Source organism: Watersipora subatra, chromosome 1 (assembly GCF_963576615.1).
Source record: "Watersipora subatra chromosome 1, tzWatSuba1.1, whole genome shotgun sequence".
Taxonomy (NCBI): Eukaryota; Metazoa; Bryozoa; class Gymnolaemata; order Cheilostomatida; family Watersiporidae; genus Watersipora; species Watersipora subatra.
Window position 1 is genome coordinate 35,363,907 of NC_088708.1, and position 72,089 is coordinate 35,435,995.

General features: G+C 36.8%; 2 protein-coding genes across 5 annotated transcripts; both read left to right on the top strand.

Moving 5' to 3' along the window:
* Nucleotides 1-17,597: 17,597 nt before the first annotated feature.
* On the top strand, nucleotides 17,598-23,877 carry LOC137386968 (uncharacterized). The gene is made up of 2 exons (XM_068073221.1): nucleotides 17,598-17,796; nucleotides 21,512-23,877. The coding sequence occupies exons 1-2, from the start codon at nucleotides 17,598-17,600 to the stop codon at nucleotides 23,875-23,877; spliced, it is 2,565 nt and encodes an 854-aa protein (XP_067929322.1).
* Nucleotides 23,878-46,701: 22,824 nt separating this feature from the next.
* LOC137403469 (uncharacterized) lies at nucleotides 46,702-71,289 on the top strand. Of its 4 annotated transcripts, none has more exons than XM_068089438.1 (7): nucleotides 46,702-46,765; nucleotides 51,728-52,041; nucleotides 53,080-53,224; nucleotides 55,576-55,836; nucleotides 67,549-67,685; nucleotides 68,537-68,678; nucleotides 70,913-71,289. In XM_068089438.1, the coding sequence occupies exons 2-7, from the start codon at nucleotides 51,779-51,781 to the stop codon at nucleotides 70,949-70,951; spliced, it is 987 nt and encodes a 328-aa protein (XP_067945539.1). In that variant the 5' UTR covers nucleotides 46,702-46,765; nucleotides 51,728-51,778; the 3' UTR covers nucleotides 70,952-71,289. The 4 variants fall into 4 exon arrangements, with proteins under 4 accessions (XP_067945539.1, XP_067945536.1, XP_067945537.1 ...); XM_068089435.1 differs by lacking the exon at nucleotides 46,702-46,765 and adding an exon at nucleotides 46,839-46,952; XM_068089436.1 differs by lacking the exon at nucleotides 46,702-46,765 and adding an exon at nucleotides 46,924-47,035.
* Nucleotides 71,290-72,089: the final 800 nt, after the last annotated feature.

Below are 72,089 nucleotides of genomic sequence, written 5' to 3' on the forward strand. Positions count from 1 at the left end.
CTGCGCCATGTTATATAAACGTGGGTACTCACATGCGGTTGATGCAAAGAAGAAAGCTCTCTCAATTTCCCGACGCCTTTATACTAACCTGACTTCTCGTACCTTCCCGTAACCTCTCGTAACTACCTGTAACTACCATGACCTCGGGCATTAGTGTAGCCCGCGGCCCACCAACTCGATTATACAACACAGGCTATAGCTCTTTGTGCGCTGGCGAGTCCAACAGCCCTAGAGAATCAGTGTCACTGAAACACGGGGAAGCTTCCGGAGGTGGCATTTTTGGGCATGTCACAACGGACTCCATGGATCAGAGGTGTGGGAGCCTGGTTCCATGACAGTCGTCATCTGGGTCTCTTGGACTCCCTGGAGTAAGGTCTGTAGTCTTGTACTGGGCGAGGCTCGGGTCGCCGTTTGTAGGGGCGCGGAGCCCAGCTATCCCTTCCTTCGGTTTGGGTGCCAACAGACCTTCGATGGAAGGAGTTTTTGGGTGCGGCCAGTTTCTTACGCTGGTCAAAGTAACGGTCACAGAGAGTGCACCTATGTACATGCATTCGTTCATGCCGGCAGAGTGCGCGTTGCTTGTCGGTGTAGAAGTTGCAATGCTGACAATTGAGTGCCATGTTGGATAGTGCCTAACAGTGATTAACCTGGGCTTATATATATAATCAAAAAATTTTGATTGTAACGTAAGCCAACGATTACCAACGCCCAAAGCGCTCGCTAGGATGAGAACAGGCTAGAATACTCCCGCTAAATGGATTATAAGGCAACCGCTTACTTCGACTCCCAAGCAGAAAATTTCCCAAAAGAAGGAAAAGAAAATTTGTTGATTGTTTCTTGTATTACTCACTCTTTTTCTATATTAACTAAGGCATTTGGCATTACAAAAAATATTGCCAAATTTTTATACCTTGTATTTACTTGTAAATAGCGTTTGTTCTTGTAAAAATTTGCTGCCTTTTTGACCTATAAATTTCTACTGTCTGTATCCACCAATGATATGCTGTGTTTGGATATGCTAGCTTATATAAGCAGTTGTTTGTGCATTTGAAGAGCAGTGGAGAATTGGCTAGCATGGTGAGTCATACTACAACATTATAATAAAATTATTCATCCACAACACGTCAGCTTTTGTATCTTAGACAGCTTGGCTTAATAGTTGCGCTAGTATATATATACAGTCTGCTATCGACTGTGCTATATAGAGTCTGTATTATTGGCTCTTTTCTGGATGTGCGCTGGTATATACATAGTCTGTTATCGGCTATAGTATATAGACTGGATTATCAGCTCTTATTGGAGTTGCACTGGTATATACATAGTCTGCTATCGGCTATAGTGTATAGAGTCTGTGTTATCGGCTCTTGTTGAAACTGCACGGATATATACACAGTCTGCTATTGGCTGGAATATATAGAGTCGGACTGACCGGCTCTTGTTAGGGGTTGTGTTGTAATATCTACAGTCTGCTGTCGGCTGTGTGATAGCGAGTCGGTATCGACGGCTTTTACGCTGGTAGTGCCAGTAGTATAATTAAACTGACGGGGCCTAAGCTAACATACCCAAGCCTCAGCTTCTGTTAGGCCTGGTTCGGAGGTTGCCCTGATTTTACTTCATGTGTATAAAAAAGGTTACTGTTCCACCAGAAGCTATCCATCAAAACTTTGAATACGACGATACTGGTACCTCTCGGTACAAATGTAAAAATGAGATATCGTACTGTCTTTGTCTAGTACTTTGTCTGACCGAACGGAGAGAGAATGTAGAGACTATTCTTACTTGAAATAATACAATTGTACGGATGAAAAATATTTGCCTTTAACCGATTTAGCAATGGGATCTTACAAAAACCGAAAATAGAAGCGTAATGCACATTTGAAATTGAAATGGCACATTTAAAAATTAAAGAAATAGGTAATAGTAGCAAAAATTAGTTTTTAAACACTTTCAAAAAATAACAAATGCAAAAGGTGATATTAGTGAATAATCGAAAGTGCACCTTTGACATGGGATTTTGCACCGTATGCGTGTGCATACGGTATACGGTATATGATAGAAGAGATGGAATTATAAGGCAGTCGAGCATCGACGACAGCCTTTTCAATATGCCCCATTTCAACAATGAAGATTTGCTGTCGCCGATAGCTTTATTTATATTAATTTTCGTTTGTGATAATCACTGCAGGACTAGTAATTGATTCCAGCACTTAGCAAAAACAAGGTTCCTTTGGGTAAATTGAAAATAAAAGTGAAAACGGAAGCAAAGAACAGCGTGTGTTTATGATAGTGTGAACATTGCTATCACAGATGATCACCAAAGTATTTTGGCATCAATGCCGAAATACAGGGATATAGTGTGAGCCAGCCTTTACATCACATGAGCTAACTTCATGGCTCATGAATTCACGGCTCTTATTATAGTAAGTTTAGCAATATAAGCACACTTAAATTACTAACTTAAGTTACTCAAATGAGCCAATTTGCTAATTTTGTCATTGGCTGATTAGTCAACTTAGCTAGTGGCAACTACATTACCTGCCACTGTTTATAAGCTGTTTTTATTGTCTGTGCAACACCCGTCATTCAGCTAAGATATCTGTATAAATCTCAGTGTTTGTCTGTCGGTCATTTGAGTGTCCAGCTATGGCAATTAAAATCTTGGAATAAAAAATCCGCTTCACACTGGATTTGAACTCTGAATTTTTAGGTCTGTAGACATGCATGCTAAACCACTACGTTTTGTTCTCCTTCCCATACTGTGAAATGATTATGCACCTACTTATGCAGCACTTGCGAAAATATTATTCTCTAGCTTGCTGGTACGCGTAACGCCAAGCTGGCTTCACTGATCTTGGTAAAGTAAATATTTAGACTAGTTTAAGTTACTAGCTTAAGTTACTCAAATTCATTGGAGAATTAATTTATTACATGTGCAACGACTGGTATTTAGCTATTATAGCTTTCAGCTTATACTATATTAATAATAAAGCATCTAGAATATATAAACAACATACCACGTACACATGTATATGGATTTCTTTAGACCTGCTGTATATATAAAAAGCTTACCTGTTACCTAACAGGTGACCACAAGCTATTTGAGACATATTTTCCATCAACAAATCAACTTGAAAGTAAACCAATCAGCAGAAGTAAGATGTTAATTGTACCATATAAAGGATCTAATGGGCTGGTTTGTGTGGACATCCTGACCATGAACGCTGCCTATGAGCTGGCTTGTGCATCAGGTATGGTACGTTTGCAATGGAGTTAACTTGCCTTGGGCACTAGCTCTTATGAGCTTTGTGAATGATACGCTAATGCTGTTCTGAGGTTTTATATCTGCTGCAGGATGTATGAAACATTACTTACTGTCAGTTCTACAAAAAAAACTTTCTTACCAATGTTGTCTGTTCTGTTTAAGAACTTACTTACCAACTCTGTCCGTTCTGTATAAGGACTTACTTACCAACTCTGTCTCTTTTGTCTGAGCACTTATTAACCTAAAAGGTACTACATAGCTCTACAGTTGCACAGCTTTATGGCTACAAAACTTTAGTGCTATATAGCTTTAGTACTACATAGCTCGACAGCTGCACAGTTTTATCGCTACATCGCTATAGTGCTATACAGCTTTAGTACTTCATAGCTTCGGTTAAGTCTCTATTTAAAGGTCATTATTATTCACTTAACTCGAATAATTTATGTCAGCTATATGACAGCTAATAAGGGTAGGTAAATAAGGGTAGGCTAATAATGGTAGGTAAATAAGGGTAGGCGAATAAGGGTAAGCGAATAAGGGTAGGCGAATAAGGGTAGACGATTAAGGGTAGACGAATAAGGGTAGACGAATAGGGGTAGACGAATAAGGGTAGACGAATAAGGGTAGACGAATAAGGGTAGACGAATAAGGGTAGGCGAATAAGGGTGGGCGAATAAGGGTAGGCGAATAAGGGTAGACGAATAAGGGTAGACGAATAAGGGTAGACGAATAAGGGTAGGCGAATAAGGGTAGGCGAATAAGGGTAGGCGAATAAGGGTAGACGATTAAGGGTAGACGATTAAGGGTAGACGATTAAGGGTAGACGATTAAGGGTAGACGATTAAGGGTAGACGATTAAGAGTTGACGATTAAGGGTAGACGATTAAGGGTAGACGATTAATGGTAGACGATTAAGGGTAGACGATTAAGGGTAGACGATTAAGGGTAGACGATTAAGGGTAGACGATTAAGAGTAGCCGATTAAAGATAGACGATCAAGGGTAGACTATTAAAGGTAGACGATTAAGGGTAGACGATTAAGGGTTGACGATTAAGGGTAGATGATTAAAGGTAGACGATTAAGGGTAGACGATTAAGGGTAAACGATTAAAGGTGGACGATTAAAAGTAGACGATTAAGGGTAGACGATTAAGGGTAGACGATTAAGGGTAGGCGATTAAGGGTATACGATTAAGGGTAGACGATTAAAGGTAGACGATTAAAAGTAGACGATTAAGGGTAGACGATTAAGGGTAGACGATTAAGGGTAGACGATTAAAGGTAGACGATTAAGGGTAGACGATTAAGGGTAGACGAATAAGGGTAGGCGAATAAGGGTAGGCGAATAAGGGTAGGCGAATAAGGGTCGACGAATAAGGGTCGACGAATAAGGGTAGACGAATAAGGGTAGACGAATAAGGGTAGGCGAATAAGGGTAGGCGAATAAGGGTAGGCGAATAAGGGTAGACGATTAAGGGTAGACGATTAAGGGTAGACGATTAAGGGTAGACGATTAAGGGTAGACGATTAAGGGTAGACGATTAAGGGTAAGCGATTAAGGGTAGCCGATTAAAGATAGACGATTAAGGGTAGACGATTAAAGGTAGCCGATTAAGGGTAGACGATTAAGGGTAGACGATTAAGGGTAGACGATTAAAGGTGGACGATTAAGGGTAGACGATTAAGGGTAGACGATTAAGGGTAGACGAATAAGGGTAGACGAATAAGGGTAGGCGAATAAAGAAAGTACCAAACATCTAATTCCACCGATGATAGGTCACCTAAAACATCAAAAAGAGCCAATAGTTTTAGCGCACTTTGTTGTATTCTGAAGTGATCCGAAGTATGAAGCTTTTCTATAAGGTAATTTGCTGGAAGTAGGAGGCATAAGCCGATTGAAGTGACCACGTCTTTTTAAAAGATTTTTTCTATGCAAAGCTGGCCATTTTGCTGCATTCAGTGCTTGTATACAGATGTAACTGCCATTATATGCTGCATCCAATGCTTGTATACAGATGTAACTGCTCAGCTTGGCCGGAGTAACGCGAGAGAAGGCAAAGGAAGTGGAAGTATCAAACTTCTGATTGATAAAAACTTGAAGACAAGGAAGGAAAGTCTTTTGCCTTGTAAGCTACAATTAAAATCCAATATCCTAAAAAAGTAAAACAGTATTTTAATGCCAGTATTTTTATCTAGTTCCAGAGAAACATTTGCAAGTATGTAAATTCGTATTAATTCTGTTTGTGATATAACTTTCATCTGCTATATAACCTTTGTATTTAGTGCCTGTAAAAAAGGCTCTTGGTCTTACAAGAAGCCAGCGAGTGAACGAACTTAGGATAGCTAGATTTGATATAGAAGATACAACGTCAGTTCAGAAAACTCCACCATCTGCCAGGTAAAATCTGGCATTGCTATTTGGTTAGAAACAATTCTTTTAATATAGTTTAGTTATTATAAAAAACTCATTTATTTTATGTTCTTAGTTCATTGTATTTTGTAAAGTATGTTTACCTTGATTAGAAATTGCTGAATTGAAATATTTTCACAAGTACTATTGTTACAATGTTGATGTATCGATCGGCTGACTATTAGCTTTTTATTCACTAAAGAAAAGATTAGTTCAGTTCACTTACCACTAACTCTCAGCAATTAGTGAGCTATGTATAAACTATAAACTATATTAGTTCAGTTCACTTACCACTAACTCTCAGCAATTAGTGAGCTATGTATAAACTATAAACTATATTAGTTTAGTTCACTTACCACTAACTCTCAGCAATTAGTGAGCTATGTATAAACTATAAACTATATTAGTTCAGTTCACTTACTACTAACTCTCAGCAATTAGTGAGCTATGTATAAACTATAAACTATATTAGTTCAGTTCATTTACCACTAACTCTTAGTAATTAGTGAGCTCTCAAACTTTTGTCTTGTGGTAAAGTTGTTGATTCATAGGCAAAATTTGGCAACTTTTTTAGAGAAATTATATTTGTGTCACAAGGTCTCAAGGTCAATCCGTTAAATAGGTCAATGTACCAGCTATTCTTTAGCTAAAGAGTTTTGTGAGTCAATCAGTTTCTATCAAGCTTTACAATGTGTGTTTGATCTAAACTAATATTTCTGTGGCAAAGTTTTTTCTAAGGCATCCTATTGAAGCTGCTTTATGTATTGCAGAAGGAAATCACAAAGCGATGCTGGAAAGAACACTCATGTAACTACATCATTAGAGAGGTGTGTTGGCTAAGTGCTTTAACTTACTCGTTTCGCTAAGCATTCATTGTCTTTTGATTAAAATCATATGAGAATATATAATGTTGAAAGTTCTTTATGATAGAAGTAATACTCTAGCTGCGGTATGAGTCTACAGTGAAAGAAGCTTTGTTATAATTACTGTATAATACACAGGTTGTTAAATTATGTTATATTTGCTGCTATTGCAGTTTCAATTGCTCCTATCTGTCTTTGTTGCTCTACCGCATCAATACTCACTGCAAGTAGGATTATAGTAATAGTTCAATTCAAAGCTTGCAGTTGTTTTAAATGTATACTTTTTTGCTTCACTCAAATTCTGTATCTCTTAGTATTTGGTCTTCTGTTTCTTTTCTCTGGTCACGACAAAATAGTAGAGGGTCTGGTTTGACAGATGATACTTGGTTGTACTTCTCGCGGTATGTCTGTGTGTCCACGTATTCGCTTTTTTGTCTGTGTGTCCAGCTAGTTATTTATATTTATTAACCCCATCCAGAAATGATTCTGGGAAATGTCTCATGAACGAAAAATTGTTTATAGAACACGCAGCATGATATATTTGTTGATATTCTTACAGCTTCACCACACAGATATCTCCGTACGCTTTTCCTTTTGCTTTTGCTACTTTAGCATTTTATCTTATGCAATACAATAGCAGCTTGCTAATTTGGTTTCTGCTTCCAGTTTGAAAATGTTTAAATATCTGGTTGATAACATTAACTAATGCATTCTCTTGACTCACTCTATTTTATGTTTGGGGCTTTTAAAATCCATGTTTAAGTGAGTATAATGTGTAAATGGTTTGATTTTGATTTATGTGAATAATTCAAATGCTGATCAATTCACAATCTGAAAATTTTACTGGCTATCTGACCCTGTTTTAAGTCGCAAAGATGGCCGACCTATGAAAAAGGCATCAAAAACCAAAGTACTGACCTTCATGGAGCCCGTGCTACTTAATGGAAAATGGGTAGAAAGGCCCTTGAGAAGACCTGTGTGAGTCAGAAGCAAACTCTTATTGAAGCTTTTAAACTTTCAGTTTTGGTGATATCTAAGGAGAACTGTCGTTTATCTTGTACGAATTATGTATGATTAAACAGGTCTCTTCAGCTTGTTCTCAGCGATCACATATACAGAGAGTTCTTTCTCAAGTTCCTTGAATACCACGGAGCTGAGTGGCCACTGAAGCTTTGGATAGACTCTAAAGATGTGGTGCAGACAAAAAGCAAACTGAACAAAAGAAAAAGATTGGAGCACCTCAATGTGAAGCATTTCACAAAAAAATCAGGTAGTTTAGTTAAGCTGTTCATGTTTGAGAAATATTTCAAAGTGGGTTAATCCACAGCTCGACTCGACAACCGATCGCCTAAGTTTATAGTTAAATGTATATTCATAATATGCGCAGTCAAGCTTCTATGTACGAGTAATAGAAACAAGCTCTGTTACCAAAGCTTTACCACATGTAAGCTTCTAATTTACGTTTTAGTTAACATGAGTATTTCAATTAAAGTTCCATCTTGCAAGAAATGTATTTTCATGAAGTTAAACTGCCTTGTTGTACTAAGATCTATCGCACTTTGATTATATTTAATTAGGTAACGTGACACATATATAGTGTCTTATTTATCTGGATAATGCAACACACATCCAAATGTAATGTCTTGTTTATCTGGATGTAATTTCTTGTTTATCTGGATAATGTAACACTGTCTAATGTCTAGTTTATCTGGATGATGTAATACACATCTACACGTAATTTCTTGTTTATGTAGATAATATGACACATCTAATGTTTTATTTATCTGGATAATGTGACACATATCTAATGTCTTGTTTAAATTTATCTAATGTTTTGTTTAACTTAATATGGGATTCATTTAATGTCTCACAGGGTTTTTGGAGACCTGCTTCCATGCTATCAATGCTTCTTAATCAAATTCTTTATTTTATTTGCTTGTTCACTCTATATGTTCCTTGCAGATATGGATGACGTGATATTCCTTAATGACCAATGTAAGTTTCTCTCTCTCTCTATATATATATATATATATATATATATATATATATATATATATATATATATATATATATATATATATATATATATATATATATATATATATATATATATATATATATATATATATATATAGATAGATAGCAGTGTGTACCTATGTGCTGAATCTAAAGTATGATTTAAGTGTTTAGCAATTCACCATCTTTCATCAAAGAATGTGCCTTGCTGTTGAAGTGGCCAAGTATGGGGTGGAAAACTCATCCTTTAAGGATATTTTAAAAGTGAGAAGAGTCGACATGCACCAACTTTCTCAACTGATGGACATTTTAATGAGGCATTTACAAACTAACTGGTTAGTAGGCACTACTTGCCCTCTTCATTCTAAAAAGTGCATTTCTTATATAATTTACCTAATACTACAAGTTGTAAATAAATGTATTATTAATACTGCAGGTTCAAAGAGTTTCGAGACACATTCGAAAACTTGCACACTGAGGCTCTCAGTTCTGTTGCAACTATAGCGCAAATAGTAAGCCATCTAAAATCTTCTGATCATTTGAGAATTTTTATAATTATCCATTTCAAATAAATGCTTTGATGTTTTAATACCGTTGCATGTAAAATTTAGGCACAGTACTGTTTTCTGTCTCCTTCAGTTAGTGTCATGATAAAGCACCTTGCAGAATAAGTTTAAACATTCAAACTCCAACGCCTGCTCTAACCACACAGCTAAATACTTCAACTATGATAAAGCCAGAAATTGACAATGCATGCTCACTGCTACCAAACAATCTCACTGCTTCCATGGTTGTATAAAATCTAGCAAACTAGTCACTTTCTTTAAATTATGAGAATCCTCTTGTTCACCTGTTACTAGTAAATATTGTAAAGTATCAAAAATATCTCAACTATCCTAACAGTATTAGTTTTATTGTAAGATGTTTGTGGGAACTCGTATGGTTTGCAGTAGAATAAAGAATGCTCATATTAAGTCTAATGTAAAAGATTGGCATTCGTGTGATTGGTCACCGCAGCTATAGACTCAACCATGTAAGTAAATGCAAAGATGCTCTAGTCATCAGCTGACTGAAATTGTGTGGTGATGGATTTGTGATACAGCTATGATCAGTCGTGTTCAAATATCACTGATATGTTAAAGACACTCGCAACATGGAGGCGCGTTATCTGGATGATCATCGATTTCTACAGAGGCATAAAAGTTAGTCAGATGAGGAGTCGGTTTCTGGCGTTTATTCGTCGTGATAATGAAAAGACAGTCGCTCACTCGAGTAAGCTTAGATTATATTTTTGTTTCATCTCAGCTACTGCTTGTAAGGTGTCCTTTGAAATTAATTAATACTATCAATTTATATGTGACATGTCAACTGCGGAAAGACTACTAGGCAAATAAGTTTAGTTTTTAACAAGCTGTTTAATTGCTGAAGCAATCTTACAGCAACTTCTGGCGAGAAGTTAAGATGAACTTAGAATGACCATCAAATCAATCTTTAGGTACACCCTTGGGTGGGGGCGCACTCTTGGGTGGAGGCGCTAGCGGACTGACACCAGGCGTAAGTAGGAATGGTTCCCAGCTAACTCGACGATCAAGACAGAGCGTTTCTGCTAGCAGTATGAGTGCAGGGAAAAAAGAACATAAAACTTTGGACTACCAGAAGGCCAAGCTCTGCAATGATGTGTGCTTTCTCCTTGAAGGCAGCAGGTAGTCCCTACTGCGGCATATTCCTTCATCTAGTCTAGTTACATTTGGGGCCATTTCTATGAAATCTCAGCATATTTAAATGAAAAACAGTCAGCTAGATATAAATCATGAGTGGGTGATGCCGACATGCAGACATCTGCATTTTTGAGCAAATGTTTCGTTATTATCTATTCAGCATATTTTACGTGTCTACAAGACTCCAAAGAACTTAGACCATGTTTTTTATATTTCAAATAAGCTGATACAAGACTCAAAAGCACTTAGACAATGTATTTAATATTTCAAATTAGTTTATACAATACTCAAGAGCACTTAAAACATGTCTTTGATGTTTTAAATAACCTGATACACGACTCAAGTGCACTTAGACCATGTCTGTTATATTTCTCATAACATAGTAGCTGTGTCAGATTCAGCATTATCTCACAGGTACTATCGGATAGTCAGAAATGTCAGAGCTAATGAAAAACATGGACTGCAGCCAAGGGAAGATTTTGTATATGCTAAGGCTAAATCTAAAGCCATTGTTGAAAGATTCTTTGATTCAGATATTCTACCTAAGAATCAGGTCTGTGAGCACACTTTCACTATGCCAGTTGTGAATCATTCATGGACAAGACTTGCTAGATCTCACATATTATCTTTTTGCTTAACTAGAGAGTTGTAAAAGTGTGCACACACTTGTTGGTTGTATGGCACAGAACTGTAAAGGTGTGCACACACTTGTTGGTTGCATGGCATAAAACTGTAAAGGTGGGTACACACTGGTTGGTTGTACAGCATAGAACTGTAAAGGTGTGCACACACTGGCTGGTTGTACGGCATAGAACTGTAAAGGTGTGCACACACTTGTTGATGGTATGGCATAGAACTGTGAAGGTGTGCACACGCTTGTTGATGGTACGGTATAGAACTGTAAAGGTGTGCACACATTTGTTAGTTGTATGGCATATAACTGTAAAGATGTGCACACACTTGTTGGTTGTATGGCACAGAACTGTAAAGGTGTGCACACACTTGTTGGTTGTATGGCATAGAACTGTGAAGGTGTGCACACACTATATATAGCATTAGTAGAGTAAGTAGATTAAAGCTGCATAATCACAGCAAACTCATTTAGCATAAATGAGTGGCAGAAAAGGATTATTGTATTTGGCAGGTGAATGTGTCCCAAGCAATGGCGGATCTTGTGATAAAGACGCAGAAAACAACAGTTGCTGAAATACGTCTTTTTGCTGATGCAGAACTGATCCTGATATTTCCGGTGCTTACCATTTGGAAAAGGTAACAAATTGAAAACATTATAAAAAGTGGAAAGCTTCACTAGAAATGATCACCAATAAAAAAAGGCACTTAAAAATCATGAAACTGCAAATATATGGCTAAGGTTATATAATTTCTGAGTTTCTAGAGTGTTGGTGTTGCTTGTAGCTTTCTCAAGTCATACTGGTTAGACTGCAGCATGAGTCAAGTTCTACCAAACCGGCCGTCATCACCGCAAGAGTATCCTTTTCATGATACTATTCAGTATGAACATGTTTTGATCAATGCACTCGGTAAATAGTGTCTTCTTTCTTCTCTTTGCAACTTAAAATACTATATTTTATCTAAAACTAGGCTGTCACTCATATTAGTATATCTTATCTAGAACTAGGCTATCAGTCATATTGGTATATCTTATCTAAAACTTGGCTGTCACTCGTATTAGTATATATTATCTAGAACTAGGCTGTCACTCGTATTAGTATATATTATCTAGAACTAGGCTGTCACTCGTATTAGTATATATTATCTAAAACTAGGCTGTCACTCATATTAGTATATCTTATCTAGAACTAGGCTATCAGTCATATTGGTATATCTTATCTAAAACTTGGCTGTCACTCGTATTAGTATATATTATCTAGAACTAGGCTGTCACTCGTATTAGTATATATTATCTAGAACTAGGCTGTCACTCGTATTAGTATATATTATCTAGAACTAGGCTGTCACTCGTATTAGTTTATATTATCTAGAACTAGGCTGTCACTCATATTGGTATATCTTATCTAGGACTGACTGTCACTCATACTAGTATATTTTATCTAGAACTAGGCTGTCACTCATATTAGTGTATCTTATCTAAAACTAGGCTGTCACTCATATTAGTATATCTTATCTAGAACTAGGCTATCAGTCATATTGGTATATCTTATCTAAAACTTGGCTGTCACTCGTATTAGTATATATTATCTAGAACTAGGCTGTCACTCGTATTAGTATATATTATCTAGAACTAGGCTGTCACTCGTATTAGTATATATTATCTAGAACTAGGCTGTCACTCGTATTAGTTTATATTATCTAGAACTAGGCTGTCACTCATATTGGTATATCTTATCTAGGACTGACTGTCACTCATACTAGTATATTTTATCTAGAACTAGGCTGTCACTCATATTAGTAAATCTTATCTAGAACTAGGCTGTCACTCATATTAGTACATCTTATGTAGAGCTAGGCTGTCACTCATATTAGTATATCTTATCTAGAACTGACTGTCACTCATATTAGTATATCTTATCTAGAACTAAGCTGTCACTCATATTAGTATATCTTATCTAGAACTATTATATCTTAATCTAATATATGTTTCAGAATGCATTAAGAAAGTCGCAAACCAATTTTTGTGCATCTGCTACATTAGGTGATACAGTGATATACCGGCACTAGGTGATACAGTGATATCCCATTACTAGGTGACACAGTGATTTACCGGCACTAGGTGATACAGTGATATCCCATTCCTAGGTGACACAGTGATATATCGGCACTAGGTGATACAGTGATATCCCATTACTAGGTGACACAGTGATATACCGTTACTAGGTGATATAGCGATATGCTGCTACTAGGTGATACAGTGATATGCTGCTAGTAAGTAGTACAGTGATACATATATGTTTGTACTACACTAGATGATACAATGATGTGCTTTTACTAGGTGATACAGAACCTGCAAAGATTCACACCAGTGTAGAGGGTGGAATAAAGCAGTACATATTCCAAACTAGATTTTATCATCCCTTAAAGCGAATGAGTGGTGTACACGTGGCTCCTCATCTACTCTCTCCACACCCTACACTTAGTAAGTATACGATTCAATTCACATCAACTCTAAAGTTAGATGACACCATGCTAAAATGTTTTATAAAGAGTTGAACACTGATAACTATTGACGAAGCGGTCATTACAAAAATACCTCCCTTTTCTTGATAGAATTCGTCACTGTCACTACTTTCGGCTTCTTCAGACTGTTATTAAGAGTTCTTTTACCCTCCAACAGTCTGTGATACTGTTTTATTTGTATTATTAAAGCAAACTAAATGGAAGAAAATTAATACCAAAAGTGATATGTAGATAGATTGATATGTATTTCACAAGAAGGGATAAATATTAGATATGTACTTTACAGGAAGGGATAAACATTAGATATATGTACTTCACAAGAAGGGATAAATATTAGATATGTATTTCACAGGAAGGGATAAACATTAGATATGTACTTCACAAGAAGGGATAAACATTAGATATGTACTTTACAAGAAGGGATAAACATTAGATATGTACTTCACAGGAAATAATAAACATTAGATATATGTACTTCACAGGAAGAGATAAACATTAGATATATGTACTTTACAGGAAGGGATAAACATTAGATATGTACTTCATGGGAAGGGATAAACATTAGATATGTATTTCACAAGAAGGGATAAACATTAGATATATACTTCATGGGAAGGGATAAACATTAGATATATACTTCATGGGAAGGGATAAACATTAGATATGTACTTCATGGGAAGGGATAAACATTAGATATATACTTCACAGGAAGGGATAAACATTAGATATATACTTCACCGGAAGGGATAAACATTAGATATATACTTCATGGGAAGGGATAAACATTAGATATGTACTTCATGGGAAGGGATAAACATTAGATATGTACTTCATGGGAAGGGATAAATGTTAGATATGTACTTCACAGGAAGGGATAAACATTAGATATGTACTTCATGGTAAGGGATAAACATTAGATATATACTTCACAGGAAAGGATAAACATTAGATATGTACTTCATGGGAAGGGATAAACATTAGATATGTACTTCATGGGAAGGGATAAACATTAGATATGTACTTCATGGGAAGGGATAAATGTTAGATATGTACTTCACAGGAAGGGATAAACATTAGATATGTACTTCATGGTAAGGGATAAACATTAGATATATACTTCACAGGAAAGGATAAACATTAGATATGTACTTCATGGGAAGGGATAAACATTAGATATGTACTTCACAGGAAGGGATAAACATTAGATATATACTTCATGGGAAGGGATAAATGTTAGATATGTACTTCATGGGAAGGGATAAACATTAGATATGTACTTCACAGGAAAGGATAAACATTAGATATGTACTTCACAGGAAGGGATAAACATTAGATATATACTTCATGGGAAGGGATAAATGTTAGATATGTACTTCACAACAAAAGGAAAAACATTAAATATGTACTTCACAAGAAAGGAAAAACATTAAATATGGACTTTTAGGAAAGGGATAAATATTAGATATGTACTTCACAGGCAGGAATAAACATCAGATATGTATTTTATGGGAAGGAATAAACATCAGGTATGTATTTCACAGACAGGAATAGCCATTGTATGTATACTCCATAAGCAAAGATGAACATAGAATATGTACCGGACTCACCCAAGTATAAATCTTACTGAAGTATAATACTCCGTAAGTTTTGAATAAAAAAACTAATATGTTTTGATATGACTAAGTTTAACACCATCCTAAGTTTTTCAACTTTTCATTCAAAATCTTTTTTCAGAATCTTTATGAAAAAACTATTTCTGAAAATAAATGGCATTTTCCGCATTCGCTACTACTTCTTCAAGTTTAATGCTTGTGCTTAGGGCGCGTGTGTTCAAACTGTGCAAACAATAAAAGTTTCACATCGGCTCCATGCAAAGTATTCAAGATGACTACACATAAAAGAATCTGCTATGCTAAAAAAATTCAATTGGGTACTGATATTGACTGGTTCAGATGTGACAAGGATTTTAGACCAGAATACAGTAAGGAAGAACTTTTAAGACTAGAAGAAGCTGAAGCGAGTGAAAGCAACAGTTTAATCGCAATTTGTAGTGAAAGCAACAGTTTAATCGCAATTTGTAGTGAAAGCAACAGTTTAATCGCAATTTGTAGTGAAAGCAACAGTTTAATCGCAATTTGTAGTGAAAGCAAAAGAACTGATGAGATTTAATAATTTTTTAATGCTTCTACTTCCGTCTTTTCCAAATATTATCAATATTGTTCATTTATGTCACTCATTTTTGAATATATATTTGTAACATTCGATAGATTATGTTTATGTGATTTATAAATCTGCAAATTTTTCCATGTGTTGTACTGACTGATAAAATATCACAAGCTGTTAATATTGTACTGTAGCGCAACTCACATACATTGTGTACTAGCTGTACTACCCGGCATTTCCCAGCTAATAAAAAAGTCTTTGATCAGAAAATGGATTTGTCATTTGTCATCATTTGCCATTCTAACTTTCAAACTACATATCATGAGAAAAGTGTTTGGGTAATTTAAATAAATTAAGAGAAAAAATAAAAACAACTGTAAAGGTTTTCAAACTTTGTCAAACTACTTTTGAGCTTCATATCATGAGGAAAATGTTGCGTGCAGGTCAAATAAATTAGAAAAAATAAAACGACCATAAAAAGGTTTAGATATTAATGTGAAATAATTAGCAAGTAATAGCTAAATTAAGTTGGTTTTGCTATGATTACAATAGAAGATAATTCTGTAATTATACCATTAATACGAACTGAGAAACAAAATAAAAACCCTGAATATGTTGAATTAATAATAACAATTCTTGCATAGAAGTGTGTGTGTATAAAAGAAGTTACTGTTCCACCAGAAGCTATCCATCAAAACTTTGAAAACGACAATACTGGTACTTCTCAATACTAGTACAAGTGTAAAAATGAGATATGGTACTGTCTTTGACTGACCGAATGGAGAGATAATGTCGAGGCTTTCTCACGCTGACGATACAATTGTCCGCATGAAAATAATTGGCCTTGACCCAAGATATAGTAATTGAACCTTACAAAAAACAATTCTTAACATGGGCATCGTAATGCGTATCCACATTAGTAAAATAATCAGACTGCTCTATAGCTATATCTATAGCCGGAATGACAAACAGATCCACACACATACTTTGAGAAATATATATATATATATATATATATATATATATATATATATATATATATATATATATATATATATATATATATATATATATATATATATATATATATATATATTGACTAGCCGAATGCCCAGCATTGCTGTAATAAAATAATTACCTAATGAGTTTGAGTAATTTACCTAGAAAGCTAGATATTTAATCAAATTTTTATGAAAACAGTATCCAAATTTTAGCCAGCTTAACAGTCTTTACGCATAACGGTCAACAAGACTAATTATCTTAGCCAATGTAATGACTATTTGCCCAGTGAGTGCATTGTAATCTATGTAGTGTAGTGGCTAAGTTGGTCCCTTCTAGATCTGGAGGTCCTGAGATCAAATCCGGTGCCATGCAGATTTTTCATTGCTAGATTTCAATTGCTGTCACTGGACACAGGGTTTAACAAAAAGACAAACATTGAGATTTATATAGATGATTCTTTTTTGCTGTTCTGTGGCATCCTCACCAGCTTCCTGGTATTATTCTTTCATTATATTTTTTCTCAGTGCCTCTCATGACCCTCAATGTCAAGGTTACAAGCTTACATGACAACTTATCTTCTTTACCTATCCCTTTTTCTTTCTTTTTTACATCAACTTACTATCAGTCTAGCTATAAATGCCCTATGTCCGCCTTCTATTTGCCACTTGCTGTCCTTGATCATCGTTAATCAGGTATTCATCCACTATCCGTCTTGGCCCTTTGACATTTTTGTTAAAATATTTTTTACTAACTGTCTCGGCAATTAGCAGTCGTTGATAAAGTCATCATATCTGGCGGCGCAAAAATACAGGTATGAGAATATAGCAGTACACACTCTATTTTACCAGCATGTTGTTCCGAATACCCTAAACCCTGGGCCTCTCACTCCTGAGCCTTCATTCAGTCTCATTTTCTTCCTTTCCTTCTACATCAAACAATACAACATAGTGTCCCCATCCACCTTTGATCCAGTCACTCTCTAAAACCTGAATGTCCTCCTTTGCTCCATGAACGGAAAAGTCATACCCAAGCTCACCACTTTCCTCACTCGTACCCAAGTCTTCCCCGACAACTACTTTTTGTTTTGCTCAACACCTTCATCCTTTGTCATGTCTGTCCTACTATCAATCTGCGCATCTTCATCATCCCCAATGATCACTCATATTCTATACCGGGTTGTCCTTGGTGTTTTCCAGAGCAAAGTTGGTAAAATATCTGACATTTCGTTTGCTAACTGCTGTCTAGGATTAGCCTAGTTTTTTAATCTCTCAAAGTTGAAGAGCAACCTTCTACTAGAGGCTTTCTACTAGCAACCTTGTACTAGAGGCTTTCTACTAGCAACCTTCTACTAGAGGCTTTCTACTAGCAACCTTCTACTAGAGGCTTTCTACTAGCAACCTTCTACTAGAGGCTTTCCCAACCACTCTGTTTCCCAACCACTCTGGTATATCTGTTTATTCAGTCACAATATATTTTGCTTCTGATGATGCAAAGCGTCGCTTTCATTATAGATGTTGCACAATATAACACTTTGCGGTGAGCTAGCCTCGTCAAGGTTCTGCTCTTATGAAGAGATTCTACCGTCGAGCTTGTGCCATGATCATAAAGATCCTGGTTCTCGCTGACTATAGCTGCGCGATATATTGACATGTCGATTCGCGTTGATGTTAATGGCATATCAACATGTTCATGTAATGCTAAGCTTATAAAGCTTAATGTTTTTGGTCAATTTGTTTATATTGTCAACTAGATAAATGCTCTGCGTTGCCCGGATAATAAAAGTCTTTCCACAGCAAATTCATTTTTATTTAACATATAACAACAGTTATCGTTGTAACTTTCAAACTACATATCATGAGCAAAGTGTTTTGTGCACTTTAAATAAATGAAGAGAAAAAATAAAAAACTGTAAAGGGTTTCAAACTTTGTCAAACAACTTCAACTTTCAAACTTCATATTATAAGGAAAATGTTTTGTGCAGGTCAAATAAATTAAGAAACAAAATAAAACAACTATAAAAATGTTTAAATGTAAATGTGAAATAATTAGCAAGTAATAGCTAAATTAGGTATGTTTCGCTATGATTACAATAAAAGATGATTTGGTAATGATACGATTAATACGAACTATGAAAAGAAAATAAAAATCTTGATTATGCTGAATTAATAATAACAATTCGTGCATAGAAGTGCGTGTGTGTAAAAAGGTTGAACTTGTTCTAGCAGAGCCTATCCATCAAAACTTGTTGGATAACTTCAAACTTGTTGGGATAAGACGATACTCGTACCTCTAGATACTGGTACAAATGTAGAAATGAGATATTGGACTGTCTTTGTCTGACCAAACAGAGAGAGAATGTAGAAGCTATTCCTACTTGTCTGTGTAAAAATACTAGCCTTTCCTGATTCAGCAATCGAACCTAACGAAACACCGGAAATAGAAGTTCACGAAAACACGGAAAACATCATGCTTACTATAGCTCATCATACTATAGCTCATCATACTATAGCTCATCATGCTATAGCTCATCATACTATAGCTCATCATACTATAGCTCATCATACTATAGAGCTAATAGAACTTGAAAGTTTCACTTAACACGTCATTTAGCGTGTGAAATTGGGAAAAGGGTGCTTATAGTGTATAATAAGAGCTATGAATCGTAAAAGCCTTCGTAGACTCGTGGTGAGTCAATTGGATTACAAACCTGCGGTTGCAATCTTCGTGGGTTCAAATCCAGCACGATGTGATAGCTATAGCGAGACATACCGAAGGACATACGCACAAACTTTAAGATTTCTATATAGACTAGTGAAATGTCCGGCATAGCCCGGGTATTAACAATCAGCTTATAAACAATGAAAAGTAATGTAGTTGCCTGACACTTCCTATTAGCCTGTCACATTACCAATGGTTAATTTGAGTAAGCTTACTAATAAGAGCTAACTACTTGCTCGCACAATTGAGCATGCAAAAAATTACGCCTCTGCTCTCCATGGTGTTGCACCATGTGTCGTAATGGAGAGCGGTAGCGTATTTGCATCCATATAATGACATGTATCACCTAATGAATTCAACAAGCTTGTGTGGCTTACTTGGTAAGGGATTGGACTGACCAACGGGATATTCCGAGATCAACTCTTCTGTGATACGGATTGTTTATTCTAAGATTTTAATAGCTATAGCTAAACATACACACAGACACAAATGTTGAGAAATATAGATAAACCACCATTTATAATTAGAGAACAAATATTGACCAAAGTCTATGCACAACTTATTGCTTGTGGTGTCAAAACTAATTAGATACACAGCCAGAAGTGCTATTGCCATTACACATTAATCATGGCGGTAAAAAAGTCATCAAACGCGTCCGATTTTTCGCAAATAAATTGTCGTAATGGTAGAAAGCTGTAGTTGGATTTACAGTTTGTTGTAGTCATTTGTTAAACAGGAGTTAGTTTTGGTGTTTTTAGTTTGGAGTAGAGGGTTTCCATTTCAAAATAGTTGTTCTTTTAAAATTTGGTTTCATTGCAATACAGTCTTCCTCTATTTCACTGCAAAACCTAACATCATTCATTAGTCTTTGGTCATTAGGAATGCAAATATCACATTGAATAATGATATCGTAGATATTTGTTGCACATCGTATCAAAATGCAAAAAACTCATATCGCACAGCTACACTGCTGACCACCAATTTCAAACCACAGTTGTCATTTGAAAGGTATCCATCATACCTTGCACTATAACACGTTTTAGATAAATAACCCAGATGCCCTCAACCTTCAGGTACCTGACAATGCTATTGCCAGATAGGGTCACCTGACTCTCCTTAACAATCAGCCATGTAATCTGCCATCAATCAACAAAATTCTTTTCCTATCTATCAAACTATTCACCTGTCTCGCTTACATCAATGTCAATTTGTCTTTCTATCCTCTCAACTGCTATAACGTGTCTAAACACAACAAACCACACCCTTGCACCAAACCTTTCTCCCCCTCAGCTCACCAAGCCTGTACAAAATTTTTAATGAGGTGGTACTATATGACGGCGAAGCGCTGTTTATTTGGCTCCTTTTTCTGCATAGGTTTCAGTCTCTATACCCTCCTGTTGTTCTACTGGTGGTCAGGACTACTATTCACACGCTTTCCACTCCTTTGACACATAACAAGACATATTATTTGGCCAAATACACAACAGAGAACTATATCGCGCCTACGAATTCTCATGGACCTTATGGCGAGTTGTTATTAACCAACAGTAGACAGTTCATTGTCTGGTAGCATATACATGCACCACAATCCTCTACCAGATCGAAGACCTACCGATTAATACCTGGCCACAACACCATATCTCCTTCCCAATAGGTAGTCTTGACAATACTCTGATGCCCTTTACGCAAAATTTCCAAAATCTTTCGACGCATCGACCTAGATATATAAATCTTTAAATTCCTTTCTATCAATCCTTTCATTTTGCACAAATTATCATTCATTGCGTTCACCTTCTTGACTTCTTTCCTTGGGTTAGCAGATCAAATGCCATGTCTACCTTTTAGAATCAGCTGGTATTTCGTATCCTGTTTAGCTAATTCTCTCACTATGAATCTGAAAGCTTGACATTAAATTTTTGTGGCAATACATCCCCTCTCTCTCTTATGGTAAGACATCTCGACAACAGATTTGCTATATATGTTTTACTAAAAGTAAAGTATCATAACATCTGTTCAAATAATTGATCATCGCCGAAAACCTTACCAAACTTCATATTATTAGGTGAACAATATCTCCTTCATCGCTCACTTTATATGAGTCCACTCAAATATCTTCCAAGGTCAACACAAGACTAAGAAACTTTATGAAGCTCTTTTCAAACTCATACTTACGTCACTTACATTCAATGTAATACCCCTCTAGTCAACTCCCCTAACATCATTCAAAGTCATACCCCTCTAGTCAACTCCTCCAACACCATTCAATGTAATACCCCTCTAGTCAACTCCTCTAACATCATTCAATGTCATACCCCTCTAGTCAACTCCTCTAACACCATACAATGTCATACCCCTCTAGTCAACTCCTCTAACATCATTCAATGTAATACCCCTCTAGTCAACTCCTCTAACATCATTCAATGTCATACCCCTCTAATCAACTCCTCTAACATCATTCAATGTAATACCCCTCTAGTCAACTCTTCTAACATCATTCAATGTCATACCCCTCTAGTCAACTCCTCTAACATCATTCAATGTAATAACCCTCTAGTCAACTCCTCTAACATCATTCAATGTCATACCCCTCTAGTCAACTTCTCTAACACCATTCAATGTCATACCCCTCTAGTCCGCGTCTCCAACATCATTCAATGTCATACCCCTCTAGTCAACTTCTCCAACATCATTCAATGTAATACCCCTCTAGTCAACTCTTCTAACATCATTCAATGTCATACCCCTCTAGTCAACTCCTCTAACATCATTCAATGTAATAACCCTCTAGTCAACTCCTCTAACATCATTCAATGTCATACCCCTCTAGTCAACTCCTCCAACATCATTCAATGTAATACCCCTCTAGTCAACTCTTCTAACATCATTCAATGTCATACCCCTCTAGTCAACTCCTCTAACATCATTCAATGTCATACCCCTCTAGTCAACTCCTCTAACATCATTCAATGTAATACCCCTCTTGTCAACTCCTCTAACACCATTCAATGTCATACCCCTCTAGTCAACTTCTCTAACATCATTCAATGTAATACCCCTCTAGTCAACTCCTCTAACATCATTCAATGTAATACCCCTCTAGTCAACTCCTCTAACATCATTCAATGTCATACCCCTCTAATCAACTCCTCTAACATCATTCAATGTAATACCCCTCTAGTCAACTCTTCTAACATCATTCAATGTCATACCCCTCTAGTCAACTCCTCTAACATCATTCAATGTAATAACCCTCTAGTCAACTCCTCTAACATCATTCAATGTCATACCCCTCTAGTCAACTCTTCTAACATCATTCAATGTAATACCCCTCTAGTCAACTCTTCTAACATCATTCAATGTCATACCCCTCTAGTCAACTCCTCTAACATCATTCAATGTAATAACCCTCTAGTCAACTCCTCTAACATCATTCAATGTCATACCCCTCTAGTCAACTTCTCTAACACCATTCAATGTCATACCCCTCTAGTCCGCGTCTCCAACATCATTCAATGTCATACCCCTCTAGTCAACTTCTCCAACATCATTCAATGTCATACCCCTCTAGTCAACTCTTCTAACATCATTCAATGTCATACCCCTCTAGTCAACTCCTCTAACATCATTCAATGTAATAACCCTCTAGTCAACTCCTCTAACATCATTCAATGTCATACCCCTCTAGTCAACTCCTCCAACATCATTCAATGTAATACCCCTCTAGTCAACTCTTCTAACATCATTCAATGTCATACCCCTCTAGTCAACTCCTCTAACATCATTCAATGTCATACCCCTCTAGTCAACTCTTCTAACATCATTCAATGTCATACCCCTCTAGTCAACTCCTCTAACATCATTCAATGTAATAACCCTCTAGTCAACTCTTCTAACATCATTCAATGTCATACCCCTCTAGTCAACTCCTCTAACATCATTCAATGTAATAACCCTCTAGTCAACTCCTCTAACATCATTCAATGTCATACCCCTCTAGTCAACTTCTCTAACACCATTCAATGTCATACCCCTCTAGTCCGCGTCTCCAACATCATTCAATGTAATACCCCTCTAGTCCGCGTCTCCAACATCATTCAATGTCATACCCCTCTTGTCAACTCCTCTAACACCATTCAATGTCATACCCCTCTTGTCAACTCCTCTAACACCATTCACTGTCATACCCCTCTAGTCCGCGTCTCCAACATCATTCAATGTCATACCCCTCTAGTCAACTCCTCTAACACCATTCAATGTCATACCCCTCGAATCAACTTCTCTAACACCATTCACTGTCATACCCCTCTTGTCAACTCTTCTAACACCATTCACTGTCATACCCCTCTTGTCAACTCCTCTAACACCATTCACTGTCATACCCCTCTTGTCAACTCCTCCAACACCATTCAATGTAATACCCCTCGAATCAACTCCTCTAACACCATTCAATGTCATACCCCTCTAATCAACTTCTCTAACACCATTCAATGTCATACCCCTCTAGTCAACTCCTCTAACATCATTCACTGTCATACCCCTCTAGTCAACTCCTCTAACAACATTGCATAGGTAGAAATGAACACTAGCCATGTACTTCATAGGTAGACATCAGCATTAAATATTTTCTCCATAGGTAGAAATAAACATTATACACTGTACATGTACCTTATAGGCAAATATGAGCATTAAATATGTCCTTAGTATATGTTTAGTGTACAGATGAAAATTGCATTTGTATGTTGTAGGTAAAGATGAATAGGGCATCAACGTGTAATTTCAGTAACATGACAGAAAGTTAGTCAGCAAACACAAAAGTTGTAGAACCACTGATTTACAATCACCAGTAAATCATGCCAATTGCTACAACTATAACAAAGATGACAACTTATGCAGGTGATGGAGACTGTTTCTTCCATTATTTTCATTGCACATTTTTAGCAGTGTACTGAATTGATTTTTGTGTACTGTGTTTGCGTGTATTGAACAAAAATAAATCATTTATAGTATTGTGTTAATTTATTTGTGTTGTTAGTGGTTATGCATCAGCTAATGTTAACCAATCATTTTTCTGACATATTAAAATTTTGAGCGGCCTAATTAGAAAATTTCTTTGCCCTTCAGTTATTGCCAAATAATCATTTTATTAATTCTATCAATGTTTTATTTGATTACATCAGTTTTCTTTATCTAGCACTAGCTGAAACTGCGGTATAAAAGAAGCCAGTGCGCGATCTGCTTCTAAATTTCCAAATAATTTTTCTAAGAAACTATTAAGAAAACAAACTGGAAATTCAGACGCGAGAAACTTGTGAGAGTTTGTTCTCTTCAACACAGTTTTTATGTGCAAAAGCATGGAACCATAAATTTATTTTATCTTTCGACTTTTAACTACTTGAAATGTGGTCTGAAAATGTTAGAAAAAATTTCTGTTAATTTCATATTTCTTGATTAATTAAACAATCCTTTATATCAGTAAACTCGAAAAAAAGAATTATTCCCATAAAATTAAAAGTTTACGCCCGCATAAGGGTTGTTAGATATATTACCCTACTGATAAAGTTAGTTTTATCTCACAAACAAAATAATGACAAAAAGAAAGCAAAAGATATTATATATGTATATAAATATATTTATATATATATATACGTATATGCATATATATATACGTATATATATATAAATATAAGGGCGTTATATATATATATATATATATATATATATATATATATATATATATATATATATATATATATATATATAGATATGCACACATATACATATACATGTATGCCCATTATAATATATAATACATATATTATATTATACATATATTATTATATATATTCCTTTCCTGAATATACATGTATATATATTTATACTTGCTGTGCTTCGGCTTTGCCCGGGTATTAAAAATCAGTTTATAAACAACTAGCTGCATTACCCGTCTACAGGAGCAGATTCACGGGCATCATAAGGCATCAACGCAACACATGCGGATAGACAACATTTTTGGTTTTTCTGTCGGGCGTATGAAGAAACAGTTTTCGGCGTGTGCCTACTTTTGAGCAGGCGGCATATAGGTGGTCATGGCTGATGCAGGGTGACAGTAAGTCGCTAGCAGCTGCTCTCTTTCTTTTAACAATAGCGTATCGCAGCCCTCGGAGTACTCGTGAAAGTTCTGTAATAGTAAGTTACAGTAGGCCTACTCGTAGCTGGAAAAAAATTAGTAACTCGGCTGCTGAAGGAAATGAACATGACCCACTATCACGAACAGCGGCAAATCCAACATTATTAAGTAGTGGAGATGTGGCAATTCATAGACAATACAACATCGTATAAGAAACACTTACCTTTTTGATGTGGAAATTTAGTAGGTGAGAAATGCGTTTTTCCAGTGGCTCCAAGAAACAAACGTTTATGTGACCTTCTCGGAACACGTTGGCAGTAAATATTAATTGCATGTAAATAACTACTCATTAATTTATTTTATTTAATGAATAGTACATTTGTATAGCTGTATAGACACCTTTGTATAGGCCGCAGAACTCAGGAAAGGTGTTTTTTAACACGGCAGAAAATTTGCCGTTTAAAAAGCTTGCTAACTGGGGATTTCGGTTAATGCGCTCGAGCGGTGAAAGAAAAACAACAGAATCGCCACACCTTTATATAAGCCGCTTGGCTCAAATCGTCAGAGAAAAGTAGCGGCTAATAGTCCATATTACGAAATTACGATAATTAGTACTCATATTAATTCAGTTGGCTTCGTTCGACCGAATGGAAAAAGAAAGACCGCTCTATAATTTATTTACCGTTACTACACATATTAATTCAGTTCGCTTCGTACGACCGAAATTCGTACGATGATAAAAGAAAAGACCGCTCTATAAGGCGGACAATCAATCACACAGACAACGATTGCCGTTTATATAGTAGATGACAAATGATTAGCGTTGCCTATCACTTGCGGTTAGCCTCGCACATTGTCAATGGAAAATTCCAGTAAGCTAGTTAATAAACGCTAAAGGCTTCTAATGAAGGTACGCCATGATTTTGTGTCAGCGTTGTCCAGCTACAGCTATTCTAATTATAGTTATAGCTGGAGGGACACACATAATTTGAGAAATATATATATAGATATTCAGGAGAAGAAAGTTGTGAGAAAATCATAGACAAAGTTCAGCAGAGCTTTAGCAGAGTTTAGCAGTTAGAGTTAGAGTTTGGTAGTCTCATCAACTGAGATGAAGTAACCATCTCGATTTGCAGGCTAAAAACTAGTATACAGTGCATCCTCAGGATATGATTGCGATCTGTTCCAGGGTATGTAAAAATTTTTGTAGAGCTACAGAAACCATAGTAATTATATAATGCAAACATCCCCTGCTAAAAGTCATCAAAATTTTATATATGTGCTGTAAATATTAAAAACTAGTAACAGAATAGTTTGTTAATCTTAGTAACTTTAGTTACTTACAAAAACTTTATTGTATTTATTGGTTATGATCTGCAATAAAATATAACATTAGAATGTACTGTAGGGAGTTGTTACCTTCAAGGCAGACGTACGTATAACATTAACTTTGAATTCACCTCAAATAAGTTTAGCTTACTAAACAAACACACTTAAATCTAAGCTTTAGTATTTATTTTCAATTATTTTACTGAATTTCAACTTTTTTGTCAATAAAAATTTTATCACTTATCAGTCTCGGTCTTCGCTTTCACTATAGCTTTTAGCGGGCCTGTTTAAAACCTTTTTCAACCAAATTCGGCAAGAAAGTGTAAACTAAAGAGCCTTGAGTGCAGTTTGAATGGGCCAGCATAATCTAAGTGAATGTGCTGCCATGCTTTTTCTGTTTCTGGCCACATGCTGTATTGACGAGCTAGATCATTAGCAAACATTTGACAGGGTGCACATGCCCATGCTATTGTCTCAATATCCACAACTGTTGGCCACCAGACATAACAACGAGACAGCTGCTTCATTCGTACTACTCCCCAATGACAGGTATGTAGCAAGTCTAGTGTCCAGTTGACTAATTTACTAGGAACTACCACTCTGGTTACCTTGTCACGTTGTGGTAGTTCGATGCCATTTTCAACAAACAATGAATCACGTACACTCCAGAATGGGTGCATCCACTCTTGACTTTTATGGAGTTTACAAGGCCAGTTGCTGGTGGTCACCAATTGAATGACCTCCTGCAGCTTGACATACGTAGTGGTTTCTGCTTAAATTCTTTCAATATCCAACAGACAAGATAATACTTTCTGTCTTGCAACATGAGATACGTTCACACTATCCTGCAGTTTTATCTTGTCAAAAGCATGATCTGGACCAACAGGAAGCCGTGACAACCCATCAAAATTACTATGTATGTTGTTTTGTTGGCTTATAGCAAATGTTATATTGGTATGCCACGAGAATAAGCGCCAAACGTTGTAGATGTTGTGCTGTCAGCGCTGGGACATTCTTGTCTGGAGAGAAATTGGCTAAAAGAGGCTGATGATCAGTCACTAGTGCCCATAGAGAAAATGGCTAAAAAAGGCTGATGATCGGTCACTAGTGCGAACTTGCGCCCATAGAGAAAATGGCTAAAAGAGACTGGTGATCAGTCACTAGTGCCAACTTGCGCCCATAGAGAAATTGGCTAAAAGAGGCTGATGATCAGTCACTAGTGCCAACTTGCGCCCATAGAGAACTTGGCAGTACTCTTTTACCCCATATATTATAGATAAGGCCTCATTTTCAATCTGTGAGTACTTCTTTTGATGAAAGTTTAGAGCAGTGGTTCCCAACTGGTGGTCCATGGACCCCTAGGGGTCCACAGGAGGTTTTGAGGAGGTCCACAGGCTGGTGCCAGTATTGGTTTTTTTAGCTAGATATTTACAGCTATTTCTGTCATAGTGGTTGGATCAATGATATAAAACCCTAAAAGAATAGGTGACGGCTATCATTTGGGCAGGGTTTAATGATCGAAGTCTGTTGGGATTGTGCTAGCCTGGGTTTCAGTGCTAATGCAATTCCCGCTGGGTGGTTGCGTTTTCTTGTTAGGTTTTTGGGTCTAGACTTTTATCACCTACATGTATGTGCGTCAATTGCTAGATAGTACCTGATTTCCGGTTAGTAGTACAAAACAACAACCTGTAACCAGCAAACACTTAATTTTCTCTTTCTCTCTTCAATTTCAGCGATATACTAAGATCCATGGAAAATAAAACATTTCAACTTACTTATTTTTACCAATTTTCTTATTTTCTTCAGGGGTCTTAGTATATGCTTAAATCTAAATATAATTTACCCAAAATCACCCGAACAACGGCCTTTTTCCCTAGTTGTTAATTAATATTTTTCCACCTATAATATAAAATGGCTAAGTATTTTGCCTTTATCACATTGTTTGACCTGGCCAATAAGATGGGACAGCAGGCAAAGCTGTGCAGTGTAGTTTTCATACTCAAAATTTAAATGTAAAACCAAATTTGGGTCATTTCACGATGGTGACTATTAATATCATAAATGCTTGTTAATGGCAGCTGACGGATCATAATTGTGACAATATTTGGCAACTATATTTATGTGAAAACAAAATGAAACCAACAGATCGGTAAAATAACCAAAGATGTTTATGAAGATAAAACCATTGAAGAATTTTGGCCTTCCATGATTCATTCATAACCACAGACAGCCAAACACGCCCTTCGAACTCTGCTCCCATTTGTGTCTGCATACTTATGCGAGTCCACTTTCTTCTCCATGGTTGTTCTCAAATCAAAACAACAAAACCAACTGGGACTTGAAGACAACATGCGATGTGCTTTATCAACCATTTCCCCAAAGAACCACTGGTTTAGAGTTTTAGAGGCATGGCACAGAGGCCGCACCACCTCATTTTTTACTTGCAAAAGAACAGCACCATTTCCATATTGAGAGGCATCGGTGGCAAGAATCAGAGGTTTGCTGCCATTGTAATGAGTGAGCTGTGTAGCATCGACAATGTTTTGCTTTAGTGTGTGAAATGCTTTTTCATGTTCAGGCCCCCACATAAACTTAGTGTAGACACTCATAGCCTTTTCAGGTAAGGTAGGTATGAACCTGCCATAGCAGTTTATTTTACTAAGAAATGCCTGCAGTTCTTGTAAATTAGTAGGCAAGGCAATTGTTTGACTGCATTGAGTGCAGGTTCAATGGGGTACTTGCCATTTTTGTCAATGACATAACCCAAATACTCCACAGAATCTTTGAAAAAATCACACTTATCGTGTCTAATGCGGAAGCCATATTCCTGAAGGCTTGTAAGCAGCTTCTCAAGATTAGCCAAATGAGCTGCCTCATTTTCACCTGCTACAATTACATCATCAAGATATGCTGCGACACCTGGCAGGTCGTGGAATTGCGGCAGTGAATGCAGCAGTGGAATTGTGCTGGACTCGGAGCAACACCCAAAGAAAATTTATTGTATTGAACAATACCTAGAGGTGTATTTATGTCACACAGCTTCTTTGCACTATCGTCAAGTTCAAGCTGACAGTATGCATCTGCCAAATCGATCTTTGAAAAATGTTTACCTCTAGTGAGTTTTTCAAGAAGTTCATCTAGCTTTGGCAGAGGGTCCTGGTCCACTGATATCTGTTAATTTAGGGCTTTGAAGTTGCCACATATGCGTACTTTGCCATTGGGCTTAGATACCACAACTTTAGGCGCTGCATGGTCACTGTAATCGTTGTTTCAAGACATCCTTCTTATCTAAGCGTTCTAATTCTTGCTTTACAACTGCTTGACGAAAAAAAGTATACTTCTAAGATTGAAGAATGCAGGTTTTGCATCAGGTTTTAAGTTAATAGGCATTTAGGTTTTAGTACACAAGCCTAATCCATCCTTGAAGACATCAGGATATTTAGCGGAGAGCTCATCTGTGGAAACTCATCTGTGTCCTAGCGATTGGTCGGTAGCAACTCGCGTGTGATGATCTTGATCTAGTGCTGCTAAACCCTGTTCAAATAAGCCAAATGTGTCACTCCAATCTAGTTCAAAAAGATCGGTGCATTGCAATAGCTAGTTTTCCCTCAATAATTTTTATTGTTACGAATAGAAGAGTTTTACAAATTAAACATTTGGGAAAGCTATGTGATTGGCCAGTTTGAACAAGAATGCAATGTCGAGTTCGTTCCACTGATGGAAGGGGAGGACTGCTGCAATTTGTTAGTCAAGTCAGCTGGTGTTTTGCTCGTAAAAAAAGACACATAATATTATTATTACAATAAACTCATATATTTGTTATAAAAAATATCATTTCTGATTGTTATTAAAAGACTAGCAGCAAGCTCAGACAAAATAGCAACAAATAATTAGATAACAAGTGAGTTGGTTTCAGCTTCTTTCTGCTGTGTTCAGCAGGCTGCATCATTAGCAGTGTTGGTTCCAGCGCAGATACGCTGTTATGGGTAGATGTGGAGAAATTATATCTAATCCAAATCCACACACAACATCAGTGTTGAAATTGCTTTGTCATTCATTCTACTTTGACTATGTTTAGTGTGTGCACTTTTGCTTAGCTTGTGGGAACTAGTTTGATTATTACTGGTTCAGGTACAAGTGAAGGTGTTAAGCTGTTGTAAACAATACTGATATTTACCAGTAAAAGTTACTTGTTTATTCTACAAGCCAAACAATTAAAATACACAACTAAAAAAATTCTAAACGTGTGAAGATATTTTGTTTGCGTAAGTCTTCAGCTGGTGCACATGATGTCGGCATGAAGGGTGGAGCTAGTGACTTACTCCTGGTATCTAGGTCATGTTTGACAGGAGTGGCAGATCTGTATGTGACTCATTTGATTCGCCTCTAATGTTCCTCTGGCAGTTTTCTGGCGATGATGGTTAGTAGGTTCAATTGCTTAGACATCCCTATGGTACGTTCTCTATCTAGTGTTGACACAATCTCTATGATTGATTCCTCCAATTTGGAAGTTTCTAATTTGCTTTTGACATTTTCTAATTATTGAATCTTTTGATGTCTTTGGGCATCTTGCTGCTTGTATGTATTATGTGCTTATCCTGTGGTCTGCTTGCATTCTCTATTGGTATGTTGTTTTCGCAGCATTTCCATACAACAACGCTAGAAGTAAGGGTTGTCTCCCCCACTTTTATGAGTTTTTTTCAGTAGGCTGTCAGGAACAGAAAAATCAGCTATGACCTGGTAGATAAATCAATCAGATAACAACCATGGAGTGAAGTAAAAATGGTGCCAAGATACCACATCGTGGGACCTTGTGAAAAAATATGGTAAAATATGACTATTGATTACCACAATCACGATTGCTCATAATAATAAGTAATTCAGAGGAGGTTAAGATTCTATGGGTATGTTAGTAGGATGAAAGCTGACGCTCCTGTCAATATTGCCATGGCAGAATACTATGGACCACTTAAGATGAGCAAAAGCAAGTTTACGTGGAGGCAGAAACTACATTCAGACTTAGAGTTTAGGGTCCTCGGGCATTTTTGTGTTATTTTTTGTCAAGGAGGCATGACAATGGGATATAATGAGTCTTAAGTTTAATCAATAGATTAGAGCATCTTATATCTTATTTATCGTATCTACCGCAGATATTCTTGTCAAGCAGTAATCGTTGGCCATTAAAAGGTGAGTAGAAATACATAAATAAGATTTTTTTTGCGCCATGCGCAATTAGCCAAATCAGCCAATCAGCTCCGTAAACATAAATCTATGCTTTTTTAAATACGGAACATATTGGCTTGCACCGATAATATATAGGCCCTTAGGGGGTTTCCGCTATCGCCCTGTCCGAAACTGCCGTAGTAGCAGTAAAAACCACAGTTAGTGTTGTATAAACGTGTACACTTACATGTACTGATGTGAAAATGAAGAAGAGGGTCCGTCTTTTATTACACTTCCTTATATCCTCCCCATACTGCCTTATCTACTCACCGCAATTACTAAAACCACTTGTACTGCCTTGAGCTCAGACACCAATATAGCCTGAGCCTAACAAATTCCATAATACAACAGTTAGTACATTATTATTATTACTATTATTATTACTATTATTATTAACAATGATTACCACAGCTAGCTATTATGGATTACATAATTTATTATAATCAAGTTCTACAGTCTAATAAGCCAACAAGCCTTATTAACGGAAAAAAAGCCGATAATCTAAAGTTTTTATGAGATGTAAAGCACCATCTTATGCAAATACCACACTGAATGCTTTATGAGAATTGCTAGTGAATCGAAATAACAAAGAGCTTCTCAAGTTGCAAAGAATCTCACACCCCTGAAGAAACTAAGGTGAGATGATAGCAAACTCATTTACTTCATACTTCAATAAATAATCGACCGATTCATCAATCAAATATTAAATGCATTGCTTCATTGAAAATCTTGGGTTTCCTTCACCTAATCACTCATTTTCCAAAACAAAACAGCTTCTTGCTTGAGTATTGTTTGTTGGTGCTTACTGTAGTCAGCTGGAGCAATGAGTGATAGGTGTTAATTATAATGAATGACTAGGTGTGCCACCCGGCGTTGCTCGTGTAATAGAAGAGTCTTTGGACAGAAAATTGATTTGTATTTAACGTATAACAAAATTTGCCATTCTAACTTTCAAAGTACATATCATGAGAGAAGTGTTTTGTGTAGTTGAAATTAATTAAGAGAAAAATAAAAACAACTGTAAAGGTTTTAAAACTTTGTCAAACAACTGTACCTTTCAAGCTAGTAGCCTGGCATATTGCCAATGGAAAATTCTACTAAGCTAGTTAATAAGGTTAGGCTTCCAATGAAGGTAAGCCATGACTGAGTCTGTATTGTTGTCCAGCTCAGCTGTTCTAATAATAGCTATAGCCTGATTTCCAAAAGACGGATTTCCAACACACAGACTTTGAGAAATATATATATAGATTGTCAAACTTTTCTGTCCATATTTTACATATTGGTTGGTTATAAACTATGTAATAAGCCACTCTCTGTCATAGATATTGTTGCTCTATCTTTAGACACTCAGTGTTTCATTCACTCAATGGCTTAATTCAATTTGTTTGATTTTTTAAGCTAAGACAGCAGCCCTACATAACATTATTCGCTACTTATATTATTGGGCTTCATAGATAGAATATATATTGTATATTTTGTTTGATCGAACCAGTAATATTAGTCTATTTATTATATAGCATGCCTTTGGTGATATTTTTTAAGACTTAGCATGCCTATTTTCAAAACTAGAAACTGTATTGCTTGCGCTTTTAAATGTCAAACCAATTTCAACACAAAGTGTAGTATCTTCATGCAACTGTATAATTATTATATAACTCTTGGTTTAATTAGTTGTAAATTGCTATAATCTGTCATGTAGAATTTATACTGTATTATTGTGTTATTACATTATATTCTGGTATATTGTATTATAATAATTGTATTATGTTGTATCGTATGGAACTGCAATGCATTGAAATGCATTATAGGGTTTATGTGTTGCATTATGTTGCGTTATATTATATATTAATACATATTTCATTGTATTTTAATCTATTGAGTTATGTTTATTGTAATGTTATTGCTCTCACATATTAATTACTAGAAATTCCCCTGTCATACAGCCCATGACCAAAGTGATATTGGAAAAAAGAAAGGGTTGAGAAATGCAATATTAGCAGTCAAATGGCACTGCAGTGCAATAGGATAACTGCAATGGTAGCTGTAATGTACTGGGTGTGGGTGTTATTATTTACAACAAACAGCAATAATGAAAGGAAAGGATTATATGTTTATATCTCTCCCCCTGCAATAGGAGAAATGCAATATTAGAAGTAAAATGCACTGATATTATTAGAATAACCAATATTATTAATATAGTAATACAGTAATAATAGAAAACCAATGCACAATTTTGTTTACATTTCAAAACGTCATAGCTAACAATATCAAGAAGTTGTGATATTTATATAGATTTTTAGAAAATCTGTACTACGTAGTCATTGTTCTGTAGTCATCCAAACTTATAATTAAATATTGTAATAATCTCATAAGAACCTTTAGTAAAACAATCATCGTCATTTCCTTTACTTTCGCTGCATTGGACATCAGTTAGAATACCAAAGTACTCAAAAGTGTCTAAAATGTCAGTTACTTTGAAATTGGCAAAAAAGAAATGATTATATTTCCGTACTTTTACGTTAATCACAGAAACCTTCGGCAATTCGACAATGCTATAGACTGGTGAAATGTGCACGTTATTTTTTCGTGAAATGCGCACGACTTAATGGTTCTATTCTCTGTCGCTCGGCATTTCGTTTGCCGGTCTTAATTTTGATAAAAGTAAGGCTTAGCAAGTTTTAATAACGATTTTCGGCCAAATTAATTTGTCTATTTGTGTATAATCCGTTCAGATGGGTAAGTTTTAAGATACTGTCGACACTTTTCAAAGATTTGGTAATATATTTAAATAGGTTTATGTGTGTTTTGTATCGTTATTATACTTAAACGGCTACACAGAAAAATGGTTAAATTTGTTGATGAGATTATTGTACAAGGGTTTGCGACATTGTTGATGAATAATTTTCGTAAGTTGTGTGCCCATGAATTTATCCTAAAAACTCTCAAACATTTGCTCTGCTCATTTGGTAGTGGGATTACAAAAGTATGCGACGCATGAGTTAACTAAATATTGTTGTGGCAAGAGCTAAAGGGCGTACATATATTTCTTTTATGTAGGGCTATGCGCATCGCCTACAGATCCAAATCAGCTCTGTACCTCTTCCTATTTTCAAGTTGTAAATTTATGGCTACACGCTTCGATAGATTGTTTTTTCTGGTATGTCGTGCTAACCAAAAACATTGTAGAAAGGCTTTTCAAAGTTGGTCCTGGGATAACTGTACAAAGTGTTTGCTAAACAAACCTCGGCAGTAAAATTGCTTTTGTGAATTACTCACAGTAGTTAATGATTATATTTTAGTAACTGTCTAAGTTTCCTGAGATTTTCACAACAATTATTTTACCTCTTTGTAACTTTATGGGTGATCGATCAAAGTTGCACCATAAAAGTGAGCTCTTATATGTCTATTTGATAATTTTGGTATTTTTAACTCATTGTCTGTAATGGATGTGATTCTTTACTTTGTAGTCAGCCGTCAGGTGCTCAATATGACAGACATTTCTAGCCATCATCTTGGCCGCTGGTCTGCCAGGAACCCCGTTTATACTCTTTACAATATGAGTTGTACGACTACTGATTGACAGGCTATACTGTATACCTCACTGGGTACACTGGTTTTGACGCAGACTAATTAACGAATCTGATGTTTAATCTTTTAAATGAAATTGTTATATTGCTGGGCAACACGTGACAAACATAAAATATTTATTAGGACTTTTTAGTGGTACATGTTATTTATTTTTTTGTTTAACTGGCATTTATATATGAAATTTCTGGCTTCATTTTATATTTATTGTACTGGTAGCACGTTGAAACATTATGTGCATTATGTATGATGACAACTAATTTTCTGAGTGGTTATTGAATATCATAGGACTTTGTATATGTATCTTGGTACAGTGTATGCTTATTGTATGATATAGCATGTTTACCATGGTACACAGTCTGTTTATCATGATACATTGAAAACTTCCAACTGATTATAAAAAGCATATTGCAAAGTATTTAATAAAACTATTACATATAATCTTAAAGCTCATCATCACTGTCTATATGATTACCATCCTCAATCTGGTCGGTCAATTCATTGCTGCACTCTACACAGCCACATAGACTGGACGACTTAAGATGCAGTTTTGCAAGAGCAACAGCTTTCACATCTACATTTTTTTCATGAGCAACTGGTCCATTGGGAAAATTGCCTAAGAACAGGTTTGTGTCAATCAAGAAACCATTGCACAAAAATCCCATCATTGTCTTTACTCCAGCCATAGTTTGTGGGATCAATGATATACAGCCCTCGATGATATACATCATTGGGGGCTGTATATCATTGGTGGGATCTGGTGGGATGATTGATGGTTGAATTGCCCACTGCTACCCCCACTGCTACCCTACAGGATGAATTTATTCATAGAGTTAAATTTCGCGAAAATTGCCATTTCATGCATATTCGCGGATTAATTTAATCGTGGCTGAAAACTGTCACTCTCTATGAAGAGTTAACTCTATTACGTCTAGCAATAGAGTTAACCCCACGCATGCGCACATTGCGTGTTTTGTTTTCTATTTACCTTACAACTACGGGTTGATCGTGCTAAGCTATAATTTTTTTGCCGCGTTCAGAGATCTTCACGAATATTCATAGATTTGGATGCCTTTGATGAACCAACAATTTGTGGTAAGTAATGAGTTTTTTCAAAACCATTTAATAAATTAGTTGAATTTTACTTTGGTTCTTCGGTAAAATGCAATATGTATTTTTCCATTCCTATTGTCACATTATGGTCACGTGATTTTATGTAGTTTCCTGTTTAAGTGGAAACCGCGAGCAGACGACAACTTGGTAGCTCACGTGAAAGCTCACATTTATCAGTCTCTTCAGGTTAATACTTTAACATGGTGGCTGCAGTAAAGTTTATGTGATTTTCGTGGTGTGCCCTCTCCTCTTTTTAATGGAAAGAGTACAATAAATTAATTTTTTCTCAACTTTTCTGGTTGAAAGTAGGAATATGTTCCTTAATTAAAGTAAGTGGTTTGAGTTGTTAGTTAGATACACTACTATGTATATTGCTATGCTACCTATAATAATAGGATTTCTGGTGTAGAGATATGTTATAAGTTTCGTTGTAGTAGTTAGTAACTAGTTGTTTGCTTCATTGGTTGTGTGGATTTTTTTACTTGTATCACATGCTTTTGTTCTTGGTTTCCTCGTGCTATTATTATTATGTGGAGCTGCTAATGCGCTGTTTGTTTCATAAAGCTTAGGTTGGTTCATCAATCAGTATCTTAGTGAAGGTTGCTGTTTTAGTGTTGCTGTTGAGTTTGACAACTATGGACGGTCTTAAACCGCCAGGAGAGCTGTCATTTGTTGGTAATGTTGCAGAGAACTGGCACAAATGGCGCCATTCATTTCAAAACTACTTACTAGCAGTCAACCTAGTCACAAAGCCTCGAGGTGCTGGTGGTGCTGAGCTTGTCGGTAATGTGGTTATGCGGCGGCCGCAGCTGGCTGTGCTTCTTCACACAATTGGTGAAGAAGCCAATGAGATATACAGCCAATTTGAGTATGAAAATGCAGATCATGAAAACTATGAAATAGTACTAGATCAATTTGAGGCATATTGCAACCCTCGCAGGAATATCTTATACGAGTGGTTTGTCTTCTGGAATATGAAACAAATTCCTGATGAAGGAATAGATTCTTTTGCTAAGAGATTAAAAACACAGGCTAGTGTTTGTGAGTTTGGTGAGCTCAGGGAGCGCATCGTACTGTTCAGGGTAGTTTTTGGTGTGGTTGATGCTAAGCTAAAGGAGAGATTGTTAAGAGAAAACAATTTGACTTTACTTAGAGCAATAGATGATATTAGGGCCACAGAGATCTTAAGTCTTTGAGGAACCAGATGTTAGACATAGTTCATCAGGGCCATATGAGTCTTGATAAGTGTATTGATAGAGCTAAGCAGTCTGTTTACTGGCCAGGGCTCAGAACAGATCTCGAGGAGGCTATACGGGCCTGCTCGGTGTGCAATAAACATCAGAGGAAACAGCAAAGAGAACCCCTTTTGCCACATAGTGTACCAAATCTTCCTTGGCAGAAGGTAGCTATGGAAATTTTACATTTTCAAGGCAAAGACCTCTTAGTTGTAGTAGATTTTTTTTCTCACTATCCTGAGTTGAGATTGCTTACCAGGAAGACTGCTAGTGATGTTATCCAGGCTTTAAAGTCGGTGTTTGCTACTCATGGAGTACCATGGAGGTCATAGCGGATAACATGCCTTTCAATAGCAGTCAGATGAGGTGCTTTGCTAATAGTTGGGGTTTTAAAATCACAACTTCAAGTCCCAACTATCCTCGCTCTAATGGAATGGCTGAACGGTATGTTCAGACTGCTAAGTCTTTTCTAAAAAGAGGTGATGAGTCCAAAGAGGATGTGTATGCCTCACTGTTAGCTTATAGGAAGACTGCTCTTGCTGGTTGTGAGTACAGTGCAGCTGAAATGTTATTTGGTAGGCGTCTAAGGTCGAAGGCTCCTAAACTGTCATCTACTCTGGCTCTTCAGGTGTGTAAACCTAAGACGGGTTTAGAGCACAGACAGTATCAGCAGAGAGAATATTATGGCAAAGGGACTAAATCCTTGCCATCTCTTCATGGCTGGAGACCATGTGTTGGTAAGAACTGACAAACAAAGCTATTGGGAACCAGCAGTAGTGCTAGGTCAACATGCTGCTCCAAGGTCATATTTGGTTGATGATGGGCGTCAACAGCTCAGAAGGAATCGAGTGCTTTTGAGAAAAACTTGTGAAACAAATGTTTCTTCTTCAGACATGCTTCCGATTCGGGCTGAGGATGATGTGGTTTTGGAAAGAGATATTCCTATGCCAGATATTGATGCTAGTGCTACAGTTGACACATCACCGCCTGCTGTTTCTGCATCCTCTAATAGAGGTAGTCAATGTTCTACTCGTGGCAAGCTGCCACTGAAGTACAGGGACTATGACATGTCAGCTTAAGCCTTTGAATTGACAATTCTTGTATATAGTTCAATCATTATTCTCATCTCTCCTAGTTTACTCATTTGTCTTTGTATTTGTTTAGTGTGTTTTTTGCATAACATGTAGTTACTTAGTTTTAGTTACATTAGTTTCTTTCTTGTGGTCACATGATTGCTTAGTATCCAGTTGTCGATATGTGGCAATTTGCTGCTAAGATATACTGGTTTCTGCAGATCAGAGCTTATCTCAGCTCGTGTTCCATGTATTAGTTCTTTCTGTTTAGTTTATCCTAATTAGAGTAGGTTTGATATATGAAGTGTTCATTTGAAACGTGGTAGTTTAAATATTTCTTAAAAAGGGGAGATGCCACATTATGGTCACGTGATTTTATGTAGTTTCCGGTTTAAGTGGAAACTGCGAGCAGATGGCAACTTGGTAGCTCACGTGAAAGCTCACATTTATCAGTTTCTTCAGGTAAATACTTTAACACCTACCGCTTCGTTATTTGTTTTAGTGAGAGAGAGAGAGAGAGATCTTTCATCATATACGGAGGTACAATGACTGCAAGGGTGGTAGATGTCATCCTTAGGAGATCACCAATCATTCAGGGAGGTCTTGAAATTGAGATAGAAGTGACCGCAGCTGCTAACGAGGAGAATATATATGTTTTAAAAAAGGAACAAAAACGCCTTAACGAGCACAAATCTTTGGCCAACCGGCAGAACTTTGCAATAGTAAGCCACGAGGAGAGTTCTGATGATAACTTCCTTACCAGTCATGTAGTAGTGAGAGAATTGCCTTTAATATCTACCCAAGACAGTGACAGACCTGCTATTACCAAAATAACTAGTCAGAGAGCACCATTACACGCTAGTATTCACTTTTCAAAAGTACCAGTTTAATTTTATTGCTAGACAACCGCCATATGGACTAAACTGTTTTTATTTACTCCATTCATCGTTTGTAAAATTTTATTTGTATTTGAAATGTTTTAGTTGTACACTCAAGTTTGTAATAAATTATAACATATCTATACATGAAACAAAATATATAATTTAATCATGTTTGCTGCAGCGATATCAAGGAGTTGTTGTCGATGAAGAGGTCTAGATTGACTGGTTGCTTTTCTGCCAATATTCCTGCATTGATGAATATTACTACTTGTCTCTAGTTTTCGTAATCGGAATAGGTTGTTTCATTCTCAATCTGCAGTAAACACAAAAAAGAAGAAATATTAATAAGTGTTAAGGAAGTACAAAACAATATCCGAAGTATTTAATGAAAGCAATCAGTTTTTAAACAAAAGAATTAACTAATTCTGTTAATTATGGAAAAACGTATCTGCACTGCAAATCAAATACATACCATAATGTCCAGATCATGATCGTCCTCAACTTCGGTATTAGAGATTGATGGAGTTGATTTCAATGTAAAAAGACTAGGAGAGATTTTTTTTGCGATGACGAAGCCATGCCGAATAACTTGTGACAACCTTGAATAATTTTGTAAATAAATGTGATGCATTGGCAATTGGCGTTGGTGTTAGCTCAAAGCACAGGCAATGATTTAAAAATGTTTTGAAGCTCAACTACGTTTAGCATATACATGTATTAAAAACTAGCCTAGCGGCTAATTTTCAATTTGATGCAGTAGTTACTTTCCCTTGTGATTAAAAATAGAACTAAGTATTCACGGAATTTAATAATTCGAGAAATTGACTGTTCGAGAAATCGCGAATTTTTGTAACCAATATACCCTACAGGATGAATATTTTCATCCTGTAGGGTATATTGCTGCTTAGTAATTGACCCTGGTTAAAAGTGTAATATCCTAGACATTGGAATCGTCTTCCCTATTGCTGGGTTTTGTAAACAAGTTAATTGGCATAGATATGACCGGATTCAAGCCTCGTTTTGAATTGAAAGTCAGCACATTAGGCTGTCTTGTTATGTAAGCTTTCTTTTGAATTGCCGCTGCTGAGCTGTACAGTCGTGTATTTATAATCTGATTATTGTGTGAATACATCTGACACTTATATAATTACAACGATGTTATAATGGCGACGAGGATGGGATCCAGACTGTTTGTGGCAACCATCTCACTCTAAAAGCTAAGTAGATTGGTCTTATCTTTAGGGTATTTTCTTTTCTTCCTTCATTGCTGATTAAAGTTGGGTTCAGAATGGATAGCAAGGGGCCAGGCAATTTCTCTCCAGACGGCGATGCTTCAATAGTTTCCACGAATTGGAGATCGTGGGTTGAAGAATTTGAGGCCTTTTCTGACTCGAAGGGAATTTTTAATTTGGATGGGGAAGGGAACATCAATATGAGGGCTCAGAGAAAGGCGCTCTTGTTGTACCATGCTGGCGCCAGGGTTAGGGAAATTCATGGCACGTTGGCAGCTACTAATAGAGACGATTACAACGGGTTTAGGCAACATTTAGACGAATATTTTACGGTGGCTCCTAACGAGACATTTCAGCGTCATGTGTTTCGTAAGATGGTGCAATTGGAAAATGAGACAGTGAGCCAATACTGTGCGCGATTAAGGAAGGCGGGTGGTAATGGATGCAATTACCACAATGTGAATGATCAAATTAGGGATCAAATCGTAGAATATTGTATATCGGATGTGCTAAGGAAGCGCTTGATGGAAGAAGGAAACGCTTTAACTCTCGAACGCACACTGGTTTTGGCTAGTACACACGAGTCAGTAGAAAGTCGATTCCGGGAGATGAGTAGCAGACCGCTGTTGAACAGGGTTAGTGATAATAGGCCAGGCACTAATAGAAGTAGTAATGGTTTTCGTGGCAGCAGGACAGGCTTAGATAGGGGTAGTAGGGTTGCTAACGAATTTCGAGGTAAAGCCCGATGCAATGGATGTGGTAGGGAAAATTCACATGCTGTGTGCCCGGCCAAGGGCAGACAATGTTTCAAGTGCAAAGAATACAATCATTTTAAATCTGTGTGTAGGGGTAAGCATGTAAATTATGTAGAACAGAACGACGAGGATTCTAGCGATAGGCCTGACGCTGGTAATGTTAGTCAGAACCCTGATAGGTTTGCTTTCACATTAAATTCTATCAACAAAGTAGGACTTCACCGAGCAGTGGTGCAAGTGGGAGGTGTAGATGTAAAATTTATTTTGGATTCAGGGGCAGATTGCAATGTCATAGATAAACCTACGTGGGAAACGCTTAAAAAAGGTGGTATTGTAGTTGAAAAGTCAGAGCGCTCTGGTCCGAAAATTTATTCATATACATCACAGAAACCGCTATCAGTGATAGGGCAGTTTTGGGCAGAGGTACATTGTTTTGGTAATGGTAAGATGGCCAAAAATACCAAGTTTTTGGTGATTGACAGCGTGGCTGAGGCTCTATTGGGGATAGAAACATGTACGGAGTTGGGGCTGATCAGCATTTCTACGAATCTTGTCATTGAGGAGGGGGCGGCCTGGAAAAGTAAGTTTCCAAAATTGTTTTCAGGAGGTATAGGAAAAGTCGATGGTGAGATAACACTTTCTATTGATCGTACAGTTGTGCCTGTGGCTCAACCATATCGTAGGGTGCCGTTTTCTGTTCGCGAAAAATTAGAAAAGCACTTGGATGAGTTATGCTCTTTAGACATCATTGAACCAGTAGAGGGGCCTACAACATGGAGTAGCGGGGTGGTTATTGTGCCAAAGGCTGATGGCAGCATTAGGTTGTGTGTAGATATGAGGCAGGCCAACAGAGCCATAATCAGACATCACTACCCTGTGCCCACGGTGGATGAGCTATTGCTAGACATGAACGGGTCCAAGGTTTTCTCGAAAATTGACATGAAAATGGGGTTTCATCAATTCGTTTTAAACAAAAAGTCTAGGGATATTACAACATTTACCACCCATGCTGGTCAATACCGTTACAATTGGCTTAGCTTTGGTATTTGCGCTGCCCCTGAAATATACCAAAGGAAAGTGGCCGACATAATTGCAGGGATTCCAGGGATAGTGAACTTAGCTGATGATATAGTAGTACATGCAGGTAACATGGCAGAGCATAATGAACGCTTAGAATTGACACTTGAGCGACTAGAAAAGGCAGGGCTAACTGTAAATGAAGGCAAGTGTGTTTTTGGGGCCGAGCAGATCACTTTTGTAGGACATAGAATCTCTAGCCAGGGGGTTAATCCAGGCTCAGACAAGGTTGAGGCCATATCAGGAGCATCAGTACCAAAAACTGTAGGGGAATTAAAAAGTTTTCTAGGGTTAGTGAGCTATTGTTCAAGGTTTATTCCTGATTTCTCATCTAGAACAGAATTGTTGCGAAGCATGACCATCGGCAAGCAGTCTGCAATGCAACTGGAGTTTGGGGGGCAGGAATTAAAGGCTTTTCAGGATTTGAAATGTGCGTTAGCTCATACAAGGACACTGGCATTTTTTGACTTGGATTCCGATACTTTGCTATACACAGATGCAAGTCCCGTGGGCTTAGGGTGTGTGCTCGTTCAAGTACAGGGAGGGGTTGATAGAGTCATCTGCTATGCTTCGAGAGCGTTGACTCAAGTTGAGAAACGATACTGTCAGACAGAAAAAGAAGCTTTGGCCATAGTCTGGGCATGCGAAAGGCTCCACCATTATTTGTTTGGGGTTAAATTCACTCTCATGACAGATCACCAGCCATTGGAGGTGATCTATGCCAATCACAAAAAGAAATCTCCCTCTGCTCGAATAGAGAGGTGGGTCTTGCGTCTCCAGAGTTATGATTTTTGCGCGAAATACATAAAAGGGTCATTGAACATTGCAGACTGCTTATCTAGAATGGTGACGGGTCAATATGGATCTCCAGTGGAGTCTGTAGAAGACACTGAGCTTTTTGTTAGGCAGGTAGTTGTGGACGATTTGTTAGGTTTTGAGGCAATAACGGCTAAACAGGTTGAGAGAATATCTGACAGAGATGGGGAATTGGGTTATGTAAGGCGTTCAATAGCTGAAGGTTCATTTGACAATGCACCAAAAGACATAGCAAAACAATTTAGACCCGTTATTGATGAGCTGTGTGCTATTGGCCAAATAGTGTTGAGGGGAAACAGGATAGTTGTACCGGTGGAGTTGAGACATAAAATGATTGAGCTGGGACACGAAGGACATCTTGGTATTGTGGGTACTAAGCGTAACTTGATAACGAGGGTCTGGTGGCCGGGTATGGATGCAGAAATAGAATGCTATGTGAAGCGGTGCAAGGGTTGTCAATTAGTAGGTCAGGCACAGGAAAGAGACCCAGTTAGAGTCACTGAGTTGCCAAATGGGCCCTGGGAAGACTTAGCATGCGACTTATTGGGTCCACTAAAGAATGGTAGATATATATTTGTCGTGGTAGACTACTATAGCAGGTATTATGAGTGTGTATTCATGCAGTTTATTGTTAGCGGCAAAATCATAGAAGCTTTGGTTGAGATTTTTGACAAGCATGGACTGCCTTTGAGCTTAAAGTCAGATAATGGACCTCAGTTTATTTCTCGGGAGTTTGCTGGATACATAGAAAGTATGGGCATTAGGCATGATTTAGTGACATCGCGATGGCCCGAGTCTAATGGGGAGGTAGAGCGTCAGAATCGTTCTTTGATGAAGAGAGTTAGGATTGCCATAGCTGAGGGTAGGAGCGTACCAGGGGAGTTAAGGAAATACCTGTTGGCTTACAGAAACACTCCACATTCGATCACTGGTAAATCTCCGTCAGAAATGCTTTTTGGGCGAAAATTACGGGTAAAGGTCCCTCAGGTGCAAGATATCTTTGGGGAGTCGGAGGAACGGGATCGTGATGCAGAAGTAAAAAATCAGATGGTTGTCAAACGTAATCAGAACAAGTCGGGGCACGACTTTGAAGTGGGCGATTTAGTGCTGTTGAAAAGGGATACTCAGTCAAAATGTCAGACACCATTCCATCATGATCCATATAAAGTGCGAGAAATATGCGGTCCCATGTTGACGTTAGAGTCGGTAGATCGCAAAATAGTGAAACGAAATGTAACGCATGTTAGACGTTTTCACTCCCCGGAAACTAATTTATTTGTTGTAGATGAAGCTGGAAATAGTGGAGGAACCACCCTATCACCAGCCCGAAATTGCGACTATGACCGCCGACCAACAAGACCACAGACCGACACTGCTTGTTGGGATTCAGTACGAGAGGAGCCGAACACACCAGTTCGACCGGATACGCCCGCAAGAGAACTACCCGCTAGTCCAATCACCTCGATGAGTGGACGAGACAGTGCGCTTGAGAGTGAATCCTCAGCAAGGCCAATAAGAGACAGAAGACCACCGGCATATCTAAACGAATACATAACATGAACTAAGCCGTCAACGCATACATTAGCTATAAAGGGAGCAAACCCTAGCCTGAGTCACTCGAGATAACGGTACAGACATCCCGAGTGCTTGTAAGGGAAAGCACACCCGCCCTATTATGGGGCATGCCTGGAACAGAGATTTCCCAGCTGCAGCTGGGTTTATTATGCTGCCAGGGTTCAATTTACGGTGTCCGCAACAGGCGTTTAGACTAATGTAAATGGCTAAAATGCAATAATTTCATAATTATATATATATATATGTATTTGTGGGTTTGACAATATTTCTTATTACTGACTGTAGCTAAATCTTATACGTAAACAAGAGGTGTAATATCCTAGACATTGGAATCGTCTTCCCTATTGCTGGGTTTTGTAAACAAGTTAATTGGCATAGATATGACCGGATTCAAGCCTCGTTTTGAATTGAAAGTCAGCACATTAGGCTGTCTTGTTATGTAAGCTTTCTTTTGAATTGCCGCTGCTGAGCTGTACAGTCGTGTATTTATAATCTGATTATTGTGTGAATACATCTGACACTTATATAATTACAACGATGTTATAAAAGGCTGGTGAGAGAAGCCTCTTGGTGGAAAGATTTTTTCGTAAGATGCTCTTGCTGAGAGTAACCTTTGTCTGGAATCGGCTAAACTTGTAGAGTCAGGCAGACTCAGGCTGGCCATAAAGATGTAGTGTTGAAGTAGTGCAAGAGCATACCTGCCAACTCTCACGCATTGGGCGTGAGACTCACGCAATCACCCCAAAGAAAAAAAATGGAAGTGCGTGAGATTTTTGCCCCAATTTCCACAATTTTATATATACTATCATTGATACATCAATTGCCCCATAACCAAATCTCACGCATTGCCCCTCTTGGGTTGGCAGGTCTGTGCAAGAGCGTTGAACAACTCTTTATCTATTAGCTCATTAGAATGTGGTATTTTATTATAGTGAATTATGCAATCCATGATAGCAATGATATACAGTCCCCACATGGGGGCTATTTATCATTGATGATAGCTAAATTTGGAGATCAGTATAAATTGTGAATTCAAGTTTTCGACTGTTGCTACCCACGCTGACGAGTCGCCGGGCGAGACCGGAAACATATTAAAGCCAAATTTCTATCGGCGTACTGTCATACCCCCGTACTATAACATGACGTGAATGTTATAGTACGGGGAAAGCCTACGGCTCTGATTAGCTGGTTCGACTGATTGCAGACGGCGTGAGAAAAACATGATTTCTGTATTACTACTCACCATTTAATAGCCAATTACATGTACTAAAATTTAGCCTATCAGCTAAAATAGTAGTAAGAATAATGACTAGGTTATAAATATGATAAAACTATTAAGCAACCACAGACCCCATTTTCTGCCACCTGTTGACACGAAATTGCCTTGTGGCCACCTGACTATTAGCGAATTGAAGACGATCGCTCAGGATAGGGGTGTAAGTAAATTCTTTGGTCAAATTTTGAGGAGCGGAAGTACTGAGACTAGGATTCTAGGAACCGTCGCAGATAAAGGAACATACCTACATGTCCTACGTATTCGGCTAGCGGCACCCCTGTTCAGGAAGCGTTCGAGCCGTCTAGCTTTGGCTCCGATATCCGTCTAGTTTGCTATTAGGTCAATAGGTTTGTAGAGCAAGTTTAAAAGCTAATTACTGATAACGATATGTTTATAAGACTATCCATAAATCTCGCGTAGAAGACATTGTGTAAGAGTTATTAAAGTGGCTTCAAGTTTTTCAGTTGAGTACATTATTGAGGGTTTCAAAAAGCTTTCATATTTTCTCGATAAAGATTTTTAGAGAAAAGCTGTCTTTTTGGCGTGTTTTTGAAAATTCGTGTGGTTTTTTCTTAAAAAATTTATTCACAAGCACGATTCCAGTTTAGAGATAATTCTGGTTATTCAGGCTTAGGACAAGTTGTTCTGAGACACCTTACCTTGAAGATCTGTTCTCTGGTTACAAAAACATTAGTGTTCAATACTCATGCGGAATATCTCTTTTCTTAGCAATATTAGCACATATTTAACATGTTGTTATGGATAGAATGTGGAAAAATTATGTTACGCATAACTAATCCGAATCCACAAACGGCATCAGTGTTGAATTTGCTTTGTCATTTTATTCTACTTTGACTATGTTCACATACCTGCCAACTCTCACGCATTGGGCGTGAGACTCACGCAATCACCCCAAAGAAAAAATGAAAATGCGTGAGATTTTTGCCCCAATTTCCACAATTTTATATATACTATCATTGATACAGCAATTGCCCCAAAACCAAATCTCACACATTGCCCCACTCTTGGGTTGGCAGGTCTGTATAATGTTCAGTTTGTGTACTTTTGCTTTGTCATGTGGGAACTAATTAGATAATTACTGGTTTAGGTACAAGTGAAGGTGTGAAGCTATAATTGTAAGCAATACTGATATTTCCTAGTAAAATATACTTCTTTATTCTATAAGTCCAACAATTCAAATACACATTTAACAAAATTCTAAACAATAATATTAATGATAAAAGGTTAAAATAGCCAATAAAAGCTACACCCTTACTCAAACTGTTATCCATGTTAGCTTTCTTGGTCTGTACGGCTGCGAGTTTCAACAGCCAAACGAGAGTCATAGCAGTCCTTATATATAGAAGCTTGGTGGTTCAGATAGGGAAGTAGAAGAGGATCGGCTGATGATGGAGAAGGAGGCTTCATAGGTAAGGAAAGGATGGAGGCTCCAGAGGTAGAGAGAAAAAAAAGGGAGGCTTCCAAAGCAGAGGGACGCGCCTCAGCAGGCAGAGAGAGTTTCAGAAGGTCTTTGAAAAAGAGAGAAATAGATCGATTGATAGCCAGATGCTGAGTCGTTGGAGCTGTTCTCATTTATAGATGTCTCTGTTAGCCTGTGAGAAGGTGTTTAGGTGCCCCGGCTCTGTTCTTTGCGTTGCAGAAGGTTAGCAATGGAGTGAACTTGTCTTAAGTATGTCATGGGAGTGTAATGATTGGAAATTATGTCTAACTCCTATTGTCTTGGTCATGTCTGGTACAAGTCTGACATCTTTTAATGGTTTTCTGGCATGTCAATTGATGTCTCTTTCCTCATGGGCTATTTTCACAGGAGGTTTGTAAGCTGCTTGTAGATGATTATATGGTGACTGTCTTTATTGCTGGTCCTCTAATGTATTAGGTGTCATGTTATTGCAATATTACGTATATCTCTGGTGTTTAGGCGTTTCTCCATTATGCCATCCGCTTTTGCTAATACAACAGCGTGTAGCATCATTATCTTCTAAATGTACACGTATGTCTATATGTTTTCTCGGATATCCCAGACTCATGCTCACTTAGGACTCAACACGCATGTCTTGCACAAGCCAAACCTGTTCATAAACGTTTCCATCACTGATCAGCTCTTCTGTTTAGATATACAATATGTTTAATAACATTTAAATTGATCTATATTAGTAAATTTTCATTCTGTTATAAGAATATTGAAATGCTTTCAAAACACTTGAACTTCAGGCGGGTTGAATATAAACATTTCATTAAAGAGTTAACTGAATTCAATAGAATTCGTTAGTTCGTCAACTAGTTGGCGAACTCTCACAGTTGATATTTTGAAATGCTATTGAAATTTTACTTAAACTTAGCCTTGCATAAGACTTTTCCGTTTCTGGCACATGAGTAGTTTAAAGGTTTTGGTTTAGCCATGATTTCATAATATCAATAGTTAACTTTGTATTGTTTACATTTTAGTCAATATTCAAATTAACTACAGACGGTTCCCTACTTACAAACATTCGAGTTACGAACAACGGTACATACGAACGCATGTACGTTGTTCGTAACTCGATTAACTTTCGAATTATTTGTTTGAACTTTGTTTGAACTTTACATACGTATTGTAAAGAGATTTGCCGGCCTTTACTTGGCAAGATCTCTACTAATAAATAAAGATAAGAGAGTGCATGTAGTTTCATTCAGCTTTTAATTAGCGAAGGAAATTTCACCAGCCGAGGAGCATACGGCTATTTGCTCTGCTCAACTAAATGCGCGCACTCATTTATATACAATAATATCAACCGTTCCGGCTAACGGCAAACGGTAAGAACACCGGCTAACAAGGTGAATGAATAGGACCGCTAGCGCGTTGGTATGACAACAATCTAAGTGACGATAAGTGATGGTGTTATGACGGTATATCAGATATAACAATAGCATAACGAGTGAAACAACGATATAATAAACGGACAATACATACAAAAAATAAGACAACAACGATAAGTGATAGCATAACGATTAAAACAACATTATAAAAGAAAGGACAATAAATAAGAAATGCAGTGTCATGGCCCGGCGTCCACCAAAGTATTATTTCCATTTCATTAAATATTTTTTTCAGTACAAACCAATACAGGTTAATTATACAAGCCTTAAACATACTTATATAAACCTTCAATATACTTATATAGGCCTTAAACATAAATTATAATACAAAATATAGCACTGAAGCAACTTACGAACAAATTCACCTTACGAACAATCGTTCGGAATGTAACGCGTTCGTAGGTTGGGAACCGTCTGTAGTTCTTTTTCGAAGCCACAGTTACATGCTAATTACACAGTTACATGCTAATTACACAGTTACATGCTAATTACACAGTTACATGCTAATTACACAGTTACATGCTAATTACACAGTTACATGCTAATTACACAGTTACATGCTAATTACACAGTTACATGCTAATTACACAGTTACATGCTAATTACACAGTTACATGCTAATTACACAGTTACATGCTAATTACACAGTTACATGCTAATTACACAGTTACATGCTAATTACACAGTTACATGCTAATTACACAGTTACATGCTAATTACACAGTTACATGCTAATTACACAGTTACATGCTAATTACACAGTTACATGCTAATTACACAGTTACATGCTAATTACACAGTTACATGCTAATTACACAGTTACATGCTAATTACACAGTTACATGCTAATTACACAGTTACATGCTAATTACACAGTTACATGCTAATTACACAGTTACATGCTAATTACACAGTTACATGCTAATTACACAGTTACATGCTAATTACACAGTTACATGCTAATTACACAGTTACATGCTAATTACACAGTTACATGCTAATTACACAGTTACATGCTAATTACACAGTTACATGCTAATTACACAGTTACATGCTAATTACACAGTTACATGCTAATTACACAGTTACATGCTAATTACACAGTTACATGCTAATTACACAGTTACATGCTAATTACACAGTTACATGCTAATTACACAGTTACATGCTAATTACACAGTTACATGCTAATTACACAGTTACATGCTAATTACACAGTTACATGCTAATTACACAGTTACATGCTAATTACACAGTTACATGCTAATTACACAGTTACATGCTAATTACACAGTTACATGCTAATTACACAGTTACATGCTAATTAAACCTATTGGTAATGATTTGTTTAACTAAAGGTATTTGTAATGTATTGAAAATAACATGCTAAAATGTGTTATTACCACCAAATGAGGACCATCTATATCGGCATAAAAGCCATCTATTTGTTGCATGTTCCATTACTACTATTATTTAGTGGTAATGGAATGCCTCTGTTAGAGAGCTAGGCCAATATACCTCAACCATGTTCAAAGTTACGTTAGTAAAAAGTGCATTAGTATGATGAAAAGTGCTTCTTTGAATTCACTGCCCTTACCACATTGAAGAGCACGCCGTAGCAGACTGTAAAGAGAAATCATCAGTGCAGACCTAAATTGCCTACCAAGGTACTTGTCTGGTGATGACTTACCTACATGAGCATCTTTTTTCAATGGCCAATATTAAATTTTGCCAATAATTTACCATTGTCAATTGTTTTGTGCTTTCAAATAATGAATGTTACTTTCAATTGTAGAGTTAAATTTTTATCATTGAACCTTTGTTTTGATGTAGATAAAAAAAGTTGGACTAACTGCCAAAAATTTATGCAATTTTTCTAACCTCTGATATAATGATTTCCTAATAAAACTATACATAAAGCCATTACCTAGCTAATAATGAGCAATGATCTAGCTAGATAAGTCCTTTTATTATAGCTGACATTTTTTCTGTAGCATTAAAAGTTTTATTTGCAACAAAGTCGATGTCTATAGGCCTTTCATAACAGGTGATAATAAGTGAAAGGGTTTGACAGCTCTCTAGGCCTTATTTCTCCACAAATATCTTGAAACAGTTATTAACAGTTCTAATAAAAAGTAAATAATTAGCAAAATTTAGGTGATTTACCAAAGTCGAGGCAAAGTTGAAGTGTAAGTGATTGTTGCACCTAATGCCACTCACAACAATCTTTCTCATCATTTTTCAGGCAGCAAAAGTAAGTTGCTGGAATCAGCTTGATTACTCAACTCCCGTAACCATGACTACAGGAGTTACTGCACACGACGCAAAGTTTCTTACAGACGCTCTGAACAGACTGAGGTCCGATGAAGCTATTGCTGGCAGTTATGTCTTAGTCGATCACCATGAAGCAAATACGAATGTCATCCAGCTGCAGGCTGCAGGTCAAGGTGTGGATGAGTTGGCCAGTCAACTGGATGAGACCAAAGTGCAATACGCTCTCATCAAGATGACAGAACAATTTGACATCGCTACTACACATAAATTTGTTCTTATTCGCTGGTGAGCACATTCACTAGTTATTCACTGTATCCAAATGATATTTATCCTACCTTATATGGGTGTATCATTTCTTGGAATACAAGTAAAAAAATGTGCTCGTTGATGTTGGATGAGCATGGATGTTGGATGAGCTTGTTATAGATGAAGATCAGTTGATTGCATTATTACCTTAATATCTGAATATCTCCTTAGTATCTGAATATCTCCGTAGTATCTGAATATCTCCGTAGTATCTGAATATCTTCGTAGTATCTGAATATCTCCTTTGTATGTGAATATCTCCTTTGTAAGTGAATATCTCCTTAGTATCTGAATATCTTCTTAGTATCTGAAGATATCCTTAGTGTCTGAATATCTCCTTAGTATCTGAATATATCCTTAGTATCTGAATATCTCCGTAGTATCTGAATATCTCTGTAGTATCTGAATATCTCTGTAGTATCTGAATATCTCCGTAGTATCTGAATATCTCCGTAGTATCTGAATATCTCCGTAGTATCTGAATATCTCCGTAGTATCTGAATATCTCTTTAGTATTTGAATATTTCCGTAGTACCTGAATATCTCCGTAGTATCTAAATATCTCCGTAGTATCTGATCATCTCCGTAGTATCTGATTATCTCCTTTGTATGTGAATATCTCCTTTGTATGTGAATATCTCCTTTGTATGTGAATATCTCCTTAGTATCTGAATATCTCCGTAGTATCTGAATATTTCCTTGGTATCTGAATATCTCCGTAGTATCTGAATATTTCCTTAGTATCTGAATATTTCCTTAGTTTTTGAATATCTCCTTACTATTTGAATATATCCTATCTGTTAGATCTCCCATCTGTTCATCCAAAAATTCTGAAACTGCCATGGATGCACGGCTAGATATAAAGATAGTGTGGAAATATGGTTTTCAGTGGCTGTTATCAAGGACAAGTTTTTATGGCTAGGGAAGAAACCAAATATTGCCACAGTTGTTGATGAGCAAAATGTAGGCGATAGTTTTGTTGTGTTATTTATTTTGACTTGGCTGCTCTTTTGCCAGGATTGGAGATAAGGTGCCATTCAGTAAGAAGGGCCGCTATGGAATTGTTTTTGGAGCTGTTAATGACCAGTTTTTCTCCCCCAGTCACGCTCAGCTTGAGACAAGTTTTCTTGACGATGTTACTCATGAAAACATCAACAAATTGGTAGGTGTTCTCCATTTATCAGTGTGTTTGAGATTTTGCCTATGGACTCCTGTGATTACAGCATGTCGAAGTAAAATACTTATGGTCATGTGTTATAATTTTATAGGGTTTCCAGTAGTGTTGATGTCTGTAGCTACCGGATAGCGAGTTTAATTCATCAGTTTTACCAAAGATGTTTCAGTCAGTCGAAAAATCGTAGATCTTCTCATAGCTTACAAATTGAGATGTGACGTATGACATCCTGAAGGAGCGACGTGAATAAGTGACCTGAAAAAGCGACCTGAAAGATTGATATGAAGCTTATTAGCACGCCTTATTTCAGTAGCTCACTCGCACTCCTTATTTCAGTAGCTCACTCGCACGCCTTATTTCAGTAGCTCACACGCATGCCTTATTTCAGTAGCTCACTCGCACGCCTTATTTCAGTAGCTCACACGCATGCCTTATTTCAGTAGCTCACTCGCACGCCTTATTTCAGTAGCTCACTCGCACGCCTTATTTCAGTAGCTCACTCGCACGCCTTATTTCAGTAGCTCACTCGCACGCCTTATTTCAGTAGCTCACTCGCACGCCTTATTTCAGTAGCTCACACGCACGCCTTATTTCAGTAGCTCACTCGCACGCCTTATTTCAGTAGCTCACTCGCACGCCTTATTTCAGTAGCTCACTCGCACGCCATATTTCAGTAGCTTACTATTTGAAGCCTTAGAAATAAGCATTCTACTACCATATTCTGTCTGAAGAAAATTTTTCCCCGTTTTGGCATGCTGTAGCCTTGTTAAACTGGCTTATACGTATGCAGCTTATTATTCTGGTATATTGTAGATGTCCATATATTGTAGATGTCCATATATTGTAGATGTCCATATATTGTAGATGTCCATATATTGTAGACGTTCATATATTGTAGACGTCCATATATTGTAGACGTCCATATATTGTAGGCGTCCATATATTGTAGGCGTCCATATATTGTAGACGCCCATATATTGTAGACGTCCATATATTGTATATGTCCATATATTGTATATGTCCATATATTGTATATGTCCATATATTGTAGATGTCCATATATTGTAGATGTCCATATATTGTAGATGTCCATATATTGTATATGTCCATATATTGTAGATGTCCATATATTGTAGATGTCCATATATTGTGGATGTCCATATGTTGTAGATGTCCATATTTTGTAGATGTCCATATATTGTATATGTCCATATATTGTAGATGTCCATATATTGTAGACATCCATATATTGTAGACGTCCATATATTGTATATGTCCATATATTGTAGACGTCCATATATTGTAGACGTCCTTATATTGTAGACATCCATATATTGTAGACGTCCATATATTGTAGACGTCCATATATTGTAGACGTCCATATATTATAGGCGTCCATATATTGTATATGTCCATATATTGTAGATGTCCATATATTGTAGATGTTCATATATTGTAGATGTCCATATATTGTAGACGTCCATATATTGTAGACGTCCATATATTGTATATGTCCATATATTGTATATGTTCATATATTGTAGATGTCCATATATTGTAGATGTCCATATATTGTAGATGTCCATATATTGTATATGTCCATATATTGTATATGTCCATATATTGTAGACGTCCATATATTGTATATGTCCATATATTGTATATGTTCATATATTGTAGATGTCCATATATTGTAGATGTCCATATATTGTATATGTCCATATATTGTAGATGTCCATATATTGTAGATGTCCATATATTGTATATGTCCATATATTGTATATGTCCATATATTGTAGACGTCCATATATTGTAGACGTCCTTATATTGTAGACATCCATATATTGTAGACGTCCATATATTGTAGACGTCCATATATTATAGACGTCCATATATTGTAGATGTCCATATATTGTAGATGTCCATATATTGTATATGTCCAAATATTGTAGATGTCCATATATTGTATATGTCCATATATTGTAGATGTCCATATATTGTATATGTCCATATATTGTAGACGTCCATATATTGTATATGTCCATATATTGTAGACGTCCATATATTGTAGATATTCATGTATTGTAATGCTTACAAAGGCTGTTAACGATACTTATAGACCTATTAACTATGCATTGACATTGCGTCACAAAGACTGCGGCTATTTATGTAGGACACCGTGGCTTCGCATTGCCCAGTATAGTATAGTTAATAGGTCTATGACGATACTGCTAGAAATTCATTAGGTTCATGCAAACCCGCGATCGTGTGATTCTCAAGGATATCGTAGTATCCGTATGTAAAAGCATTGCTGATTGGTTTATTCGTATGCTTGGTAGGTTCAGGAGACTAGTGGAAACGAGTCCAAGGTGGTAGAGAATGCCCAAGCTGCGCATATGGTGAAGAGAGGTTTCACCGCAGTGCCTGCTACTCAACCCCCCAAGTCCAAGTCTAATATTATACCAGTGAGTAGGGGGGGAGCAGAGGTGAGGCACGGCGACGATGTGACAGAGGCTATTGCTAAGGTTAGATCAGACGATTCTTCTACAACCTGGGCTTGCATAGGGTACGAAGCTAATGATGTCAAGAAACCCCTACAGGTTAGTCACTTTTCTGTTATGCTTTTTTTTATAGGTAAAACAGTCTATTCAGAGATCAGGAATTTATTTTTGCAGTTAGGTGTCTCTCTGGTCATGTTCCCTCAGGGGTTTGCAAGTTTATAAGAATTTACAGTGCAATGGAGCCTTCTTTAATAATATATGGCGATTTAATGTGCGCTGTACATCATAATGTAGATACAGATAAGTAGCTAATAATGCAATACAAGTTAATATACATAGTAACTAGGTGAATAAAAAAGTCTTTGGACAGAAATTTTATTTTTATTTAAACCTTGACTTGTAACAAAATTTACATTACAGTTATTTGGTATTGAAAGGCCCACCATGTCTTACTCTGCTGTGTTGTTTGTTCAGAATATGTGGAAATGTGATTACAAGCTCTTAAAAGCTCAAAAACGAACAGTTGATCGCAGCCATCAAATTCGCAACCAACCGAAAACATCATAGGATGAAATCCCTCTCGAAACGCCGAAAATGTGACGTAGTTGAACACGATGTGCTTCTGTTTACGCTTTCATGGAACCTCATTCGTCGAAATATTTTCACAAATATACTTCACGCATTCAATACAAATATACTTCACTAACGTTATTCACACGTATAACACTCACTAAAGAAAGTTCGCTAACAATTTGTTGTTATGCTTGTCTATAATTGATTTTAAATTAGGCATACAGCTATAACTAACTTTCACAGTATTTCGGTTAAAGATTTTATTTAACTTGTTGTTCTTAGGAAATAATCTTTTGATTAGCAGTAGTAATTGTCTTCCGATGTTAGTGGCAACATTTTCGCTATATGGAGGGTTATACCATAATATGTCACGTTTCCGACTATTCTTACCGCCAGTAGTATAAGTATTGTCCTGCTCGTATCTCAGCTGGTAATCATAGCCACTTCTTGTCAGTGATTCCTGGAAAGGTTTAGTTTACGACAAACGAAAGCAGCAGAAAATGCGATTGCCGAAATCATAATGAATGCCCTTTGAATGGTCAGTGTCTCACGAGTTCTATTATATACCAGGCAACAGTTGACACAGACGGCAGAAGCAGTCAAACATACATCAGATTAACAGAGAGGCAATTTAAGGACAGATTCCACAACCACAAAACATCCTTTGGTATTAGTAACAAAAGAAAGACCACCGAACTAAGTAGATATATATGGCAATTAAAAGACGAGGGAAAGGATTTTAGTATCGATTGGAAAGTAATAACAAGAGCTAAGGCCTGTCAGAATGGTTTTTCTAAGTGCAATCTATGCTTAACTGAGGAGTATTTTATAATTTTCCAACCTCACATAGCTACCCTGAACCAGAGAAGTGATATAGTAACATCCTGTAGACACGTCACCAAGTTTTACTTATCTAAGGCTAAGCTCACCAATTAACCAATTTAATAGTTAGGCTTTTATACTTGAATTGACCAAGTATTATACACAAGCACTTCACAATAGCATCTGATGATTACTGCATGCAGTATGAAACTTTTAGTCATAAACTATTGCTAAAAAAAATTTCCATCTTTGTATTTATACAGGTAACTCTTTATTTTGGTGTTCTTAGTGTGTTCTTGGTTCTGTGTTTGTGTCATGCGATTTTTTATCTGACGATTGGTGTAAACTTAACATCCTTTTGCATCATGAAACTTAAGTAATAAACTATTGCTAAAAAAAATTTCCATCTTTGTATTTATATATATATATATATATATAACATATACCATTCTAACTTTTGAATTTCATATCATGAGAAAAGTGTGTTTTGTGCAGTTCAAATGAATTAAGAGAAAAAATAAAACTACTGTAAAGGTTTTCAAACAACTGTAACTTCAAATTTCATATCATGAAATGAGTGTTTTGTTGAAATAAATTAGGAGGAAAAGTAAAACTGTAAAGGTAAAACTTCAAATGTAAAAGTGAAATTATTAACAAGTTATTGCTAATTAATTACTATATATAGTCTGTTATAGTCTGTACAGGCTATGAATACAATAAAAGATTATTTGGTGTACAATGATACGATTTTGTATCGTTTCAGTATTGACATCATAAGCCAAAAATATCATATAGAGTGGTACAGAAATACATAGTAATTATCTAATGCAAACACTTCCTTGTAAAAATCATCATCATTAGTATTGAGTAACAAAACAATATGTTGACCTTAGTAACTATAGTTACCTACAATAATTTGGTGTACTTAGTGGTCATGGTCTGCAAGAAAATTTAACATTACATTGTACTACGTTCAGTACGTACCACAGGGAAGTTCTTACCTTTGAGACAGATGCATAACATAAACGCTGAATCTAACATGAATGAATTTAGCTTACTCAACACATACTTGAAGACAGTTTTAGTATGTATTTTACTAAACTTCAAACTAAAATTTTATCACTTATCTGTTTGCGAATCCGTTTTTACCATAACGAATGGCGCTGAACTGAGATAGCGAGCAATGGATATCTATTTCCGGCCTTGTGGAAGGTATTTCGGCGAAGAGTATACAAAAACTTTTGTTATTTCGTTGTAATAAGTACAACAATCAATAAATTTTCAATTTGAGAAAAATTTGGTTGATATCATACAGCAGAAAACAAGTTTGCTTTAGTATGGCAAGGACAAAAAAGCTTTGTTTCATAGTTAGGCAAAAGATATTTTGTAACAGGGGGTCGTAACCTATGGGCACAATGTATCAATTAATATGTCATTTAGCATGTGCAAGCGGGAAAAGTATATACAGTATATAGTAGGAGCAATGTAGTCCTTCAAACCTTCGTAGACTTGTGGTTAGATACCATAATTGATTTACAAACTTTCGGTTGCAATTTTTGTGAGTTCAAATCCAACAAGATGCAAGCTTTTCATTCCAAGATTTTAATAGCTATAACCGGACAGATAATAATATATATATCTATATCTGTCCGGTTATAGCTATTAAAATCTTGGAATGAAAAGCTTGCATCTTGCTGGACTACAGCTAGTATATACATGTGTATATATATATATATATATATATATATATATATATATACATGTATATATATACAGTGAAACATGAATAACTCAAACTTCACGAGACCGAGCGAAAGTGTTTGAGTTCTCAGAGCATTCAAATTATCAAAGCACAGTCACAAGTGAATGTATTTATCAGTAGATACATATACAAACTACATGTATATATAAAAATATAGTATAGGTTGTTTGTTGTAAGTTAAAGGGCATCTGATGTAGAGTTTTAAAGTATTTATCAGAAAGTATAGATATTTTTATACACTTGAGATTTGTGTGTTGTTTTAGGTGATGTGACTGCCAGAACTTTTTCAGATTAAAATTGGCTAAACCTAATCGCGGTTAAAACGCTCAGAAGACATTTTTTCTTCTGAGTGTTTTACTCGAGATCAATTTTGCCAATTTTAATCTTAAAACGTCTTGTCAGTCACATCACCTAAAACTGCAAACAAATCTCAGCCCAATAGAAAAATATTTATTCTTTCTGATAATTTTTAAAACTAGACATAAGTAAACATTTATGACCAATGCAAAAAAACATGCTTTACATCTGATCAGTTGTTTCATTTAAAAAACTTATCGAGTGTAGTCTGTGACAAGGTATTTTTTTGACAAAGATCAACAGTGTGACTTATTGTAGAAATAGATTTTAAACAGTTCTTATAGTCCTTGCACTCTCTCGTATCTATAAAACGTCTGAGGACATCTAAAGCGTTGTTTGCGTCAGCCAAGGTAGGTGGATCAGGTTCAACAATCTCAGCCTCATCCTCTCTATCGGACTCATCGAGAGTACCACAATATGTCACGGACTGCACAATCTCTGCATCACTCAAATGCTCAGCAACAATAATGTCTGCATCAACCACTAAAAGCTCATCTGCAAAACCAAACTTGAATTTAAGCTAAAGTAACACTATTTTTAAAACATTTATTAGGCACCTTAGACAGTCATAAATTTAACCCTTCATCGGGTCGAGTTCATAATAATGTAACAGCATTGGCTATTTCAAGATTACTTACTTGCTGTCTCATTTGATGTAGAATTTATGGTGTGTAGTAGAAGATTTAGATTTCTCACAGTGTCACCTTCTTCATTATCATCAGCAGTTGAAGTCGCATCTGTTTGATCAAGGTTGGTATGACCAAACCCGTGGTGAAAACAGTTGGCAATCGTTTCTTTTGTGACATGGCTCCATGCTCTGTCCACCCAGCGTATTGCTTGCAAAACATTGATAGAAGCATCTGGCTTCTTTCCATGAGTGTCAATGTAATCAACAGTGAATCGGAAACAGTGAATCAAAACTTGCTGACGATTGTAAGATTTAAAAGTTTGAATGATTCCTTGGTCCATAGGTTGCAGCACGCTTGTGGTATTGGGTGGTGTAAATAGAAGCCTGATTGACATAAGCCCATTCATAGTTGGGTGTGCTGGACAGTTGTCAATGATGGGAAGCACTTTTCTGTTTTTTCTGGTCATCCGGCGATCAAAATCTCTTACCCATGTTTGAAAGATGTCACTCATCATTCAAGCCTTCTTATTGTGGTAATACTGACATGTAAGGTTAGTAACATTGTTAAAACAGCGGGGATTTTAGAACTTTCCTATTACAATAGGAACTTCCTTCTCGGTGCCCGACATATTAGCGCAAAGTGCCACAGTCAGTCTTTCTTTTGACAACTTCCCTCCACTACATTTCTCCCCTTTAAAGTGCAACGTTTTGTCGACCATGAGCTTGTAAAACAACCCGGTTTCGTCCATATTGAATATGTCATCATAAGTGTACGTTTGAAGTAATGGAGTAAGCACCTCTTCTTTCCCCTTTTTCACTTCTCCAACATTAACTGCAGCTGACTCTCCAACAACTATCTGACTGCCACTAGAATGCCTTTTCTTCCACTTGTCGATCCAACCGCGAGAAACAGTAGTATCCTTTCCTAAATCCTGTAAAAACTTGTTAGCCTTTTCTAACAAAATTGGTCCATCGATAGGTACGTCTTCACTACGCACTTGTCTAAACCAAGTCAATAATACACCATCCAAATCATCGTGCGACGTTGAACGATCTCTTAGCCTTGATGAATTTTGGTCACATAATGATCTTATTCTTTCTTTTTGTTTAATCCATGTTGACACTGTACTTTTTGGAAGATTTTCTCTTTTTGATAATGCTGATAGCTTTTGTCCTGCTTCGATTTCCTCAATTACTTTTAGTTTGTCTGAAGGTTTCCACGCTTTTCCTTGTTCCTGTGAGGCCATCGTAAAGCGGATGTCTGTTGTAGCAGACGACAAGCCACGAGCCTATTTGTGACATTTTATCTTTATGTATCCGCATATAATCACTGTTACAATATGTATTTTGCATGCTGTGTCTATCTTTATTAAATTTTTATCGCTAATACTGTTGTAATGATATTAGTACAAGTGCGAGTTATCCTCTCGAGTTTATGTTTTCATTAAGAGTAGACAACTCTTGCATTTAACGAGCACATTATATTCATGTCTGGGGATGACCATGCGTTTTCGGTTAAATACAAAATTAAAGAAAAACGATCTTATATCGCTCTCGTTATAATCCAAGCCATCCTCTCCATCTGTGTAATACAACATGGTGGCAGCGGTCTAAACTTGTTCCTGGGTGTCATGCAAGGTGTTTCGTCTCCACACGGCTTAGATCTGAGGGCTGATGATCTCTCTGGAGAGTGGAGAAAATGGTCCAGATCATTTGAAGATTATTTGCTGGCCATAGATTTGGTGGCAACAAGCAAGGCTGCAGAAAAAAGGAAGCTTGCCTTGTTCAGACATGTAGGAGGTGAAGATGTAAGGGAAGTATATTCACAGCTGGAATTTACAACTGACCCTGATGAAAATGGTCTGATTCATGAGATAGAAGAAGGAACAGAGGGGAGGAAGTTAAATGACGTGTTAAAGAAATTTCAAGATTATTGCAACCCAAGGTCCGGAACTATAGTGAATAGATTTCAATTCCACGGCTGCACTCAGTCAGGTGAGTCATGTGATGTATATCTTATGAGGCTGAAGAGGCTAGCTGAAGGGTGTCAGTTTGAAACACAGAGGGATTTACTCATCAGAGATAAACTACTCTTTGGAATGGATGATGTGAAGCTTCGTGATAAGCTAATGAGAGAGCCTGATGAGAAGCTCACTTTAGAGTACGTTGTCAAGGCAATTCGAGTGCAAGAAATGGCAGTCAAGTTCAAAAATGTGACTGCCACCCCACAGCAAGAAAAGCAGGAAATCAAGGATGGAGATATTGAGGTAGTAAGGAGTGAAAGGAAAAGCTGGAAAACCAAACCAGCAATAAAAACAGTTGGTGGAGGTTTTTGTGGCAGATGTGGAAGGAATCATAGCAATCAAGTAAGGTGCCCCGCTATGGGTCAAAAATGCAGAAACTGTGATAAATTTAACCACTTTGCCAGACAGTGCAGAGGAAGAGCAGAAATAAATGCTCTAAAAGAAGATGAAACTGAGGTTCAGGAGGAGGTTTATTTAGGGGAAATAAACCTAGTGGAATCCATCAACACAGGAGCATGGCATTCTACAGTCAAAGTAGACACAAGCTTGAAGAAGGGGCAAACAGCCAGCTTTAAATTGGACACTGGGGCTGCACTAAGTGTTTGTGGACCAAATCACTTCAAAGGGAGATTGGAGCCTTCAACTAAAAGATTATACGGGGCAGGTAAAACACAGTTAAATTGCTTAGGGGTTATAAGATGCCGCATCCAAGCTGGTAAATTTGCCACAAAAGAAGATATATATGTAGTTGAGAATCAACAGACACCATTGCTGAGCAGAAAAGCCTGTGAAACACTACAGTTAATATCAGTGGATGTTGACAGATGTGAAGTGAGTGATGTGAATGTGGACCAGCAGCTGTTCAAGGGTCTAGGAAAAGTGAAGAGTGAACATTCCATCACACTAAAGGAGGATGCCATACCTTTTGCCATACACGTCCCTAGACCAATAGCATTCCCGCTAAAGAAACAAGCAGAGCAAGCATTAGATGAGATGGTGAAGGATGGAGTCATCACGCCAATTACTGAAGCAACACCCTGGGTTGCACCAATGGTCGTTGTACCAAAAAATGGCCAAGACAAAGTTAGAATTTGTACAGACTTCACCCAACTCAACAAATATGTGATGAGGGAAATTCATCCAATGGCCACTGTAGAGAGCAGTCTTGCTAGTCTGGGAAACGGTGTAAAGTTTTCAAAAATTGATGCTAACAGTGGATTTTTTCAGATACCACTCAGTCAAGAGTCAAAAAAGTTGACTACTTTTTTGACTCATAAGGGAAGATACATGTATGAAAGACTTCCCCAAGGCCTTTGTAGTGCCCCGGAAATATTTTCAGCAGAAATGAATAGAATGCTGAATGGGATTGAAGGAGTGATAGTTCATATGGACGATGTGTGTGTATTTGGAGAAACGGAAGAGAAACATGACAAAAGTTTGGAGCTGGTCCTGGCCGCAATCAAGACGGCGGGTATGACACTGAACAAGTCAAAATGTAAGTTTGGTCAAAAAAGTGTGGAGTTTCTTGGGTATATCATCTCTAAGGAGGGTATAAGCGCTGGACCCCGAATACAAGGAATACAAGACTTTCCCAAACCCACTTCCGTGACAGCTGTAAGAAGTTTCCTTGGTCTTGCAAATCAATATGCACGCTTCTCAGAGAAGCTGGCTGAGAAGAGTGCCCCTCTGAGGGCTTTGCTGAAGACAGGTATTGAATGGCACTGGGGTTATGCGCAGGAGAGTGCATTTCAAGAAGTCAAAGAGCTGTTCAGCAAACCAAGCATTCTTGCTCCATACAGTACAGAAAAGCCCACATTTGTGACCACAGACGCCAGCAATCAAGGACTAGGAGCTACTCTGAGTCAACTTCAAGGTGACGGCACTCGTAAGCTAGTGGCGGCTGCTAGTAGATCCCTTAGTGAAACTGAGCAACGTTATGCAGCAATAGAAAAGGAGGCGCTAGGAGTGTGCTGGGCAATGGAGAAATTTTCTCATTATGTCTTAGGAATGAAAGATGTAACGATTGAAACAGATCACAAAGCCCTCATTCCCTTGTTCGGTAATCAGTTTCTAGATAAGCTGCCTCCCAGAATTCAAGGCTTCAAATTGCGACTACAGAGATTCTACTATGATATCAAATATGTGAGTGGAACTGACAACAAGGCAGCGGATGCACTATCACGATATAACACTAGGGAACCAGAACAGAGTGATATAGTACGAATAGAAGTGATTGAGAGCTACTTACAAGAGAGTGTGCATTGGAATGGAAGCTGCGACAGATTGGAGAAATTCAAAATGGAACAAAGGGAAGATGAAACTTTGAGACAGGTTATTCATTATGTTGAACAGGGTTGGCCAGTTTACATTTCATCCATGGACACAATCCTGAGGCCGTACTTTGAAAGGCGAGGACTACTTACTATGAACAAGGGACTGCTGATGCTAGGCATGAGATTGGTGGTTCCCCTATCCCAGAGAAGTCAGGTTCTTGAAGATATACACAAGGGACATTTAGGCATTACTAAATGCCAAGCAAGGGCTAGAAACAGTTTGTGGTGGCCGTCTATGGCAAAGGCAATAGAGGTACAGATAGCTAATTGTGAAGTGTGTAAGAGAGAATTGAATATAACATACGAACCCCTGAGACCTTCCGCTACCCCTGATCGCCCTTGGCAAATGTTAGGCACTGACTTGTTTCAACTAGAGAGAAACAGCTACCTGATAGTGACAGATTATTATTCAAGATACCCTGAGATAGCTTTACTAGGTAGAGATACTACATCAAAGAATGTCATATCCCACATGAAAAGTATGTTTTCCCGGCACGGTATTCCAGATTGTTTAGTGTCTGACAACGGACCGCAGTATTCATCTGAGGACTTTCAGATATTTGCAAAAGCATATGGATTCACCCATGTCACAAGTAGCCCGAAGTATGCTCGCGGCAATGGTGCAGCTGAGAGAGCGGTTGCAACAGTAAAATCCTTGCTCAGCAAGGAGAAAGATTTATACATAGCTCTCCTTGCCTACAGAGCATCACCACAGTTAGGAGTATACTCTCCTGCTGAATTGCTTATGGGACGGATGCTGAAGACAACTTTGTCAGTACATCCTGATAGTCTAATGCCAAAGCTACCCGATCATGAGAAGTTTAAAGCCAAGAATGAGCTTTACAAAGAGAGAATGAAGATGAACCACGATATCAATCCTAAGGTAAAAGATCTTCCAGCAGTGTGTGGTAGAGATCGTGTTATGGTGAGAGATAGTAGCCAGGAGGGCACAGTACTCAGAGCTAACCAAGATGGCGATCGAAAGGTTATCATAGAGGGAGATAATGGTCAGCACTTGGTACGGAACAGGTCAGCAGTAATCTCAGTTAATGACTCTAATGTAAATGCGGAAAGACGCAGAGTTAATGTCAGATCAGCTATGACGGCAACCCCGAGGATGAGTATGCGGCTCAGGCAACAGCCAGATAAATATGAGGCGTAAGCTTAAGAGTATGGTAACTACCATACTGCGACATGCTGCTACATCATATCGCTGAGCAACAAACTATGAACTATGGTAACTACCATACTGCGACATGCTGCTACATCATATCGCTGAGCAACAAACTATGAACTCTAGACAATCACTATTGCATATTATTACGTACCTTATCTTGACAAATATTCTTGTTGTTTACTTGCGTTACATTTACCCATACAAATTTACGATAGCTTATGTGGTTGTCATAGGTTTTATGTGCCGATTTATCTTAGTAGATCATTATATAGATATGCCAGCTTTTGAGCTTGTGAAGGGATGTTGTAATGATATTAGTACAAGTGCGAGTTATCCTTTCATGTTTATGTTTTCATTAAGAGTAGACAACTCTTGCATTTAACGAGCACATTATATTCATGTCTGGGGATGACCATGCGTTTTCGGTTAAATACAAAATTAAAGAAAAACGATCTTATATCGCTCTCGTTATAATCCAAGCCATCCTCTCCATCTGTGTAATACAACAAATACCTTCTAACGTTTATAGCTTGGCAGTAACTAAGCGAACGTCTTAGCGACCCTATTAATCATTTTTATACGATTTGTTTTTCGGTTCCATTATACGGTACGGGAGAAATTATATGTATACTATACGAGTATAAAAAGCGCTTTCGTTAAGAAAGCAGAGTAGTCTCAGCTCCGCGACTAGTGGAAACTCCTTTGAAATAAATTGAACGGACACCACGTTTGTGAATTCGGCAAAAAACTGTTCAAGTTAACGGTGCCGAGGTCGAGTTATATAAAGCCATTTATCATTGCGTGGGAACGGACCAAGCAAATCCATTTGAGTTAACCATGTGTTTGATATATCCGAGGGCGAGTTATCCGAGTTTCACTGTATATATATATACATACTAGCTGTGCTACCCGGCGTTGACAGGGTAGTAAAAAGTCTTTGCATAGAAAATTGATTGTATTAAACATATAACAACATTTGCCATTCAAACTTGCAAACTACATATCATGAGAAAAGTGTGTTGTGTAATTGAAATAATTTAAGAGAAAATAAAAACAACTGTAAAGGTTTGAAAACTTTGTCAAACAACTGTAACTTTTATATTTCATATCATGAGGAAACTGTTTTGTACAGGTAAAATGAATTAAAAATAATAAAACAATTATAAAAGGGTTTAGATATATGTGAAATAATTAGCAAGTAATAGCTAAATTAAGTCTGTTCTACTACGATTACAACAGAAGATGATTCTGTAAGGATACAATTAATACGAACTGAAAAAAAAATAAAAAATAAAAATCCTGAATACGTTGAATTAGTAATAACAGTTTTCGCATAGAAGTGTGTGTATGAAAAAGGTTACTGTTCCATCATAAGCTATCCATTACAACTTTGAATACGACGATACTGGTACCTCTCAATATTGGTACGAATGTAAAAATGGGATACCATGCTGTCTTTGTCTAACTAAACGGAGAGAGTATGTCGAAGCTCTTCCCACAAATATCCGTGTGAGAAGAGTTGGCCTTGACTCCATATGTATTAATAGAATCTGATGGAAGAAATTTTTTAACAGGGGCATCGTAACATGTGGGTGCATTGCTAAAATAATTAGCGTGTGGTTACAGTATATCGAATATGATAACGATATAGGTCATTATGTCTTCTATGGCTCAGTGGTAGAGTGTCTAGATTTCAAACTTGTAACAACAGACACCGCGAGTTCAAATCCATCAGAACACGGATAACATTAATTCCAAAATTTCAATAACTATAGCTGGACATATATATAAATATATATCTATATATATATATATATCTAGATATACCGAAACACAGAGACGCAGATGATACACAAACACTGAGATTTATATATATATATACGTGGATATATATATCCATGTAGTACAAGTTAATACACATAGTAATGTGGTACAAGTTAATATACATAGTAATGTAGTACAAGTTAATATACATAAGGCATATAAAAGGTCTTATCAGCTTTTTTGGATAATGTCTATTCATATATCAATTGTTCATTACACATTTGTGTATATTGTTGTTCGATTTGTCTTTGGACTCCAAACCTCTTTTTTCATACACAATGGCCTGTGAGTTTTCTGTCATTGATTTGCAGTGTATAGCCACAGGGCAAGAGGCTGATGTAGAGGCAATGAAGGGGTGCTTAGAAGATGATAGACCTTTATATTTTCTCTATAGAACCTCGGACACTATCGACAGTCATGTAACAGTCAAGTTTGTCTACATTATCTGGTTAGTTAACCCTTCTTGGTACATTGACTGGCTGTAATATAATTGCGCTTCAGATCGACTATATGATTTGGAGTTGGCCTCTTATTCTTAGTTGTTCCAATTGTCTACTGACTAGTTAGAATATCAGCTAAGCTGTAATTTGGAGTTGTGTTATTCATGCTTTAGCTGGGTAGAGTACCAGATAACTTGTGATTTGGAGTTGTATAATTCTGTCTTGACTAAATAGACTATCGGCTAACTTGTGATTCAGAGTTGCGTTATTCTGTCTTGGACCTTATTAAGCCTCTGTTTGACCTTCATTGCGGTGTATTTTTCAGTCCTTCGCATATAGTGGTGTTCCTTTAGAAGTGACATTCAAATATATGCTGGCACTTTATTCTTTGACTAGTTAAGTATTTTGGGAAGATAAATTGAATCTTTTTGCTGACAAAGCATTGCTAATGTCGCCTATTATATTTTGCACTCTCCTCTTGTTAGAGAATCATTAATGTCATCGGTGTCAGTCCTTTTGTTAGAAGTTTTTTTATATACATCCAAATATCAGACTGAGTTGAACAAGGAACTAATTTTTGTAAGACATATTAGATGAATGTGGTTACACGTCTTACTTTGTTTCGATGGTGTCGCTTTTAAAGTTTTGCGGAAAACCAGGAAACATTCGAGTTAGAAAGCGAACTTTGATATACTGTAACCTTGGCTGCCATTACATCGTACGCTGCTTTTGAAGAAATAAGGGTGGTGCTCAAATAGAGTTTTTCCGGTATATGTAGTATCAGTTAACCTACGATTTGGAGTTACCTCATTCATTCCTTGGCTAGGTAGAGTGTCAGTTGATATTCATTAATATGTAGGGTTGGGGAGTTGGTGAAACCCATGGCAAAAGCCAAGCTCTCAACTCACAAAGGAGTTGTACAAGAGTTGTTTAGCGGCTGTCATGTGACCTTATTCGCCACAAACAAGTCCGAGATTAGTGCTTCCATAATATTAGACAAGGTAAGAGAATATAAATGGTAAACATACAACACTGCAACAACAGACTATCCTTATAATATCAGTTGTAACATACAACACTGCGACAACGGACCATCCTAATATTAGCAATGGCTACACAACTTTGACTTCAAAGTTTCGTTTCTTCTCTAATTTCTCTCTTGTTTTCTTCTTTTCACCAAAATCAACTCACTATTTGAAGGTAGTATGCTAGGTATATCACACAACTATTGTATATGTTGAACACTCCATAAGTATATCACACAAGTATTGTATATGTTAAACACTCCATAAGTATATCACACAAGTATTGTATATGTTGAACACTCCATAAGTATATCACGCAAGTATTGTATATGTTAAACACTCCATGAGCGTATCACACAACTATTGTATATGTTAAACACTCCATGAGCGTATCACACAAGTATTGTATCTGTTAAACACTCCATGAGCATATCACACAAGTATTGTATATGTTAAACACTCCATAAGCGTATCACAACTATTATATGTGTTAAACACTTCATATGCATATCACAACTATTGTATCTGTTAAACACTCCATAAGCATATCACACAAGTATTGTATATGTTAAACACTCCATAAGCGTATCACAAGTATTGTATATGTTAAACACTCCATAAGCGTATCACAACTATTATATATGTTAAACACTCCATAAGCATATCACACAAGTATTGTATATGTTAAACACTCCATAAGCGTATCACAAGTATTGTATATGTTAAACACTCCATAAGCATATCACACAAGTATTGTATATGTTAAACACTCCATAAGCGTATCACAACTATTATATGTGTTAAACACTTCATATGCATATCACAACTATTGTATCTGTTAAACACTCCATAAGCATATCACACAAGTATTGTATATGTTAAACACTCCATAAGCGTATCACAAGTATTGTATATGTTAAACACTCCATAAGCGTATCACAACTATTGTATATGTTAAACACTCCATAAGCGTATCACAACTATTATATATGTTAAACACTCCATAAGCATATCACACAAGTATTGTATATGTTAAACACTCCATAAGTATATCACACAAGTATTGTATATGTTAAACACTCCATAAGCATATCACAACTATTGTATCTGTTAAACACTCCATTAGCATATCACACAAGTATTGTATATGTTAAACACTCAATAAGCATATCACACAAGTATTGTATATGTTAAACACTCCATAAGCATATCACAACTATTGTATCTGTTAAACACTCCATAAGTATATCACACAAGTATTGTATATGTTAAACACTCCATAAGTATATCACACAAGTATTGTATATGTTAAACACTCCATGAGCGTATCACACAACTATTGTATATGTTAAACACTCCATGAGCGTATCACACAAGTATTGTATCTGTTAAACACTCCATGAGCATATCACGCAAGTATTGTATATGTTAAACACTCCATGAGCGTATCACACAACTATTGTATATGTTAAACACTCCATAAGCGTATCACAACTATTATATATGTTAAACACTCCATAAGCATATCACAACTATTGTATCTGTTAAACACTCCATTAGCATATCACACAAGTATTGTATATGTTAAACACTCAATAAGCATATCACACAAGTATTGTATATGTTAAACACTCCATAAGTATATCACACAAGTATTGTATATGTTAAACACTCCATAAGTATATCACACAAGTATTGTATATGTTAAACACTCCAAAAGCGTATCACAACTATTATATATGTTAAACACTCCATAAGCATATCACAACTATTGTATCTGTTAAACACTCCATTAGCATATCACACAAGTATTGTATATGTTAAACACTCCATAAGCGTATCACAACTATTGTATATGTTAAACACTCCATAAGCGTATCACAACTATTATATATGTTAAACACTTCATATGCGTATCACAACTATTGTATCTGTTAAACACTCCATAAGCATATCACAACTATTGTATCTGTTAAACACTCCATAAGCGTATCACAACTATTATATATGTTAAACACTTCATATGCGTATCACAACTATTGTATCTGTTAAACACTCCATAAGCATATCACAACTATTGTATCTGTTAAACACTCCATAAGCATATCACAACTATTGTATATGTTAAACACTCCATAAGCATATCACAACTATTGTATCTGTTAAACACTCCATAAGCATATCACAACTGTAATTGTATTTTGCTTCAGGTGCAGTCAGCGAGTGGCACAAAGAGCAATGTCAAATAAACAGTTCCTACAGTCACATCACATCAGATTGCCCTTCACATTGCCCGTTGACATCACACTTCCTTGCTCTTTGAATGCTCACATTTATCATTCATCTTTCTTGAATTATCCTAGCTTCTGGCTTCCCTGTTTGATAATTTTTTTAACTTTTACATAAGTCATTGTTGGTTCTGTATCTTATTCTCATAAAACACAAGCCTTGGTCACTGTTTCGTCATTATTTATTTTTTAGAATTTAATAGCATTCCATGTAATTTTCAATATTGTCTTGTTTAATTTTGTATTTGAGAATCACAAGGCAAGTTTCTTTAATAAACTTTTTATTGTAACTGCGTTCATAGCTTTATTCATTTTTTCCACAGGATTAGAAACGTGTCTTTTCATGAATGTAGGTAGCATTTTGCTGAGACTCCCACTGGGATTCTATATCAGATTACTGGAAGCTGTAGTTTTTTCCATTTGGTCCTCCTTTAGGAATAGTTGATAAGATATAATCGAATGAAAATACATGAAATTACATTAAAGCAATGAAATGTCACTTGTTTAACAGTAGATTAGCTGTGAAATCGACTGTATCATTGTCTCTACTTTTAAGATCGTGCAATTTAGAAAAAACTTTTTTGCAAGCATCGCTATATAAAGTGAACTTTTTTCAGCATAGCTCCATTTATCTAGCTAGCAAAAAAGTGTACCATATGCTCAAGACATTCTGAGTTAACCTGTAGTTATAGATGTGTTGTTATATTTAAATTTATTAGAGCAGTAAAATCACAGGCGGTCAGCTTCAAACAAGCAAAATTTTATGTATTATTCTAGATTATTTCATGCTGAATTAATTATGCCCAGTGGTAAGATTTCCCTAAAGACTGGTGAAACCACTTTTATCAGACTGTATGGTGTCACTGGTTGTCTGGGGTTCTCCATCTTGGCCAGGCAGTAAGCAATCACATGTATTTGTCTCATGCAAATGTCTAAATTTGGCTACAGCTGGTCAGTCCAATAGTGGCCAACTACTGGAGTACAAGCATGGAAAAACACAAGAAGATGAGGATGAATTATGCTTCACTCTTGTGTAACACTCCCTTCTTCCAAACCCTACCCTTGTTTAAATCCACTTTTATCTGACAATCCCCTTTTC

Excerpts from the sequence above, each read along its gene's own strand:
- LOC137386968 (XM_068073221.1), top strand. The coding sequence starts at position 17,598 with ATGAACGGAAAAGTCATACCCAAGCTCACCACTTTCCTCACTCGTACC. Across the intron at positions 17,797-21,511 it reads TGTTTTCCAGAGCAAAGTTG|TCAACTCCCCTAACATCATT; the intron begins GTAAAATATCTG and ends ATACCCCTCTAG.
- LOC137403469 (XM_068089438.1), top strand. The coding sequence starts at position 51,779 with ATGACTACAGGAGTTACTGCACACGACGCAAAGTTTCTTACAGACGCT. Across the intron at positions 55,837-67,548 it reads ATGTCAAGAAACCCCTACAG|TGTATAGCCACAGGGCAAGA; the intron begins GTTAGTCACTTT and ends ATTGATTTGCAG. Across the intron at positions 68,679-70,912 it reads CTTCCATAATATTAGACAAG|GTGCAGTCAGCGAGTGGCAC; the intron begins GTAAGAGAATAT and ends ATTTTGCTTCAG.